At 36.9% G+C, this 61,297-nt stretch overlaps 1 protein-coding gene across 4 annotated transcripts; it reads left to right on the plus strand.

Moving 5' to 3' along the window:
• Positions 1-36,057: 36,057 nt before the first annotated feature.
• Positions 36,058-52,352, plus strand: LOC143880170 (U-box domain-containing protein 33-like). 4 transcript variants are annotated; one of them, XM_077382955.1, is made up of 8 exons: positions 36,058-36,503; positions 37,735-37,853; positions 39,833-39,942; positions 46,134-46,455; positions 46,851-46,988; positions 49,086-49,634; positions 50,584-51,306; positions 51,907-52,352. In XM_077382955.1, the coding sequence occupies exons 1-8, from the start codon at positions 36,218-36,220 to the stop codon at positions 52,087-52,089; spliced, it is 2,430 nt and encodes an 809-aa protein (XP_077239070.1). In that variant the 5' UTR covers positions 36,058-36,217; the 3' UTR covers positions 52,090-52,352. The 4 variants fall into 4 exon arrangements, with proteins under 4 accessions (XP_077239070.1, XP_077239074.1, XP_077239071.1 ...); XM_077382959.1 differs by having other exon boundaries at positions 36,373-36,503; positions 37,787-37,853; positions 46,109-46,455; XM_077382956.1 differs by lacking the exon at positions 36,058-36,503 and adding an exon at positions 36,990-37,138.
• The last annotated feature ends 8,945 nt before the right edge of the window (positions 52,353-61,297 follow it).

Here is a 61,297-nt window from a genome sequence, read left to right on the forward strand (position 1 = left end):
ATTTGATGACATTTTACACTAAACGGCAACAAACCCCGAATTACCCTTGGATTAACAAGTATGCAAGATACTAGTGACTGTTTCTACAAAATAACAGTACATTGGTGAAAACTTCTAAAAGATAGGAAAAGAAAAAAATTAGAAAGGCTTCAAGAGGGTGGAAATTGCTTTGGAAATTGTTAAATTGAATTCTCAATTTTGTTTTCTTATCTCTCTTCAAATGGTTGGGTTCTTGTCATTTTATAGAGTTTTTTGTGTCTTTTTCTGTTTGAAAAACACCTCTCTAAGACACATTTTCAGTTCGTGTTGAAATCATATCATTAGAATGTGCCCATCAATGATTCTGCAGTCCAGATTGATCCTGAAGTTACTGTTGGTTTGAATAAAGCCTTCGCCCTCCACTATAGCTACTAGATCGCATCCGATTGTTAAAATGCAACGTGAAAAATGTGCCAAAAAGTGACACTAGCACCCTGCAACCCACTACCCATCCTGCAAGTGATTGGATGGTGCAACTTGGATTAACAAGTAAGCAAGATACTTGTGATTGTTTCAACAAAATAACAGTACATTGGTGAAAACTTCTAAAAGATAGGAAAAGAAAAAATTTAGAAAGGCTTCAAGAGGGTGGAAATTGCTTTGGAAATTCTCAAATTGAACTCCCCACTTGCATTTTCATATCTCTCTTCAAATGGCTGGGTTCTGGTCATTTTATAGAGTTTTTGGTGTCTTTTTCTGTTCGAAAAACCCCTCTCTAAGACACCTTTTCAGTTCGGGTTGAAATCAGATCATTAGAATGCGCCCATTCATGATTCTACAGTCCATATCGATCCTGAAGTTACTATTGGTTTGAATAAAGCCTCCGCCCTCCACTATAGTAACTAGATCGCGATCGATTGTTAACATGCAAAGTGAAAAGTGTGCCAAAAAGTGCCAGTAGCACCCTGCACTATAAGCAAAAACCCATTTGTGCAACAATGCAAGAGAGAGAGTGAGAGAGGCTTTACAAACCCCTCTCGAACATTTTTATTTTCTAATCCGGAACTATATTTCTCTTCTCACAAGCACTTTTCACCTCTTTCAAATAGCTCCCATTTCCCAAATAAAATATTCTTTTATTTCCAAAACCTTTACAGAAGAACTTCTATTTTGAAAATATTCTAACAACCCTCCACCATTTTTCAAATTAAAGACTAATATCATCATACTTGGAACTCTTATGCATAAATGAAGGTATCTTACGATTTGAACCTTCACTTAGTGACATCATATTAAAGTTGACCAGAATGACATAGTAGACGTGTCTTTGAATTGGCAATTCTATATGACCAATCAGATATACTTCACACATAAGATTTCATCTCCTTAGGTGATTCTTATAAGTCAAAATATGCATTAGCCTTATGTCTATATCTCAGTTTCATGAGCACTATAAACACTACCCAATTCTTATAGGAAGCGGCACCACTTCCATACTCACATAGATCAGAAGTGCCCATGTAATTATAGCACTTTAACAACCATGTTATAAGTCTATTAAGAGCTTAAATGCTCAGCCTTTGTTACACATTACATGTACTAAGCACTTTCCCTTGAATGATATTTTAAAAATTATTATAGTGCTTCCAATCATTCCATTTGATGTACTTTGACTTATTAAACTCAAGACTTGATGTCTCTTCAAGCGTTGAGTTTAGGTTTTATTATTGGTGATTATTTAGTTAATGGCATATTGCACATCCTCATGTAGTGTTTTAAAGACCAATCCTCTTGCAAGATCTTTCGTTAAGGTTCAAGCAAACTTTGGGCATGAACTTATATTATCATATGTTACTACACTATTGGTGAGTAACTACCTTACATAACCTTGCCAAGTCTTATATATTTGGACTTATTATAATAATCATAGTTTATAGACCTACGATAGTACACAACCAAGTATCGTAATGCAAATTTAGATGATATTAGTGTAAGCCCAAGAGTTCCCATGGGTTAATCATTCATCTTACCTTCTTGTTTTGATGCTAGCAAACCAAATTGATTAGCATTTATGGACTGATGTGTTGCTTTGAGGTGTTGTGTTGTATACAGGAATTTCATGTCATAATCGCCATTACACAACTCTTCACGACACTTGACTTGTGGATCAAGGATCAAAGGAACCAAGAGCTTGCACTCACACTGGAGTCATCTTCATTTGAAGATGCTCAAGTAAAGTAGCTCAACATGAAGATCCCACAAGTTCCTAACCAAGTGTCAAGAAGGAGCTTGGAGTTGAACAAGCTATGGTGACGCCTCGTGTACCTTGGAGGACAAGTAACAAGAGCCAAGATAAGGACAAGATGTTCACCCAAGCTGAAGAAGTCCAAGAAAGTGCAAAGGAGCCAAGACATTCCAAGAAGACTCAAGGTTCTTACTTTTAGATTGTATTTGGAGTCCTCTTGATTTTATATTTAAATGTACTTTCAAAAGGTTTTCAAATGGTTTTATACTTAACATTTTACATCTTTGAAAACCATCAACACACCCAAAATGTGTTTGAAAACCTTGGACTTAAGCCCAAAGACCATAGCCTAAAAGCCCCTAATCTTTAAAGTTAAAATGGAATTTTTTCCAGGGCCGGTCGACCGGGCGACCGCGGGATGGAACCTGGAAATCCAGGCCATCTCGAATTTTATCGGGCCGGTCGACCGGGTTAATCCGAGCGACCGCGGATACGCTTTTGTTTCAAACAGAACAATCCAATTTGGTCTAAGGCGGGTGACCGCCGTGGGTCGGTCAACCGAGATAGATTTTTGAGCAAAAAATTTTGAGCTAAGCCCTCGCCGAGCGACCGCCATATGGCCGGTCGACCGCGACGGTAAGAAATTTGGAAATAGAATATGGCTCCCAATAGGGGCGGGCGACCGTTGTAGCTCGGTCGACCGCCGTGGTCGAGCAAACTAGCCGTTGGGGCATTTTCTGCTTTATTTTTTGAAGCCGTTTATTTACAGTTTTACCCCAAACGGTCATATTTTCAAATACACTATATATACATCATTAAAACCTATCTCTACAAGCTTTTGAACATTTGAGAAAGATCAAATCCCATTTCTCTTTGAGCTTCAACATTTTATTTCAAAAGCTAAAAATCTCTTTAAGCTTCCATTTCTACATGTTATCAAGAGGCACTCCATAGGGCTTTTATTTGTTTATTTTTTGGAGTGAATGTGAGCTTTCAACTTTGTAATCCACCTATTAAGAGGCAATAGAGTTTTTATTTTATTTGTTCTTCATGTGAGGGTCTCCTTTTCGGCCCGTAAAGAAAGGTGAAGAAAAGGGTCTCTGATTCAGCCCGTGAAGAAATGTGAATCATGTGCAAGGGTTTGACTCCCTTATCAAGGCTTTGTACGAGGGGCTTCGCTTTGGCCCTTGAGAATGAAAATGCAAGGGTTTGTTCCCTTTGGAGATGAAGGAGTCGGGTGTACGGCTTCATCATTTTAGTGGAGATCCCAATGAGGTAAACTTGAAAGAGTGAAGTAGGTCAAGTTATGACCGAACTACTATAAATCTTGTGTTCCTTGTGGATGTCTCTTTTCCTTCTCTATTGCAAGTGTGGTGATTGGTAATCTCTAACCTAACTTGTTTTTGTGCTTTTAATTGAACAAGGGTTAGTAAATGCACTTAACTAAATTATTTAAACTCTAAGTATTATAATATCCGTTTGAACATGGGTTAGCTAAATATGCATGATTAGAAAGTCTAAATCCTAGCTTTCATTGATATACATATTTAAACAAGGGTTAGATTAATTAGTGCTTAATTAAATGGATTAATTTTTAATCTCCCTTAATTAAGCCTAAAATTTCTAATTGACCAATTCACCCCCCCTCTTGGATTGTCACACTTGTATTTCATTTGGTATCAGAGCTTAGGCTCTTAAAGAGATTTTTAATTTTAAAAATCTACAAGAGAAAAGATCTATGACAATCCCTATGGATTTTGAGAAAGGCCGATCCACCCTAATTCCTCCATTCTTTGATGGAACGAATTATGGAGCTTGGAAAGCACAAATGCAAGCCTATCTCAAATCCATAAATAATGACGTTTTAGATATCATTAAAGAGGAAATTTCTTTTTCAAGGAAATGCACTGAAGGTGATATGAAATTATTTTCCTTGAACTCAAAGGCTATGATTTTATTGTGTTGTAGTTTAACTCCAAATATTTTTAACAATATTTCAAATTGCATCAATGCAAAAGATATTTGGACTTCAATAGAAAACACTTTTGAGAAAAAAAATTGTCTCTTTTCAAATGATACAATTTCTAGATAAAAAGATATTTCAGAAAAATCTTTTGCAAATGAAGTTTCTTTCAAACATTTAATTTCTGATTTGGAAATTCAAATTAAAAATTAAAAATTGGAAATAAATGAATGTTTGAAAAGAAATAAAAAATTAAGTCAATTGAGCATATTTTTTTATAAATAAAAATGTTGACTTATTTCAAAGATGCAATGCCTTTCAGAAAAAAATTAAAAGCCTTGAAATCACAAACATTGAACTTGTTGAAAAATATAAATATGTTTGTGAAAATGAAGAACAATTAAATGAAAAACTCTCTAATAAGAATCAAAGACTTCAAGAAGAAAAAAAATAACACACTTCTCAGTCTTATGATTCTAATTGCTCCTCATCTACCAATCATAATTATTGTGGTAGAGTTGAGCATCACAATTCTGAGAGTAAGCTTGGAATTGTGAAATCTAACAAGTTTGTTTGGATAAGAGAAGGTACACTCCCACAAACAAACTTGGATGGAACCAAAGTGATTTGGGTTCCAAAAGAATCCCTCTAATCTAATTAGTGAATGAGTTAGTTTAGAGGCTATGTTTAACTGTTATATCATTCACATACATGCTAGATACCTTAAATTCATTGAATACATTTTGTATCTAGTTTTCTTGAGCTTAATGAAATATCTTTTTAATTCTGAGCTTAAATGATCACATTTTTCAGTCTTATGCTTTATTGAATATCTTTCTTGATTAAGCCTATCTAAGTGCAAATCACATCACTTGTGCACTTAGCATCCACAAAGTAAATCCACATTAGAAAATTTAATGTGAAAACCATATATGTGCTTCCATGAAAATTAACCATCATTTTTGCCCTTGAGTTCAAATTAATCTTTCAAGTTCATTCCTATCATTCTTGAACTCTTTATAGGACAATTTTGGCATTTGCTAGATTTTGGTATATTCAACTTAGGCAGAATATCATTTCTGGCAAAATTGTGTATTAAAGTCTTGTCTAAGGTAATCCACTCAAATTCTTTCTTAGACATCTCTTGCCCTAGGTGAGTAAGTATGTTTATTACTATGCACCTAGTTGTCCTTTAAACCTATTCTTATGTGCTAATGATTATCATTAAAAGCATAAGAAATGTTTTTGGGTTAAATTGATGTATTCCAAAAGTGCCTAAAATGAATATCCTCTATTGACTAAGATAAAATTATCTAGTTATAGTAATTCTTTTTGGAATGCATGTCTCCAAGGTGTTCATCACTTGACATTCTCTAGAAGTCCTTAGATTATTCTCTACAGTCATGCATGAATATCTTTGTTTGTGTAGAGAATTGAAAATGTGTCTAGATTCATTGTATGAAACTCAATTGAGTAAAATTGAAAATGTCATAGGGATCTAGTACCATTGTTGGGCAGTTTCTCATTGTTATGGTTATCATGTAACACATTGTGTTGGGAACACTTGTTTTCCACACATCTTGGTTTGTCATGGGCCTTTTGCACTTTGTGCTTAAATGCCCTATTTTTATATGGTGGTTTGTAGATATAGGCATAGATTGTTGGACCATGATTCGTGTGTCCAAACATGGTAGACTATCCATGAATGCTCTCATTGAATGAGCCATAGATGTCTCTCTTAGACATGGGATTCTATTGATCCCTCTTATAATGTCTAAGTCTTATAGAAGTGTGCTTAATTGATATTATATATATATATATATATATACATATATATTCTATAGTTTTTTCCTTGTATGCTACTGGTACATAGTAAATATGGTAAACTTAAATTTAAAAACCACTCAATTGGTACTCTTAGTCCTTTTACTTAGTAAGTTTGAGAGTGTACACTCATCTTTAATTAAAACATCTAATTACTTTGGCTTTTAGCCAGCATCTTAATCATAATAAGTCATATGTGTCTTCTGTGTTATATATATATATATATATATATATATATATATATATATATTATTTGCACATATTTAGGGGGAGCATGGTTTGCTAGGTTGTCACATCTTTTGGTATCATATGACTACATATAGCAATCATGCTTTAGTGGCCCAAGGGTGGTTTGAAAATCATTCACCTTTAAATCTCTTGGTGTCTATGTGGTTAAACAGCCCTTTGGATTCATACATTGTATGAGTCACTTACAAAAGGAGAGCTATACATGCTCAATGTATGTCCATCCACCTTATCATATGATGTGTGATGTGCATCACATATGATAAGTACACTCATGTGGAGCCACATTGCTCCATGTGTGTTGTAGTTGGGTCTTGTCCTATTCTTTGAATTTGATATCATCTCTCATCTTTTGAAAAGACTCTTTGCCTGTGCTTCAGTACCATATCTTCTCTGGTCTTATACTTATCTTGGATAGACTTATATGTTTCTATCTCTGCTAATGATAAGTATCTTGTTCTAGAGTTTGAAAAATCTCTAGAACCCTGCTTCACTGGACAATGCTTGAGATGATCATCTCATTGTCTATAAAGTAATCTCTTATCATGTGCTCTTAATCCTAAGAACATCTTTTTTCATGATAAGTTCCAATGGTTGTGCTTTTACATTCTTATCTATAGCCATTGTGTATTGTCAGGCCTTGCATTATAAGAATTATCTAAGGCCAATGACAATTTCTTGGAAGATGGATGATTTAAATATTTTTGAGTTTGTCATGTTCCATCATCTCTTTTAAGATTTTAGCTTCGGAGGAACTCACTCAGATCATTTATTATTCACAGCTTATTTATGATACTTGTCTCCTTCCATCGTGCCAGATGTAATAAGATGGTAGATGTATTCAATTTTTCTCTGTCCAACTCTATATTCTTCCACAGTGAAGGATGAACAGAAACTAAGAAAATTGAAGACTCTGTCTAAAGGCTGGTATGTGCACTCATGATCATCCTTTCAAGGATGACCCTTTGTTGAAGGAGAAGATTTAAAACACGTACCCAATCTTTCATCAGGAAAGATTTGTCAAATGATGCTCCCTTACATTGAAGAAAGGGTCAAGCATTGATCTAAGCTCTTCTAAATATTCATCAGTAGAAGAGTCCCAGATAGAAGAAAAGAAGTTTAGTTTCACTTCTTTCGAGAGATTTTCAAATACCACTTTTATCATTTCTTGAAGTGATAAAAGAAATGTGGTATTAATCTTCCATTTTGATCATGTATATTGAGCTTTATAGTTCCTATATATGTATACATGATCTTTTTGTTGCTATGGGTATGTGCCTCATTGCTTTCATTCTCGTATCCGTGTGTTTATTAGACCATTTGCTTTAAATTCATATCCTCGGTCTAATAATCATCCATTCATATTCAAAGTGTGATTGTTTTATGAATTGAGTAACTCAAAATGGTTAAAGGTGATTAAACTTGAATCAAGGGCCTATGTGCTTGGAACTCTAACATTTAGATTAGATGCAAAAAGATAGGGGGAGCTTTCACTTTGTATGTGTAAATCTCTATAAGCAAGAAATAAGTAATATCAAAAAGTTATATTATAGCTCAGAGCATATCAATGCTCCGGAAGAGACTTGTCTTCTTATTGTCAAGAGATTCCCTACATGATGCAACCTGTGAACTTGAAAGGTTAAGTCATAGATCTTAGCATATCCTTGCTCAGGTAGATACTTATCTGCTTCAAGAGTTGCAAATGAAGCCGAAGTATTCAAATCATTCACCTGCTTAACCATTTTGTCTGTCATGCCCTTTCACATAGGTTTCTCCTAGGGCCAATGACAAATAAATAGGGGAGAGCCAAATGGTTGCTTTTTCATGATTATATAGACCATTGTGATATGCTCACATAGTCTATTGCCCTCATAATTGTGCTTAGCTTACATATCTTTTGAAACAAAAAAAAACTGCTTATCATGCATTTTACTTTGTTTTATATTTCGATAAGCATTCAATGAGCTTCATTGACAAATCATATACACCTTGAATAACTCTTATGAGTTGTTCTTCATCTTGACACCACACTTGCACTCACACTTGCATATTCCTACCTTTTTGCTGTTGCCAAAAGGGGGAGAATTTTGAAAATTGATTAGGTAGTCCAATTATATATATGCACCACATGCTTTATATTCATTTATTATACTTGTGAATATAGTGAGGGGGAGCATTGCTTAAATTGTTTATTAAATTTAAATGCTCATTCATATATTATTTAATATCTCATGCCTCCCTAATCAATTTGTTTGTCATCATCATCAAGGGTTCCCATGGGTTAATCATTCATCTTACCTTCTAGTTTTGATGCTAGCAAACCAAATTGATTAGCATTTATGGACTGATGTGTTGCTTTGAGGTGTTGTGTTGTATATAGGAATTTCATGTCATAATCGTCATTATACAACTCTTCACAACACATGACTTGTGGATTAAGGATCAAATGAACCAAGAGCTTGCACCTACACTGGAGTCATCCTCATTTGAAGATGCTCAAGTAAAGTAGCTCAACATGAAGATCTCACAAGTTCCTAAGCAAGTGTCAAGAAGGAGCTTGGAGTTGAACATGCCATGGTGACACCTCATGTACCTCAACATGCATTGAAGATTGGAGGACAAGTCACAAGAGCCAAAACAAGGACAAGATGTTCACCCAAGCTGAAGAAGTTCAAGAAAGTGCAAAGAAGCCAAGACATTCCAAGATGACTCAAGGTTCTTACTTTTAGAATGTATTTAGAGTCATCTTGATTTTATGTTTAAATGCACTTTCAATAGGTTTTCAAATGGTTTTTATACTTAACATTTTACATCTTTGAAAACTATTAACACACCCAAAAATATGTTTGAAAACCTTGGACTTAAACCCAAAGACCATAGCCCAAAAGCCCATGATCTTTAAAGTTAAAATAGAATTTTTACCAGGGCCGGTCGACCGCGGGATGGAACCTGGAAATCCAGGCCATCTCGAATTTTATCGGGCCGGTCGACCGGGTTAAGCCGGGCAACCGCGGGTGCGCTTCTGTTTCAAACAGAACAATCCAATTTGGTCTAAGGAGGGCGACCGCCGTGGGTCGGTCGATCGAGATAGGTTTTTGAGCCAAATTTTTGAGCAAACAGTAGGCCCTCGCTGGGCGACCGCCATGTGGCCGGTCGACCGCGACGGTAAGAAATTTAAAAATAAAATAGGGCACCCGATAGGGGTGGGCGACCGTTGTAGCTCGGTCGACCGCTGCGGTCGAGCAAACTAGCCGTTGGGGCGTTTTCTGCTTGATTTTTTTAAGCCGTTTATTTACAGTTTTAACCCAAACGGTCATATTTTCAAATACACTATATATACATCATTAAAGCATATCTCTACAAGCTTTTGAACATTTGAAAAAGATCAAATCCCATTTCTCTTTGAGCTTCAACATTTTATTTCAAAAGCTAAAAACCTCTTTGATTTTCCATTTGTACATGTTATCAAGAGGCACTCCATAGGGCTTTTATTTGTTTATTTCTTAGAGTGAATGTGAGCTTTCAACTTTGTAATCCGCCTATTAAGAGGCAAGAGATTTTTTATTTTATTTGTTCTTCATGTGAGGGTCTCCTCTTTGGCCCGTAAAGAAAGGTGAAGAAAATTATCGCTGATTCGGCCCGTGAAGAAAGGTGAATCATGTGCAAGGGTTTGACTCCCTTGTCAAGGCTTCGTGCGAAGGGCTTCGCTTTGGCCCTTGAGAATGAAAAAGCAAGGGTTTGTTCCCTTTGGAGATGAAGGAATCGGGTGTACGGCTTCATCATTTTAGTGGAGATCCCAATGAGGTAAACTTGGAAGAGTGGAGTATGTCAAGTTGTGACTGAGCCACTACAAATCTTGTGTTCCTTGTGGATGTCTCTTTTCCTTCTCTATTGCACGTGTGGTGATTGGTAATCTCTAACTTAACTTGTTTTGTGCTTTTAATTGAACAAGGGTTAGTAAATGCATTTGACTAAATTGTTTAAACCCTAAGTATTATAATATCCATTTGAACAAGGATTGGCTAAATGTGCATGATTAGAAAATCTAAATCCTAGCTTTCATTGATATACATATTTGAACAATGGTTAGACTAATTAGTGCTTAGTTAAATGGATTAATTTTAAATCTCCCTTAATTAAGCCTAAAATTTCTAATTGACCAATTCACCCCCCCGATTGGATTGTCACACCTGTATTTCAATTAGCTTATGCTAAACTGGAATTTCTAATAATAAATTCTTAGCCAATCTATCTCTCATAACAAGAAGCTAATGCGTTGAATCCAAGAGCCATAGTGTAGCACTTTTTCTTTAACCTACAGGTTTGATCTTCCCGATCCTTTCGATCATTATTTTAAAATGATTTTGAAATTCTTTTGAAGATCAAATCAAGATCCTCATCATAAACTAATCTGATGAAGATTTGTAGAGTTGCCACCTGGGATGAGGGCCTAGGTCCCTTTGATTAACTCCGTATAAGGCTTTTGGCTTCACCGAGATTCTAGGTCGTACTGGGTTACACAAGTGGAAGGTGTTAGGCACCACTCCCGCTCAGAAAATCCCGGTCTTAAGAATCAGATCATGCAAAGAATTCAATGGCTTTCACTAGTTTGAACTTTTATTCTGAAATGTTGTCTGAAACTATAGATTTTCTGTAATTCGTACGAAATTTCATCCAAATCCAAATGTTTAAAGTTTCCCGGAAGTACTGACGTTTCGTATGTTTTTTATTGGATTCATGTACAAATATTTTTGTACAAAAACGGATTGGAAATTCATATGAAATTCCAGTTCTTCGAGAATTTTTACTTGATTTTGAGATCCACACTCTAGTGATATTGTAGGAGTTATTAGAAACCTAATTCTAATGAATTAACAACTAGATCTCTTTAGAAATCAAATTATATTGAATTCCATTGGAAATGATTGAAAATTATAGAAGAATCTTCCATAATTCTCAAATTCTCAGTAGTAACTTTTAAAAAGTGTTGCTGCTCAAATCCGGCTCTCGTATTCGAGTGGGTCCTGCCCTCGGTGCCGTCGGGAACATTGTGGTAGGATGAAAGGTTGTTCACTGATCCTCGTGCACTGCGCTCATAAACAAAAGGTTAGGGACAACTAGAATTGGAACTTCCAGGGAACCCTTTGACACTCAAGTTAGACGGAGACAACATAATGAGAACCAGACACAAATGATAAGAGTGTTCTCAGTAGTACGAGTGGGATGCCGGATGTGCGCACCTGGGTGAGATGGGCAATTTCTACATTACCTGTAAAATGGAGTGGAGGGTTCCTTTATAAGTGGAGGTTCCTTGTCTTGTGGATGACGATGTGACGACAGCGTGGCATTGGTGTGATCACAGCATGGGTGCCAATACCGGTGCAGTATTGTTGGCTAGAGATGACATGTTAATCAATATGACGTAGTATGGGACGTTTACTAATCTTGACGGTGACAATCTGGTGATTCTTCGGAGATGGGACCTTGTACGGTCCCAGATGGTGCCAATTCGACAGTTGGTGGTAGATGGGACGTTATACTTGTTGGAAGAGTTGTAATCCCCGGGCAAAATCGCTAGTGTAGTGGAACTACAAATTGCGTAGAACAAAAAATTTCTCTTCAATTTCGCCCTTAAACCCAGGTCCTAGGGTCTAGGTGATATGATGGTGATTTAAGTAAAATAAAAAGTTAGAATTATTACCTTTGTGGCTATCCGCAATAATAGCTTGTCCTTGATCTACTCCTCGAACGGCCACGATCGATCTCATCGCCGTGGACCCACAAGTTGAACCGATGAATTCATTCAAGTTGTGCGAAGGGAAATTGAATAACTTTTATTCAATTGTGTATGATGATCCTATCAGAACCATTGGAAGGGAAATATGAATTTTCTTGATAGAGCTTTAATGATTTTTTCAAAAACTACAACTAGAAGCGGAGAAACTTAAGGAAGAGAAGAGAGGAGAAATTTTGGACGTTCTCCTAAAGAAGGGAGAACGTTTTTCCCAGAAAAATTGCAGAAAACATTCACATATGTGTTTATATCATTTTTGCTTTCCTCCTTTAAAGTTTCCGATTAATTCTCCTTAAAACTAGCAAATTCTAAAAACCAGCTTTTTATCTTTTTCACTAAATAGAAATAAGATTTAATTGAAAATCTTTAATACTAATTTGGATGTGTTTTTCACGAGTGAGAACACCTTTTTCCACTTCGAAAAATGTTCCCAATTATCTCAAATCAAATTCTTAAAAAATCTCCTAAAATCTCTCCTACATTCTCTTTCTTTCCACTTTCCTACTACAAAGCTGGTGGCCAATTTTTGACTTCATTTTTTGAGTATTAGATGGCCGAATTTGAAAAGTTATAAACTACAAAGTTGTATCCCTTTAAAAATTGTTCGAAATGAGTACTTACAGACTCATTTTGGCGAAGAGGTTAAGTTATGACTGTTTTAGTAAAATGAGTCTATAAGCTAAATACACACTTGTTATTTAATTTTTCTAATTAAATAAACTTATTCCCTCCCATCCAATGATATAAAAGCTACATCCATAATATTCTATACTTTTCAAAATACCCCGAAGTTAACAATTAACTCTTTGGGTATTCCAAATGCGTCATACGGTGTGTATACCAAAGAAACTACGTAAATCTTTTCCCTCGCATCAAATGAGACAAATATAGTTTGTCCGTGCAATCTAGTAAATGCGGGATCCTTATCCAAAGGATATAAATGGGTCATTCGAGTTGTGAGTGGGATCGTTGCAGGGATTCGATGGTCGGTCCTTAGAACCCAATGATGGGCCCCACTACGATCTTGTTCCGTAGTTAATAACTACAATCACATTGGATTAGTGGCCTCCATCGAGATGTAACCCTGAAGATGACCATCAAATCATCATACCCCTAATCACATCTAATATGTGCAAGTCCCTTCTCCATTACACATCTACTGAGTTGAGTCCTAGGGGGTAGACAAATACTACCCCCTGGGCTCTCTCATGGTATACCTTCTAGTCAAGCAATTAGGGCCCACAAATGCATTTACAAAATCATTTTAAAAACAATCAAGTGTTTTAGTAAAACCTTTGATAAACCACTTATCAATTCCGCTTGGCCAAGCTATTTTATAGGCCTAGTGCTCTGACCAAAACTGTAGATGATATCCTTGTAGTTGGGCAAAGATTACATGTCGGGTATCACTATTAGCCTCGTGGGTTTGTCTAAGACTCTAGTACTACCCTCTGGTGATCTCTAGAAGGACTACGGTTAGATAGGCTAAGAATCAATTCCGGGATCATAAACCAATATGGACCCCTCAAGTCTAAGGACATGTAAAGGGTCCTATATGGTAGAATAGCCTTACTAACTCATGTTCACAGGCTATTATAGTGTGATCATGTTCAGTGTGTAATCTGTATTATCGCACCTACTCTTCTTGCTTAGGGTCTACTACCTAAGTGACTGTAATAAGCCACTTCATGAAACGTACATGTAGATAAGACTGGTGTTGGTGTGTACAGGAGGAGATGTCCAATCTCAACTCCAATAAAAAACTTCTAAGGTCTGCAAAGAACCGGGATACCATATCTCCCTACTCCTTAGGATCTGTGAATCCTTGAGCATGGTATTCCCACTTTGCTACCTAAGGACGAATATGTGACGAATAACAAGCACATTAGACATATTCAATCATTTATTACTCATTAGATGTCATGAAATATTTCCTTTATAAATTTTAATGTGATAAGATATGAGAAATGTACTAGCTTTTAGGGCAATAACTCTAACAATACAGTCACTGACGGCTATGGACTAGTAGCATGTGGGCGAAGTGATGTTGTACAGTCTCCTGGGACGGTGAGTTGGTTGGCGGATGATGATCCGTACGGTCGTCGAGGGCTTCTACTCAGCCTACAACCCAGGGTCTTGAACAACACTGGTTCGGTATCCTGCCGCACGATGACACTTGGCTTTGAGCTATGTGGTTTCATTTGGCTATGTTCTCTCCTCTCGACGGGAGTGGTGATCGTGCCGTGAGGTGGCCACTGGATGTGGTTCTCAGCTTTGAGAGTCCCCACTCATCCGAGGGGTTGCCTATCGGCTGAGATCTCCAGGCTCGTCACTCCGCGAAGCAACCTGGTTAGTGGCGTTGGGCACTCACTGAGCCGAGTACTATTGTCTCGATCTTGGATGGATGCTTCATATTTTTGTGAGCAATCCCCCATGTGCCCTTAGGCTATCGACAGTCGGATTTTGCACCCAACATGTTGTCCCCGCATTCCTCGAGTCGATATGAATGGAGGAAGCAGTCTCAGTCCTTTGCATTGATCCGAACATGATTTGTAGTCTCGAAAGATCTTTCGACGAGTGCTATTGTTGAAGATCAATCGAATAGTCGGATGCCAAGGTGATTCTCGAGTCTCTCTTGGTGGTAGTTGTCTGAGGCAACTGTTCAGTGGCTTATGGGGGACAGTTAATCTTTTCGTTTTGTCATTTTGTGGAACTAGTGGGATTTTCATATTTTAAAGTGTGGTGGCGTAGCTAATGCCCATGAGTACGTTACTTGGGAGTCTATAGTTCGAACATCACGTAACATCCGGATGCCAGTAGCAGCAATGATGACGGGAAGTTAGTGAGGTCTACATGGTGTCGATCGAAGCCGTGGACGCGAAGCGTCGCGATCCGGGGTCTACCCCCTCTCCCCCCCCCCTCCCCCCCCCCCCCCCCCCGTTACTTCTCCATTTTTGCCGATGGGCTTCTCTGCTTGCTCTCGATCTCTAGATTGGTCCAATGCTTGCTCTGGCGAAGTTCAAAGTCCGGCAAGGTTCGAGGTTTTCTACCTTCTTGCTCTTGATGAATCGATGAGCATTCCTAGTCTTTCATTACAACTAGTGTTCCTGAGTCTTAAGTACCGACTACCAATTCTAGGGTTGCATGCGCCAACAAGTTGGAGGAACTCACAGCTATTGGTATAGACACCTCATTTTTTTCCAAGCTCATACTAACGATAGGTCGCCGTGAGGATGGTCCCAATGATGAGTATGAAAAAATTGGTACTTTGAATGAAATTACTAATTGTCTTTTGGTAGACGCAAAAAGTGGAAGAAATCCCATGCTTTGTGCCCTAGAAAGCATAACTATATCCAGCTCAGAATTTGTCAAAACCAAATCTCAGAGATTAAGCTCGGAAACCAGTAAATACCTGGAGTATTTCTTAGATTTCAATACCCTGACAAAACTTACGATTGTAGCATTTTACCAGAATCGTAAGAGCTACAACTTACGATTGTAAAATCTGACCCAGAATCGTAAATGTCAAATTTTTTAATCCCATATCCAAAATGAAGAGAATTCTTCCCGATTTTGGCGCCTATAAAAAGGGTCACAACCAATGTGTTCGGGAGAAGAGTTTCCAACTCAAAAATTCTCCTAAAAAGGGAAAATTCCCTCACTTTGAGAGTTGAGTTTGGAGATCATCGGAGATTACTGGAATTTAGCCAAAAATCTAGCCGAAAAACTTCTAGAGAAAATTTCTACGATTTGTTTGAGTTACTCAAATGACTCTTGTGAACTACAACTATGTGTTTAATGTACTTAGCTATTTTAAGAGTAATTTGTGTTTATTTATATAGTAATTTGTGTAAAGAAAGTAAGATGAAAAAAGTGAGAAGCAGACCAACTGGAGAGATTTAGATAAGGAAAGAGATTGAAATACAAGTGTGACAACCCAAGAGGGAGGTGAATTGGTCAATTAGAAATTTTAGGCTTATTTAGGGAAAGATTAAAAATTAATCCATTTAATTAAGCACTAATTAGTCTAACCCTTGTTCAAATATGTATATCAATAAAAGCTAAGGTTTAGACATTCTAATCATGCACATTTGCTAACCCTTGTTCAAATAGACATTATAATGCAATTAGGATTTATACATTTAATTCAAGTGCATTTACTAACCCTTATTCCATTAAAACAATAAACAAGTTAGGGTTAGAGATTACCAATCACCACACGGGCAAGAGAAGGAAAGGAAGAGAGAGAGAGACAATGAACACAAAATTTACAGTGGTTCGGTCTATCACAAGTCTTACTCCACTCTTCATGTCCGCGCGTGAGTTCCACTATCTCGATCCTCCTTCAAGGCCGGATCAATGAGCCATTACTTGACCAAGCTTTTCCATTCTCAAGGGCCAAAGCGAAGTCCATCTCGACAAAGCCTTCGGCGAGGGGACACACGCTCATATGCCGTCTTCACCTTTCTTAACAGGCCGAAGAGAAGGCCCTCTTCTTCACAATTCTTAGCGGGCCGAAGAGAAGACCCTCAATGAAGAACAAATAAAAATAAAAACTCGCATGCCTCTTGATAGGCGGATTACAATTTTGAAAGCTTACAATCACTCCAAGAAAATACAAATGTAAAGCCCTATGGAGTGCCTCTTGACAAGATGTAGAAATACAAGCTCAAAGAGATTTTTGCTTTTGATTTGAAAAGTTTAAGCTCAAAAAAATAGGATTTTATCTTTCTCAAATATTCAAAAGCTTGTAGAGATAGGTTTTAATCATGTATATATAGTATATTTGAAAATATGACCGTTTAGGGGTAAAACCGTAAAAACTGGGTTGAAAAAGTCAACCTGCAAAAGCCCCAACGGCTAGTTTGTTCGACCGCGGCGGTCGACCGAGCCATTGCGGTCGCCCCTTTTATATTTTCAAATTCCTTACCGTCGCGGTTGACCGGCCCCATGGCGGTCGTCCGGTGAGGTCAACATGTTTGCTCAAAAAATTTGGCTCAAAAACCTATCTGCGGTCGACCGACCCACTGCGGTCGCCCGCCCAAACCCATGACGGATTGTTCTGTTTGAAATAGACACATATCCGTGGTCGTCAGGCTTGACCCGGTCGACCGGCCCAATAAGTTTCGAGATGTCTTAGAATTCCAGGTACCATCCCGTGGTCGCCCGGTATAGCCCGGTCGACCGGCCCTGTATAAAATTTCATTTTTACTTTAAAAGTTCAGGGGCTTTTGGGCCATTGTCTTTGGGCTTAAGTCATAGGTTTTCAAACACATTTTTGGGTGTCTGTATGGTTTTCAAAACTGTGAAAAGTTAAGTATGAAAACTATTTGAAAACCTTTTGAAAGTGCATTTAAAAATAAAATCAAGAGGACTCTAAATACATTTTAAAAATGATACAGTTAAGTCTTCTTGGAATGTATTCGCTCCTGTGCACTTTCTTGGACTTTTTCTGCTTGGGTAAACATCTTGACCTTGTCTTGGCTCTTGTGACTTGTCCTCCAATCTTCAATGCATGTTGAGGTACATGATGAGTCACCATGGCATGTTCAACTCCAAGCTCCTTCTTGACGCTTGTTTAGAGAACTTGTGGGATCTTCATATTGAGCTTCTTGACTTGATCATCTCTATATGAGGATGACTCAAATGTAAGTGCAAGCTCTTGGTTCCTTTGCTCCTTGATCCACAAGCCATGTGTTGTGAAGAGTTGTGTAATGGCGATTATGACATGAAATTCCTATATACAACACAACACCTCAAAGCAACACATTAATTCATAAATGCTAATCAATTTAGTTTGCTAGCATCAAAACAAGAAGGTAAGGTGAATGATTAACCCATAGGAACCCTTGGACTTACAGAAATAAACATAGAGTTTCTTGAAAGTATTTTGATTTATATAAAATTTGGTCTTTATTTGCATTTTTAATGGAGCGCTACATGGGCCTTGTGGCCACGTATCTTCCTAGCTCATTCGTCAAGTTTTATGATCAATGACAAAACAACGTATTTCTATTAACAATCCATTCAATCTGTGCCAGTATAGAAGTCCCTCATTTTCCCACTCTCCTTGCTCCTTTCACACCACATTATTTTTTTGGTAGGTAAGTTGTGATCGAACATGATGCAGAGCCTCAACCATTGAGCTATAGGCCCAACCCTCTCTGACCACATTAATTAATATTCCATGAAAATACATTTCTTGGTTGACAAATATTTCCAATGTATTCTTACTTACAATTAAGGACCAACTTTGGTAGCATCCAAAGGGTGTGTTCGAACCAAAAATATGGTTGTTGCAGTTTTTTCAGGTCAATCTAGTGACTCTATTTGCTTTGTTTGGTGTAGTAGTAAGACCATAATAAATACAAGGGAATTCCACATCTCTTATGCTTATCTGTTTTCCACGTGCATGTGTCGGTGCAATTGTTTCTCACGTGTTAGTGTGCTGAGCGTGCATTTGTAGACCTTACTCTTGCAAATTCCAAGACAACCAACATTAAAACTAACAATATGCAATCATAATTAAATGCTAAACTAAAGGGCGCACTTTGAAAACAAACCCCGTTGGATCTACAACACTTAACTGCATTTATAACGACACCAAATAAAGCAAATATATAGGAAGGATAATGTGTGAAAAATTTAACCAAACTAAAGCAGAAATCGATCGTTACCTCCGGCCATGATGATCAGATAGAAGCGTTGACGATACACATGGTCTGACGGTTGAAGACACTCCTAATGAACATGACGGACCGAATCTGAAGTAATATTCAGTTCCATACAGGCCTTTACGGTTTGATCAATGGAATCATCCCCACATTAATTCTTTAGTAGATCGGGGATCACCCAGAGAGAAAAGCTTAAATCCTTGTTTATTTCTTAATATGTACGTTGCTTCCATTAAGCAACCTTATAAGGTTAGTTTCCCAAATTACACTAAACTCTTTCTAACTTAGGATTCTCACTGAAAGTTATCTTTAGTTATTCAAAAGCCAATACTAGAAACATCTAAGACTTCCATAATTAACTAGGCAAAGTCAATGTGAGATTGAGTCCCTTAGTCTTTCTAACAAAATGCAGTCAGGTAACGTGGATCCAGCTGCAACAACGGTCTTTAGTTTAGCTTTCCCTAGTATAAATATTACTTAAGGGGCTGTTTGGATGCATGGAAATTTTTTGCCACAAAAAGTTTTTTCCATGAGAAATAACTTCTAGCATTGTGTAAGCTTATTCTTCATGATTTTCTCTGGAATGGTAAAATTTTCCCTGTTTTTAAGGAAAATTGAAAACCTACTAGACCCTAGGATTTTTTATGGAATATTATTTTCTTAAGAAAATTATTTTTTATAAATTTTCCCTAGATCCAAACACACTTTAAAGGCTCTATTCACTTGTTTTCCAGGGAAAGGAAAAGAAAATGTTTTCCAGGAATCTGACGTGGCATTAGGAAAAGAAATCCAGGGAATCTGTGCAAGAAAAAGTTTCCCTAGACTGTTCACTTGCGTTGGAAAAGGTTTCTAAGGAAACTGCTTGCCCTTCTTTTTGCACTAGTTTTCCAGGGAAACGAAATCCGTGTGTTTTTGGTCGGAAATGAAATTCCTAAAGGGTGGGAAAATGGGCTTTTCCGTGTCATTTTTTGCTTTTTTGCAAATATTCCACATGTGTAATTCTATTGTCCCTGGAAAGCATGTGAACACCAGAATTCTGTCTTATCAAGGTCTTGTCAGGGAAAAAGTAAGCTGTTTTCTAGGGATTTGCTTTCCAAGGAACGTAAATGAACAGGGCTTAAGGGCATATTTCGGCTATGCGGATTTTTTTTCTTTCAAAAATTCAAATTCCAAATTTTTTTAACCCATTTCCATGCTTAATTTTCTTCAAGTAATCATTTTTCATCTAAAATCCTTGGGGGGGGGGGGGGGGGGGGGGGGGAACTCATAATGTAGCTCCTTTTTTTCATTTTTTAAAGGAAAAATTGAAGAAAATTTTAGCATGGCCAGATATGCAAGAAGTGTAAAGTTCCATGTGAGAATCAGGAGGGTTTGTATCGTCATGTTATATAGAGTATTTAAGACTTGACAGGTCCCACGTGGCACATGTGAGACCCAAAAGGTGGCTGTTTTTTTTTAGCATATTTTTAAAGCAGATCGAGGGTTAGGATCATCCTGTGGAAATGATTTTTGGGGCACAACCTATTTATGTTGTGCCCAAACAGATGAACAGTTTGGATCATCGAAAAAAGTGGGCCGTACCTACTTTTTTCAGACTTCACGTGTTTTCACGGCCACCCATCATATAAATTCTATTTTTAAAGAATGCGTGGACTCAAGAATTGCCTGTTACCATTAATCAAGATGGTGAAAGTCTTCCTAGTCTTTGTTTTAATGAAATAAGAATAGATTGGAGCAAGAAGTAGTACTAACCAATGAGAATTGATGAAATGAAATACCAACATAGAGACCTCGAACGCCACACGAATTTGACTATCCTTCAATGTATAAGAAAGGCTGACCTGAGCTGCTAAAAAAACTGTCGCGTGTCATCATCTTGACCTACTCTAATAAAATTTCACATCTTCTCTACCCACCTGTCTTAGGATTAGTTGAAAAAATAGGTTGGTGAGCATGCCTTGTGTCACAAATATCAACGGTCAAAATATTGTGAAGGACTATATATTTTCATAATATATTATGGGGAATGATATATTTGCCCCTTTTTTACTTGGGAAAACCCCCTCTAGTGTAAAAGAAATAAACTTGAGGGGTCTGTCCCAAGTAAAAAAGGGTTTATAAATGGTAGGCCTATGGGGATAAAAAGTGAAGAAACTTGTTTTTTTCCTTGGCATAAAATGGGACTTGAGAAATTAGAGAAGGAAATTATTTTTAGAGAAGGAAATTATTTTCATTTCACTTGTCAAATGAAAAAAACTCATGTAGATATAAAGAAGATTATTCTTTTTCTAACAAAAATATTAGGTAAAACCTCTCCCTTAAACTTCAAAGATTTTAGATTATAAACATCCCAAAAACTTTTCAAAATATATTATATATGATTCTAAACCAAACATGCAAAGAATAATATTTAGACTTGAAAATTCGGGTTTCGGAAAAACAATTCACTTTGACAAACTTTTCACTCTTTTTATTATAACATTTTCTAGGAAACTCCGATTGCGGAACTGGTTTTTTGGTGCTTTGACAAAGATAGCTTGGTGAGCCCTGCCTCAAGTCTCTTGTGTGTTTTTTAAGATTTTTCTTGGATCCTAGGATATTCCAAAGATTTCTGGATCTTGCAAGGCTAGGCCGTTTTAAACACCATAGGTGTTTTTAAACATAGTTGAGTTTTAAATCCTGTTTATTCTTTGGGACTTCAATCTTTCAAACATGTTCATCATCAGCTCCCGTGGGAGGCAACAAGTGTATCCAGTCGGGAACAAAATGAGATACCTGCAATTTTCAGAATTCTTCTCAAACATTTTCTGAATTTCGACATTGAATTCCAAACTTGTATCTATAATCGCAATATGCAAAATATGACTCAACTCAACTCAACTAAGCCTTTGGCCCAAACTAGTTGAGGTCGGCTGATGAATTCTTTAGAAAATTTTCATGAAGAAGGTGAAATGATCTACCTGACTCAAATTGGCATGGATCATTTTCTTCCATTCTATCCTATCCAAGGTCATGTTATCTGTTATGTTCCTAGCCCTCAAGTCTTTCCTCACTGGTTTTGCCCAAGTTGTTTTTGGTCTGCCCCTACCTTTTTTTACTCCATCAACTTGGCACGAGTCTCTTCTTCTCCCTTGAGCATCCAAAGTCCTACGTTGGATATGCGCAACCATCTTAAGCAATTCTCTCTCATCTTCTCCTCAATTTGTGCCACCCCCACCTTTTTACGGATGTCTTCATTTCTAATTCGATCTAACCTTGTGTGGTCGCACATCCATCTAAACATTTGCATCTCCGCTACACGCATCTTATGCACATGCTGCTGTCCAAGATAGCAAAATATACCCCTTTTAGGTAACTCATGTCCAATCATATTTACTACATCCTCGCTCCACGTCCTTACATTACTAAAGTTGCACTCCATATACTCTGTCTTAATCATGCTCAGTCTAAAACCATTGGATTCCAAAGTAGTTCTCCATAACTCTAACTTAGCATTAACTCCTGCTTTGGTTTCGTCAATTAATATTATGTCATACACCACGGCACGTCGTCCTGGATACCCTCCGTAAGTTTATCCATAACTAGAGTAAATTAAAAGAGCTGATCCTTGGAGCAGTCCTATTGTAATTGGAAACTCACTAGACGTGCCATCTGTAGTTCTGACATTAGTTACTGCTCCATCGTACATATCCTTTATCATATCAACATATTTATTAGGCACTTTTTTCCTTTCAAAGACTCACCACATAACACTCCTGGAAACCGTATCATACGTGTTCTCCAAATCAATGAAAACCATATGAAGGTCTTTTTTATTTTCTCTAAATCTCTCCATTAACTTCATAATCAAGAAGATAGCTTCTATAGTCGATCGTTTGGGGATTAAGCAAAACTTATTCTCTAACACCTTAATTAAGAAGATAGCTTCCATAGAAAAGAAACTAAGACTAAAATGCAAAATATGACTACAAGAAAAATATTCAAAATAAAACGAGGTGATTGTAATGCTAGCCTCACAATCCTAATTACCTAGGATAGGCCTTATCTGTTGTTTTAGCTTTGCTTACGTACCGCGTTACAACTTTTTACTCACTAGGTTTGATTAATTACATAGTGATTACCTAGGTTTGTTCCTCGTATAATAATAAAAAATTATTATGTCACAACATTCCAACTTGTGAGAATAAACTTTACTTCTCTCATATTATCTTTTTTCCTTTTATTTATAAATTTTATATATTTTCAAATGTATACTAAGTCAATAGTAAATCACTGAGTTGACACAGACACAAAGCTTCTTGACTCGCTGAGTTGACTCGGAGCCGTCTTGATTCAACCCGTTCGTCCGCAAAACTAGTCCTAGTCAATCTTTCAATGGGATAAATGCTGACTCGTCCCTTCTTCTATGAATACTTTATTTTTGACAAGTCCAGTATTGATGGGTCCCACGGACAAGATGCCCTTGTTAACCCTAATTTGGCGAAATTATACGGTGCGGGTGACATGCACTGTTCACGTTGTGGGTTTCGAGTTACGACTATGGTGCAACTGGGGTCGGGTCGGGTTGGGTTGAGCTTTTGCTAAAAAAATAACATTGACTCAATAACAAGATTCAATAGTGAAAGCTCAATGCGAATTCCCAAAAAGAAAAGAAAAGAACCAGAGTTGCATTTTTAGGTAAGACAAAAGTGCCGCCCGTGATATTTAATCCAGCAGCAGCTCTAATGTTGGATCAACTATGAAGGGCCACACCTTGATAATGAGCAGGTATGCTAGGACACCATATGAAAATTACCCTAATTAGTGCTATCTATTTTCCTTCTCAGTAAGATGCGTCTAATTAACAATATCAAATTAATTCATTAATTAAAGATGGAGAAAACTTCGTAAGGAGGAGAAACTTCCTAACATTATATTTTTGGTCGTGAGGGACTCACTGAGAAATATATTATTCGCCCAGGTAATGTAGTCAATAGAGTATCTAAAAGAGAAGCTCTCTTTGAAGATTATATGTATGTCACTGTATAAATTAATAGTAGATACGGAAAATAATACTGGCACTCCCTTGTTTTAATAATGGCCTATTCAAGGAAATTGACGCTATCGAAGGATGACCAAAAAAAGGTTAAAGTAAAGAAAAAACTGTAAACCCACAATAGAATAGACAAGACAAGATGAACGAATGCGATATGAAATGAATGGATGATGTAATGAGAATGATCAATCCATACAATGAGATGAGAAGAGAGTGAAGGGCAATGACCGATTCCAATAATCACTCTTGGGGATGTGTGTGTTGTGGGGGGGAGGGTTTGGTGCTGGGGCGCTCCCAAAAGGAGGCTTTCAGAAAAACTCTCACAAATAAAGGGATTAGCTTATATACTCCCTTATCCGAAAGCCGTTACGATCCAACTGCTAATAACACACCCATGTGGTGTTACAAAATGTCATTCAACTATGACTTTCAAAGTCGTCAAGCTTTTAAAGAAACTACCAACTCACCATGTTTTTAGAGTAGAAAGACAAAAATTTCTCTCTCTCTCTCTCTCTCTCTCTCTCTCTCTCTCTCTCTCTCTCCTACTTCACGGGAGTGCTCTCTCTCGATCTCCATCTCGTTCCTTCTACTTGCTTTCGTACTTTTGCTCTCTCTAGCACACAATCTCTTTCTCTCATCCTCATCACAGTCAGTAAATAGAAACACCGTCAACAAGGAGCCGAAAACCTCTTTCGGATCATCATTTTTCGAACATCCCAAAGCAATATTTTTTCAACAATTTTTTTCCTATTTTTTCTTTGTTGGACACTCACAGCCCTAGCAAGCACCACTACGCTAGAAGAACACATCCACTACCCTAGGAGGAAAAACCCACGACCTTAGAAAGAAACACACTCTACCCTGGAAGGAAAAACCATTCCTATTGCTCAGTATAAAATCGTCTGGCACGATCAGTCAGTGCACCTATTCTGTGGGTGTGCCCTTGTGTGTGTGCGCACACGCGCATATGCGTGCCAGTCTCCAAGGAGACAATTTGAAATTCAATCCAAGGGGTCAACGACCAAAACTTTTCCTTCCCTTGGGATTGAATTTCAAGCGATTGAGAAGAACATGGGAACATCACTTCTCCTTTGGGCTCTACTGCCTTTACACGGATTAAAATGACTTCTTTCAAGACGATGCGATGCCAAATGTGGGGATGTCGACACCCACAAGATGCGAACGACACATCGACACACGCAGAATGTGAACGACTCGTAGGGGAAAATGCCGATGCGAGCATAATACAAATGTTGCCATATATGCACGTTGAATGCAAACGACTCTCAGGACCGAAAGACCATCCAGTTAGCTAATTAACAAAACAGAGCAAACAAACGCTAGTGCGAGGGATAGCAAATTAAAGATACAAACTCACCTTGGGAGGTGAATCCATTGTTCTTCAATTCAATCGGACAATCTACAGCTAGAAAAAGTAAATTAATGATAGTGTGGAAAAGTAAAAGATAAATGCTAAAAAATGTTTTGATTTGGTCCTGGGACCCGTTCTTCTAGAACATATCTCTATTTATTGTTTCTCTCCTATAACTGCTCTTTTTTGTCCCACGTTCTCAGAGAGGGAACTTTTAATAACTGTCTACTTTATGCTCCATCTTTCGCGCGTCCACTTGTTTTAGGCTGCACGTGGTCATGACTGCCGCTACATGTCATTGTTTCCGCCCATACAAGCTTTAGCGGCAGATAACGATGGTCACTTGTCCGCCATTGATTGCCTGAAGAGGCATTCTTGGCCGCCTCTGTAGAGTCTAACTTTTCAGTGGCGGAAAAACCGCCTCATTATGTGTTTTCATTTGGTTGTAGAAGGAATCTATAGAGGCGGCCTGGACCGCCTACGGTCAGAACACCTACTACGTTGAAAGTGACAACTGGCATGTAGCTTCCTTGACCATGTCTAACCCGGTCATGATCTGATAACTCAGCCTCTACTTCGAATTCAAAATTGGGTGTAAACACTTATAAGAGAAGACCCACTACCCGAGAAGGAAACACTACCTAGGAAATTCCCACCTAGAAAGGAATGCCCACGACCCTTGAAATTCAATGCACACACTACCCTGGAATGGTACGGACAATACCCAAGAATTATACAAACACCACTGTGAAATGAACCTTGCTGTCCTTATATTCATTGTTATCGTCTGGACAGACACATGTTAGAGTCAAGCAAGGTTGCTTGAAGCATTATACCCTAGGTATCTAGTTTGGAATACCTAATTTGCTGCCTCCAGCCCCTATATATAGAGATACACTAGGGTTATTAACTGGTTAATGGACTCTAGCCCATGTAGGCCCACTACACCGGTCCATTATCTTATTGGGCTTATATTAGAACATATATGGGTTATATTATATACGCAACAACACACATCATTGGAATGATATAGATTACACCCAAGAATGATACAAACAATTGCATGGAATGAACCCTATTTTCAAGATGTTCATTGTTTGTGTCTAGATAGACACACTACCCTGTAATGATACAGATGTTATCCAATAACGACATAGGTTATAACTAGAGATAGAAATATGGTGGGACAGGGCGTTAAGTAAACTGGAGGAAATTTGCACTCAACCAGTGGGGGCACAATGGTAAGAGCAACAACTTATGATCATAAGATCTGACCCAAAATCGTAAATGTCAAAATCGTAAATGTCAAATTTTTCTTCCCAATTTTGACGCCTATAAAAAGGGTCTCAGCCAATGAGTTCCAGAGAAGAGTTTTCAACCCAAAAATTCTCTTTAAAAGGGAAAATTCCCTCACTTTGAGTGATAAGAGAGTTTGGAGATTTGTTTAATGTAAATTTATAACAACACCAAATAATGCAAATTTATAGGAAAGATAATGTATTAGAAATTTAACCGAACTAAAGTGGAAATCGATCGTTACCTCCGGCCATGATGATTATATAGAAGCCGTTGGCAATGCACATGATCCGACCATTGAAGACATTCCTGACAAACATGACGGACCGAATCTAAAGTAATTTTCGGTTCTATACTAGCCTTTACTCTTTGATTAGTGTAATCATCGTCACATTGTTGGTAGATCAGGGACCGCCCAGAGAAAACCTTAAATCCTTGTTTTTTTTTCCATGAAAAATGACTTCTAGCATTTTGGAAACTTATTTTTCATGATTTTCCCCCGAATCGAAAAAGTTTCCCTGTTTTCACTGAAAATTGAAAACGGGATTTTTTATGGAATATTATTTTCTAAAACAAATTATTTTTCATAAATTTTCACTAGATTCAAACACCCTCTAAGTGCATGTTTGGGCAGTGCTGATATTTTTCCTTGAAAAATTCAATTTTCCAAATTTTGTTAACCCATTTTCATGCTTAATTTTCTTCAAATAATCATTTTTCATCTAAAATCCTTGGAAAAACAACTCATACCATAGCTTCTTTTTTCATTTTTAGAAAAATTGAATGAAATTTTTAGCATTGCCAAATGTGCAGAAAGTGTAAAGCTCCAAGTAAGAATCACGAGGGTTTGTAGCTTGTAAGTTAATGTTTGTCAAGACCTTTGATACCGACACTCTTCTTTTGATAATGATACTCCATTACTCCATGTATTACACTTTTCTAATTGGTTTGATGGGTCAAGGGATTAGTCATCTGATAAAGGTGGGGTGATCAGAGATGGATCAGGGTTGTGCTTGCCACTCAAATCGACGGTCCGAACCATGTCCACGTGAGCCAAATGCCGTTGCGAACACTTTGATCTGATGATCCTAAGCGTTGATCTAGGCAAGACGAGAAAAAAACAGTTGATTTTCTAGTCTCTTTCTGCAAGATCGACGGTCATGATTAGATATTCATTTCCACCCTGCTGAACTTAAGACTTGCCTGTTACAATTGATCAAGACAGTGTGACCTTCTTCCTAGTCTTTTAATGAAATAAGATTTGATTGGAGTAAGTAGTAGTAACCAATTAATTAGAGTTGATGAAATTAAATATCAGACCTTGAACACTACACGAATTTAAAATTTTAATTGACTATCCTTCAATGTCTAAGAAATGCTCACGTGAGTAGCCACAAAAATGCGAGAGAGATACGTTAAAATTTCACATCTTCTCTACCTACTTTAATAAAACTGTCTCATCGTCTCGACCTACTCTAATAAAATTTCACATCTTCCCTACCAAACTTTGTCTTGGGATTAATTAAAAGGTTATGATGGTAGACCTAGCATGCAATTGTGTCACAAATATTATGAAGGAATATTTTGATAAGATGTTATGGGAAATGATATATTGGCCCTTTTTTTTACTTGGGACAGCCCCTTCTAGTGTAAAAGAGTAAAAAAAGGGTGAATATATCACTTCCATATTTTTTAATCAATAGTGGGCCTATGGGGATAATAAGAGAAGAAATTTGTTCTCTTTGTCTGCATATATAGAAAATCGGGCTTAAGAAATTAGAGAAGAAAATTGTTTTCTTTCTAAAACACCACTTGTTAAATGAAAACACATATTATTATTTATTCTAACAAAAATATTAGTTAAATCCTCTCCCTTAAACTTCTAAGATTTTAGACCATGTATATCCCAAAAGCTTTTAAAAATATATTATGATTCTAAACTAAACATGCAAAGAAAAATTTATTGACTTTAAAATTCGGATTTCGGAAAAACAATTCACTTGGACGTTCGCTCTTTTGATGATAACATTTTGTAGAAAACTCCGATTGAAGAACTGTTTTTTTTTTTTTTTTTTTCTAGAATCTCGGACTAAAAACTCTTTCCTTTGCCATATCACAAAGATACGGTTTGACTAAGATAACTTTAAAAAAAAAAAAAAAAAAAAAATGTGTATAAATTTTTTGCTGAACTTTCTACACCACATAATGGTGGCTTTGATACTAATGTTGTATACGCTTGGTGAGCCCTACCTCAAGCCTCTTGTGGGTTTTTTAAGAATTTTCTTGGATATAGGATATGCCAAGCATTTCTGGATCTTGCAAGGCTAGGACATTTTAAACACCTTCGTTGTTTTGAAACATAGAGTATGTTTGGCTACCAGGAATTTGTTTTTCATGACAAATTCATAGATTCCAAAGGTTAAGTTGCTAAAAATCAGGAAAGGAAATCCAGGAATGGATGTCTCTTAGATGAGATTAGGGCTAAAAAATCAGGAAACGAAAAATCTCTGCTCAAAATCCGGTCAACCTTTTCCCCATTTTAGCGGCATCTCATCGCCCCGTTTCTGGATTTCCTTTCCTAATTTTTAGTATCTTCACCCTCAACCCTACTACGAGACTGCCGATTTATCATGAAAACAAATTCCTGGTGGCCAAACATGGCCATAGTTGAGTTTTAAATCCTGTTTACTATGGGACTTCCGTCTTTCAAACATGTTCATTCTGATCCCATATTCCGAGGCATCAAGCTAGTGTATGGTCAATCGAGAACAAAATGAGATACCTGCAATTTTCATAATTCTTCTAAAACATTTTCTGAATTTTGACATTGAATTCCAAATTTGTATCTATAAAAGGCATAATCCAAAATATGAGACCAATAAAAATATTCAAAATAAAAAGGAGGGGATTGTAATGCTAGCTTGACAAATGCACCTATGAGCAGATGTTTCCAAAAACACTTGTTCTGATGATGTCTTCTACGGAGAAGGTAGACATTTAGAATATTAGTTTTGTGTTTAGTGTGCGTTTGCATGTAGCAACCTTCGGTAATAAAAGATATTGAGTCATATGAGGCTCTATCTATTGTTTTAGGCTTGCTTACGTACACCGTTACAAGTGATTACCTAATACCTAGGATTGTTCCTTGTATAATAATAAAAAATCATTATGTCCGTACATACCTTCCAACTTGAGAGAATAAACTTTTCTCAACTAAGATTATCTTTTTTACTTTTAAATTTTATTAGGGAAAGGTGTGCGTACTCGGTCGAGTAGATAAGCTTATCTACTCGGTCGAGTTAAAAACAGTGGGGGCCCACATTTTTTGGGTGATCCAAACCATTCATTTGAAAGGCCCTTACCTAGATAGGGTGTCTACAAAAAATCAGCCCCATAGGATCATCTTAACCCATGCAACAGTGGAGGGAAAAATGGGGAAAAATGGACAAACACGGCTTGTCCACAAATCTGCCCATTTTCCCCTCCACTGTTGGATGGGTTAGGATGATCCTATGGGGCTGATTTCTTGTGGACACCCTATCTAGGTAAGGGCCTTTCAAATGAATGGTTTGGACCACCCCAAAAATGTGGGCCCCCACTGTTTTTAACCCGACCGAGTAGATAAGCTTTCTCCATCTTCAATTCTATACTAAGTCAATACATAGAATACTTTCAAAGCGATAAATGCTGACTCGTCTATCCTATGAATACTTTATTTTTCACAAGTCCAATATTGATGGGTCCCACCGACAAGATGCCCTTGTCTTTCAACCCTAATTAGGCGAAATTATATGGTCTGGGTGAACATGCCCTGTTCGCGTAGTGGGGTTACTACTAGGGTGCAACTGGGTCGGGTCGGGTTGGGTTGAGCTTTTGCTAAAAAATGAATTGGCTCAACCCAAACCAACAAGATTTTATAATAAAAGCTCAATCTGAATTCTCCAAAGAAAAAAAGAAGAACCATAGTTGCATTCTTAGGTAAGACAAAAGTGTCGCCCTTGATATTTGATCCAGTAGCAGCCACTAATAAAATTGGCTGATGTTGGATCAACTATCAAGGGCCACGCCTTGATAATGAGCAGGTATGATTGGACACCATAGATGCGCCAACTAACCATATCAATTATAATTAATCTATTAATTAAAGATGGAGAAATCGTCAAAACACTAATTTAAACATCACTCTTAATGGTTCATATAAATATTCAATCAAAGTTGGCCATTAAGGAGGAGAAACTGAATAATATTTCAATATTTTTCGCCGTGAGGATGACCTAAAACTCCAACCTAATTGACTCGCCGAGAAATGTATCATTTGTCCAGGTGATCGAGTCAATAGAGTATCTAAAAGAGAAGCTACCTTTGAAGATTATATGTATGTCACTGTATAAAGTAAGGGCAGTGATAAATCGACCCCCTATGTGTCTTTCTCTGTCCTCTGGGTTAGAGAGAGAGGAGAGAGATAGACACATAGGGGGTCGATTTAATATATATGGGGTTAATTTATCACTCCCCTAAATTAATAGTAGATACGGAAAATAATACCGGCAACTCCTTGTTTTAATAATGGCCTATTGAAGGAAATTGAAATTCCCTAAAAACTATCAGAGTTTGACCAAAAAGGGGTTTAAATAAAGTAAAGAAAGTCATTATCTAAAGGAAAAACTGTAAACCCACAATAGAATAGAGAAGAGAAGATGAACAAATGCAAGATGCAATGAATAAATGAATGGATGGTGTAATGAGAATGATTAATGCAATAACATGAAAAGTGAGGAGAGGGCAATGATCGATTCCAATAATCACTCTTTTGGGCTACAATGTAAGGGGGACTATTCCCAAAAGGGGACTTTCAGAAGAACTCTCATGAAAAGTGAGGAAAGGGCAATGATCGATTCCAACCCGAGTTGCACCCCTAGGCCATGGACGTACTTGTCCCCCATGCACACACATATCATTCAAAGCACACATGTGTCACTCTAGGCACCCACTTCTCACTCCAGGCACACGCATGTCACTCTAAGAACACACACTTCTCTCTCTACTTCTCTAATTAAGTTTTTAAGGAAGAAAAAAGAAAAAAATCTATGAAAAAATCTTCATATGTAAGCTCTCTTCGCCATTCTCGAACGTCTTCTTTGGGCCGGGTATACCATGCATTTTCATCCTTCAATGGTCCCATGAATTAATGTCCTTTTCTTTTTAAAATCAGCGTAAAATTGTATTTTTAACTAATTTTGTCCTGAAATTTTTAGTAAGAAAGCCTTGATATATTAACGTCATTCTGTAAAAAAATTTAGAAAAAAAATTTATATAACTACCTTTCGAGAGAAAGACACAAGGGGAGTCGATTTATCAAGAGAATAGAATATTGTACCATTTAAAATTCGGGCATTGATAAATCGACTCCCCAAATTGATAAATCGACTCCCCATGTGTCTTTCTCTGCCCTAAAATTCTTGTCTGAACTTATTAGTCAGACCCTTGTATGATATTTTATCATAAATTAGGTTTTAGTGAACATATTAGATAAAATATTTATATTTCTAAAAGCTAGAGTCCATTATCTTTCCAAGGGAACTAGTTTCAAGTCAATCGAAATTCGATAACCCCATTTTCAAATAAATACAAGTTGGTACTTGAGATGTGAAAAGTTTTTTTAGATGTATGTTGACTCATCGTGCAGAAAATTCTAATACTTGCGCACTAGGATTTTGGGACTGGGACTGCGACCATATGAACAAACTTGATCTGGACGTCTTCTTCGAGGAATAATTAGAAATTTTAATTCCAATGTGTAAAACTCTATGTATGGTTAGCGAAGTGTACTATCATAGAAATACTGCATTGGTATGACTATACATTTTTTAAGGTTCACTAAAGATGAAAAGATGAAAACCTGATGTACACTTTCCTAACTGTATTATTAGGCATTAATGCAAGAGTTGTTGTCACCAAAAGAAATTGTCATCTTTCATTATCTAAAGATAAGGCATTAATTTAGAAAGAAAACTTGTATGTGCCATATCTTGACTCATTATTATGAGTGTAAATGGATATTCGGAAATTCGATTACCGTCCGTATCCGAATCCGTTTAAAGCGAATATTATCCGAATCCGTTTCAAGCGGATATTATCCGAATCCGTTTATGAGATATCCGGCTCTTAGCGGATGCGAATCTGGTAAATGGTATATCCGATACGTTTAACATCCGAATCCGAGAAGTAAATCATTTTTATTTATTATTATTAATATCATTAATATTTATTTTTAGTAACGACACACTATCTTTTGTTTCTATAAGAAAAGTGAATATTCTTTTTAGAAAAAATAAAATAAAAACAAAAATAGCCCAAACCCATTCCATCATATACATAAAAAAAAGAAAAAAACTCAAAGACCACTACCAACACTATCATCCATCCCCATCCCCATCCCCATCGCCTCCCTCTCTCTCTCTCTCTCTGCCTTTATTTTAAAAGGAACAAGACTATCTGATTAAATCCAGATTTTGTTAATACCTGAAGTAGCACATTAACGTAAATTATGTCTCATAACTCTAGTTACAGCCAACATGTTAGTATTCGCATCATAAAAATGGGAAAAAGCAAATCTAACCCTACTGTTGTTATCTATGATAACACCAAATCCTTTGGCAATGCCAATACTGCCTTTAGCCGCTCTATCAAGATTTAGCTTTAAAATATTGCCAGTAGGTTTTTTCAGTAAACCAAAAATGATTTTTCTAGGATGGTGCACTCAGAAGAAATGCGGCAAATTTAATTCTCAACAGTAATTAGTACACACAAGGTATGCACCAAATTAAATGCTTCTTCTGCTACCATTCACTTCGAGGAGAGTATGAGGGCTCAAAGGGACATGGATGAGAGTGAGATTATTATTCTGTTGGAGTAAAATTTGTGTACTAGTTCAATCTAAGAAAAGATAAGAAGATAGGAAGATACTTCAAGGCGCGTAAACGCTATCCTTAAGACGATATTCGCCCACATCAGTAGTGTGCACACGGGACCACGAACCCGCCTCCAAGATACAATAAAGCCCAGTTCCAAACCGATTGTTTGATGACGTTCTGCACTGAACGGAATCAAGCATGAATCACCTTTGAATTTTGCAAGTATTTGAGACCCAAGTGTTCTGTTTCTGCAGAAAACAGAATACTTGATAGTATTTCTAAATTGTAAAAAAACACTAACTTTATAGGGGTTTAGAGAGAGAGAATTGTGCTGGAAATACTAATTTTGGGTATGCCAAAGTAGAAATCCGAATTCATTTTAGAATGAGTATTTTCTACCGTTTTTATAGAGCTTCTAGTGGTTTTTTCCGTTGGAAAACACCATTTCTGGACATCCTTTCAGCGGGTTTGAATTATGACCATTAGATCGTGTCTAATCGCAACTCTATGGCTCAGATCAATCCCGGAGTGACCGTTGGCTTGTGTAAAAATCCTTCCAACTCCGAACCGCTAGATCGCCCATCCATGGTGCAGATCGCACCCTTTGGGTCTTTGACCATTGAGTAGATGAGATACCATCCAACGGTCATCTTCCACTAGCCGTTACACTACGATCCAACGCTTCGGATGGCTTGCGAAGTGGAAAGTGCGCCTAAAAAAGCGTCATTATGCGCCCTATAGCCCATTGCCTATTGCCCACGCGCGAGTGTGCGTTGCACCGTCCCGCGGTTCAACCAATGGCTAAGACCCATTGTGCACCATAATAAAGAAAAGAAAAAGAGTAAAGCTTTATAAGCCCAACTCTTTCTTTCTCATGAGTCGGTACGGGACTATCTTTTCACACTACTTTTGCACTCTTTTCTTTCTCTTGCAAAAAGCAACTCTTTCCAAAGAAAAGTTTTTCCTTTTCCAAAACACACTTAGAAAACATTTTCCGAACACTATTTTTTGACAAAAAATAAGATTTTGAAAATCAAAATCTAACATATTCGGCCTTGTAACTTCTCATCGTCACATCGAAAACCCTTAGATCTAACAAAGAGACAAGTTGGACTTGTAAGTAGCTGGTCTGATTTCTAACTAAGAACCGTACGTTGATTCTTCAGCACTTGTAGTTTTGTAACAAAAGTCCATTGCAAGTTGAAGTAAAATCCATGGCAAGATCCTTTCACGATAAAATAGATGATCATATGAAAACACCATTAATAGAAAATCAAATAAAAACCCAAATTAAAATAAGTAAAAGCAATCCAGTTCGAAGGAACCCAAACGAGATAGAAACGCAAACATTCCATCCAAACTAAAAGCAATCCAATTCAGAGGAACAATAACCACACAAAAAGATATCCAAATGTTTATCAAGAAATTCAGATAGATAATCTTTAAGTCGACCAATAAATAATAGAGGCAACAATATTCGGAGGAAAAGAGCGAATAGGGAGCGTCTCTTCAATGGAGTCATTGAGGATCCATTTGTCTCAATGCTAGCTATGGCCATGTCTGGCAGCCAGGATTATTTTTTTTCCCCATTATAAATCGTTGTCTCCAAGTGGTGAGATAGGCTTACGGAAGTGGGGAAACTTGAGAGGGCTCGATTGAGATGAGGGTGAGAAGCGGCCAAAAACAGGAAAAAATCGATCCTATTTTGATTAGTGTTTTTTGTCTTAGGAAATAAAAAATCAGTAAAGAAACTTTGGAGACACTAGTTTCCTGATTTTTAGCCACTTCGCCCACTGTACCTCTCTCTCCCCACTCGGAGACAAAAAAAAATTCCTACTTGCCAGATGCTCCCTAAACGAATTGCAAGTAGATTAAAATAAATCTGTTGCTTAAAAAAGGGAGGAGAAAGAAGCAAGATGGGGATAGAGAAGAGTGCAAGAAGAAATTGGGAGAGGGAGGAGCAATAGTTTTGGGATATAATTTTGTTTGGAAAGTCGGAATTAAGTTTACACCCCTTTCACATGCACCTTTGCAAATTTGAGGCGATTTTCACCCAATGAGAGCCCCCTTTCACCTCAAGTTCACGTGCGCCTACTTTTACGACCCTGAACAGAGTTTATGTCCGAAATGAGGCATTAATATGTTTTATTCCAAATTTACGTCAAAAGAAACAAGGCCTTAGTAATAAGAATTGTTGAATAATTATATGGTAACCGAGTTGGTAACCGAGCAAATAGCCTCTTCACACGTTAACAACCTCCTCATCTTTCTTTTTCCTCAAAATGGCAAAACTACCCCTACATGGGGGGAGTTTTGTTCAGTTACACTCTCGGTTTTGCAGCTTTATCGCTGAAACGAAATGCACATTTGCCCCTAACGTGAACAGAGGGTAACTTTGACGCTTTTTAACGCAAATCACGTTAAAAGAGGGGCGAATACCTACTGCAGGGGGTGAAAATATCATCTCCCTTCCTTTATTCGTCCTTGATTTTCATGTGGATACTGATATTGGCACTATCATGCTTTAATAATTGCACAACTTAAGCTTTTAATTTTCTAAGAACTTTTTGACAACAAGAACAAGAACAACGTTTGACAGCTACTTAACAAATAAAAGACAAAAAAGATTAGTACAAATATCAAAACTCGGTAGTGCCAATATCAGTAACCATTTCCAATGTACCTCTCTTTCTAGGCTTCTTCTTCCGCGTTAAGTGAGTCATTGAAGTCAACAAAAGAATCTCAGAGAATAAACGAATCTTAGAGAAAACCGAAAAATCAAAAGAAACTGAAACTTATAAAAATCTAACAAAAATAAACGATCATATGTCTCAACCTTCTTTGACGTAACTGTGATTGAAGAGAAACCCATCTAATGGAATTGCTTAGCCCTTCCCCTCCTCCTCAACCATCTAATGATTATTTCTCTATGTTTTCATCATCCCCCTCAAATTTCCCACGTGGGTTTTGTTCTCAAAATTCATTACCAGCTTCTCTTCTGCCTGAAATTCAGGAAGAAAATACAGAGAAAGTGTATGTAGTAGTTGGTAAATCAGTAGAAAAGGCTGTGGATTTGATCCATTGGACTATTCAGCAATTTGGGGATTTGGAAATTGGCCTTCTTCATGTTCACCAACCCTCTCAAACTATTCCAACCCTTTGTAAGCTTTTTTTTTTTTATCTTTCTTTTGAATCATTTCTCATTTAATGGGGTTTTTTTTTTTTTTTTTTTTTTCATTTTTCCTGTCTTTAATGGGTGGTCTTTTGAAATTGATTCTGTAGATGGGTTCCTTATATTTTATTATTGAGGTCTTTTGGAATTGATTCTGAAGATGGGTTCCTCATATTTTTATTATTTTTGTTATTATTGTCATTTTAATTCTAAAATTTTCTCTTACAAGACATACCTCTTTTTTCTTCTTCTTTTTTTTCTCTTTTTTTCCTTTTTTCTAATGAACTCTCCATTTTATTCTTTTTTCTGGTTTTTTATTTTTCGTAATTTTCATATGCTTTGAAAAAATAGAATGGAAGAAACTGATCCACGTAGAAGAACCCAGTTCCTTATATTTTTATTATTTTTGTTATTATTGTCATTTTTATTCTAAAATTCGCTCTTATAAGACTTTACCTCTTTTTTTTCTTTTTTTTATGCTTTTTCTCTAATGAACTTTCCATTTTATTCTTTTTCCTTTTTTCTGGTTTTTTATTTTTCATAATTTTCATATGCTTGGAAAAAATAGAATGGAAGAAAATGATCCAAGGATAAGAACCCAACTAGAGCCAGGATTACAGTCGGGTAGATTCATTTCACCTTCTTCATGAAATTTTTCTAAAGGATTCATTTAGCCGATCCCAACTAGTTTGGGACAAAGGCTTTGTTCAGTTGAATTGAGTTTCATATGCTTTGAAATTACTACTACTTTTTTTTTTTCTCAAGCTACTACTTGTTGACCTCTTAATTTCTCAATGCATTTTATGTGTGTGATTCTCTTTTCATGCATGTGAAATTTGTTATGAACACTTCTGCTGCTATTGTTATTAGTATACTTGTTGATTAATTGCTATTATTGGTATTATTGTTATTATTATTTCTTTCTTTAGCTTTTCCTCACCTTGTATTCAATTTTCCATTTTCCCCATTATTTTCTCATTGGGTAGCTGACAGTTTTTTCCTTTATGGTTAATGTGATCATTTTTTAAAGTTTTCTTTGCATTTTTTGTTTGTTTTTCTTCAGATTGGTATTAGTAAGATCTGATATGTTTCCTTTATTTTATAAATTTCATATAGTTTTAGTTCCTCTTAATTGAGTATGTTCAATCTTTTCATGTAGTCTTTGATTTTTTTATTTTTATTTTTTATAATAATAACAGCAAGTAATTTGTTTTCAACAGTAGGAAAACTTCCTGCTAGTCAAGCTAATGAGGTGCTGGTGTCTGCATACAGAAGAGAAGAGAGGGAACAAACAAAGAAACTCCTGTTTAATTATTTGAGCATTTGCTATAGATCTAAGGTGCTTGTCTACTCTTACAATTTTTTATTTTTTTTGGCATATACAATTCTAAAATCATCACTGCAAGGTCCACTGATTGATCCCCTATTCTTTCCAAGTGAACAAGAACAATTTAGTTTCAGAAATCATCAGATTTTGAGAATGTAAACCAAAATTTTCCATTTCATTGTCGTTATTGTTTTTGTATAATTGAAAATATAATTCTTTATGATTAGAAGCTTGTGCTACTTGAAATTATGGTGGCATTTTTTCTTCCAAATGAACTTGACCCACTTCATTTCAGAAATCTTCAGATTCTTTGAATAATCGGGATTTTCTGTTTGATTATCAGTTAGATTTATCAAAATTGTAGGTGTTAATTAGTGCAAGCTTGTGTAATTTTACCTTTTATGTTTTTTTTCTTATTCTAGATGAATACTGCATGATGTTCTGGCATGGAACCACCATTTTCACCTCTCAGCAGCTTGAACTATTTTTATTCTGACATTTAGCAGGAGACTTTAGTGGCATTTGTTAGTTTTATATTTTCCACACCGAAAGAATGATTTTATTAAGCGCCTTTCAAATGAGAATAATCTTGGCAAATGGAGAAATGTATGGCTTGAAAGACACATTCAATTATATAGTGCATCAGTTGTCAGGGTTGGGCAGGAATTATAAGTTGCAAATAATGGGGATGTTGAAAATGTTCTTCTTTTTTTTTTTAATGATAGCCTAAAATTTTATTAGCAAGGGAGAAGACCGAGATGGTCACAGTACAAAGATAAAGCGATAGCAAGGGAGCCTCCAGGTGCTCCCAAAAATACAAGGGATGTTGAAGATGTTCTTGTGCATCCAGTAACATCAAGGATAAAGAAGAGAAGGGGTTCGAGTTGAAGGAGAGAATTCCTTGTTAGACATCTTGATTTCTGATGAGAGGTAAGAGAAAAATGAAAGTTGCGTGAACATGAAAGGTTTACTGGCTCCAATCCTTGTGTTGAACCCATAGGAAATGAGTAAAGATTATGATTTCGCATAAAAAGATTAAAAATTAAGTACAAAATTTCATGGCTATGTGGTCATTGGTGATTAAATCATTATAGTAGTGGTTCTGTTTGTCCTGTATATATTAGATTAGGAGACTATTAGCTATTAAATTGGGCATCTCCAATTGGTTATCAATTGTAATGATATTGAATGGATGGTTGTTGTAAACCATTCACAATTAGGAAAAGAAGGTTCTTGTGGGAAATCCATGGTTCCTAAATATGAACCACCTACACCTGCAAGGGTGAAATTTGTTGTCTGGTCAAGCTACAGTCATGTTTTGTATGCTTGATGTTTCAGTAGAATTGTGTTAAGCTTCTGGTTTGGTGTCCAAAGCATTCACAAAACCAACACCATTGACGACAGTTGTCCAAAGCAAGGGTGGAATGATGCACCAACATGGCATTTTTGGCAGTCTTTTGATGCATCTCAACCAGGTGATGCCCAAAATATGTTAGGGATCTAGCATCTTTAAAGTTTTTGGTTGAGCGAGGTTGTTGGAGTCTTGTTTGCAACATACATATTGAAAAACACTATAATTTTTATACACTCCAACTTCCCCAAGTAATGTTAGCAGCTGCTTGGAAATGAAGGAAGGGTCTCTTTGGATACCTCTCAAAATTAATTGTAAATAATGTTATATGAAATGGTTTTGAAGTTAACTATCATTATTTGTACGTTATGGTTATAATAGTTTTAAAAGTGCTATGTGAATGGCTTCCAAAGAGGCCTTAGTGGATCTGCAAATAAGATTAACTCAAAATAGATGTATTTGTAAATACAGACGCATTTTGATCGAACCCAAAGAGGCCTAAGTCTTCAAATCATTCATACTAGAAACCCAGTGCTGTATTGATTTCTCCATGTAATTCTTATATAGTAGGATATTTCTCCGGGGCTTTCTATCTTTTATTGGAGGCAACTCATGGAAAACATTCACTTTGCATTTGCAGGTGCAAGCAAGCATTGTTACTATTGAAAATGAACATGTTCATGAAGGAATTGTAGAGCTGGTGAGCAGACATGGTATTAGGAAGCTTGTTATGGGATCTGCACCAGACAAGTAAGTGGTTCTCCATGACAACCTAAACCTTATGTTATTCACTAGGTCTTTTTAACTTTCTGAACTGAGTTAAATACCTGGTTTTTCAATCGTAACTTTACCATGTAACTCTTTTAGATATATTACAAATATCCAGAGCTATTAGAAATGAGACTAACTAAATTATCTTTCCGCCTGTATTGGGAATCCTCGGCAATGTATTTAAACTCCCCAAACCATTGTGATTTCTAATAAGTAATAACAAATATCCAGAGCTATTAGAAATGAGACTAACGAAATTGCCTTTCCGGTTGTATTGGGAATCCTCGGCAATGCATTTAAACTCCCCAAACCATAGTGTTTTCTAATAAGTAATAACTAATACTGTGTTACAACATGTATGACACTATGAGAAAGTAGGGAAAAATCAATGCAAGACAGAACTCCCCTGAAATCTCTTAACAAAATGATCAAGAGCTAGAAATAGAAGAACTGGATGTACAAATTGTTATTGTGGGATTTTTAGAATGGTATCCCGTGAGAGGGAATACAGTATTTACTCTTTTATATTGTAACTGCTTAAAAGGAAATAAAGAAAGATAAACTTGGTATTTTATAAGAACAAAATAAATTTTGATTTTTGATGATTTTCATTGGCTTGAAAACAGGAGTTGGAAAATGATTCTTTCATTACACAAAATGAGGGGTAGAACCAATTTATGTAATCTAGGAAAATTAAAATAAGAAATGCTTGATTAATGCAATGGCATTAAATAAACGATATGTGTCAAGTACAATGTTCAGTTACTGTTGAAGAATGCATGACCCTGAATCAAGGCAAGCCTTACATTAATGCAGCCAGGTTTGAGGTATCCAATTCTGGTGCTGGTTATTCAAATGGTGTTTTTCAAACCATTCTATAAGTCGATCTTTTTTCCTTCTACATTTGGCCATTTTGGTAGTATTTGGTTATGTCCTTGAATATTTTGAATTCTTTGTATCTTTCCAATTGGGAATTGTCGAAAGTTGAAACTCAATGAGGAAATCCCCTTAATCTTAATTCGTATTAATGCACCTTCTGATTCTGGTGAGAAAGTTATATTTCTTCAGGCTAAATGACTAAACCAGAGGAAAAGAACAGAAAATAGTGGAAATGCAATTTTTGTGGGACCATATTACTCAAATTATTGAAACACCCCGCTTACAGTAAAAAGATCACAGCCCCAAAGAACATAGAAAATGACTAGCATGTCCCTAACTAACACTAATAAATGAAGTGAAATCTCTCTCTCCCTCTCTCTCTCTCTCTCTCTCTCTCTCTCTCTCTCTCTCTCTCTCTCCACACATAGTCCTAAGCTGGTGCATATCTTAAGCATGCCTAGCTTGGAAAGAAATCTAAACAATATGTTTTTGCCAACCATGTTACTATGAATAATTTTCAAGTTGATCCTTCTACATGGTGAAGAAAGTAGTAAATTCTTTGGATGACAACTTCTACCTAATGAAGTGGCAATCCACCTCAATGTATTTAGTCCCTTTATGAAATACATGATTTGTGACCATAAGTATGACTACCTAATTGTCTCAGTGTAATGTCATACGAACTCTAACTCAGACTCCCATCTCAGATGAAAAAGATTTAAGCCACACTATATGACATGTGGCACATAATGCCATTGCATGATACTTTAATTTCTCCCATGACCTTTCCATGATAGACTACTTAATGCAGAAATTATTCTTTGTCGTTGTATCAGTTGGGTGTGAAGAACGCTTTTGAACATGGAAATCTGCTAGAGGAACTGTATATGTGACCTTCACTAGCGTTCCAATTTCGATTCGGTCAAGGAAAAATTTATAGGTTGAATAAGGCTTTATATGTGCTAAAACAATCTCCAAGAGCATGGTTCGAAAGATTCAGTCAGGTGGTAAGGAGGAGAGGCTATATCCCGTGCCAGGCATATTGCACTTTTTTTATGAAGCGGACAAAGAACCGCTTGACTTCGTTGATTGTTTAAGTTGATGATATTGTATTCTCATGGAATTCTCCAGAAGAGATCAAGGTGTTGAAGGACTAAGTAGGAAAAGAGTTTGAAATCAAAGGTCTGGGACTATTAAAATACTTTCTAATTGAGGTGGCAAGATCAAGAGAGGGCATTTTCATACAATTACAACACTTGAAATCATCTCCAGGTAGATTAATATTGTTCAAAAAGTGCATCCATATAAAGATTGAAGCCATGGATCCATCACAAGTCATAGATATACATCCGGTTATTGTTGAGAATTTGGTTTTGTGGAAAAGTAGGAAACAAGTAGTTGGTTAGGTCTAGTGCAGAAGATGGGTACATATCCATGGCACATGGTGTATGTAAACTGTAAAGTAATTGTGGTTGCGAATTCTACTAAGAGAGCTAAGATTTGGGGTTCAAAAACCTATGAACTCTATCGTGACAGTAAGGCAGCAATTAACATCGCTCAAAACCTTGTTCAACATCATATAATAAAGCACATTGAGATAGATCAAAATTTCATCAAGGGGAAACTTTACTCGGGAGTGGGACATATTTCTATTCCTTGTGTGAAGGCTGAACTTCAACTTTTCGATATCCTAGTGAAGGGGGTTAGTAAGAATCGATTGATTGACATTCTCAGTAAGTTGGGCATGACAAACGGACATGTATGCACCAACCTGAGGGGGAGTATTGTGATGGGACCCACTGATAGTCTTATATATTATCCTATTATTTTAATTTTTTCATTGGAGGCACCTATTTTTAATTATGTTTGTCATGTATCAGGGAGCTCTTATATATTATCAAGATTTTTGTTGGGTGAGAACCAACCAATACGAAAATCCTTTCCCCATTTATTTCTATCTGTATCTCCTCTTCCTCTCCTTTTCTCCGCAATCCCTAATCCTTATTTTCTAGTCTATTAAACCCACTATTTAGAAATGTTCCAATAAACATGTCAAATGACCCGCAAGGTGATTGCTTAACACCATAAATAACCTGCAGCTCAAAAAAAAAAAATGCCATAAATAACCTTTCTGAGTCTCCAAACCTTTCTCTTCTCATTTAGGTAGAAATCCTAGAGGAGTCATGTAGACTTCCTCTTAGAGATCCTCATAAAGAAAAAGATCGGAAAAGCCTTCAAATCAACCTGATGTCGAGGCTATGGTAAATTAGCTTCCAAGGAAAGAATCATCTTACTGACTTGTTCTTGCTATAGGAGCAAAATCCCCTAAATTGACCACCTCATAAGATTTGCTTAAAGACTTTAGCCAGAAGATCACGTGATGTATTTTCACTGATCTGCCAGCTTTTTCTTTAGAATGTACATCATTTCTACCTTACAATATGCTTTTTAGTAACTTGAAATCTCCAAAGATTATTGTTTTCTAACTCTTCAATTATAGCTTTTTTCCACTTTTGATTAACCAAAGCTTCTTTTCTATTTCAATAGAGGATATAGTAGAAAAGAAAGCCTGATACCCAAATTGATAAGAGCACAAGCATCTACCTTTGTGTAAGGCAACAAGTAATATATATCTTAGGAATAGGAGTGGAAGAGGAGGAAATGATAGTTGGGTTTGAGGAACTGTGAGGTTCATGATTGTGAATTTTGTAGACTGTATGTGTCTTCTTTAACAAGCATAAAACTTCAAATCCACTCACCTACTCCCATTGAAGAACTACTTTCCTATCCTCCCCTTGAAGAGGGTAGTCTTTCTACTATTGCTCCTTTCTTAAAGATTATGTTCTGCCTTATCTGGTTCTTATGAGCAATCACAAAGTAGTTGAAGGTTCATACCACTAAGACCAACTCTCATGACTGTCTACTTGTCATTACTTCCACAAAAAACATCACCATGACTTTGATTTTTCGCAGGACTGATATAAATTAAATCTGAAGCTTTCGTATGATTGATACGACCAATCAAATGCAAAAAAATAATAATAATAATAATAATAAATAAAGTAAAGTAAAAAAACCACCAATCAAATCTATTGAAAACTGATCTTTTTGTTATTTTTCCTTAAAATTCCACAAAGCTCCTTCTTACTTAATCCTATTTACTTGAATTTCAAAAATAGCTTCAGTTAATGGTCAAAAGACATAAACAACCAAAGTATAGATAAGATGACTAGTACATCCTCAAGTAAATAAAGTAGAATTGATCTTTCAACATTTTGTGTCTTGGAGCAGTTATGCAGGACCAATTTGGGAAGAAGAACTAATAATTGTCTCCTTCAAGTATTTTACACTAAACTAGTCAAATTTGAGTTTCCTCTATGTGTCCAAATAACCAAATTCAACCACACGATTTCAGATCATAATTAAATGTAGCAATCCTTAATAATTTTCAATCAGATTTGACCATTGGATCTAGAAATTTAACCAGTTTGTAACTAAGCAGATGAGATTAATCTAATCACCCGTCAGATATTTGATCAACTCTTTTCATATTTTCTTCATGTTTGCCATAATATGCTCTAAGTAACCACGAAAACTTTGTATCTCAAAATTATAGAAAATAGTTCTCAAATCTGATGATTGAGACTAACCCAAATTATCAGATTTCATATATGACCTGTTTAGATTGTTCCTCTTGAGAATATTAATTAAACCCTTGAATAATATATGATTTTTATCTCAAAAAAATATATATGATTTTTATCTTAAAACTCACCAGGAAATCTTTAAGTTTTGAACAAGATAAAGAAGTAAATGGTTGAGATGTTATATTGATTCTTGAAGATACAGAAAGTTTAGCATAGATTTTGGAGTCAGACCAACAAAACCAAAGGCATTACACCAATGTTTTTCCTAGGGCATCTCACCTTAGGTTGATCAAAGCACACACCAAGAGCAGGCGGTTTTCTTCAAAAGCAAGAGCTCTTTCAATTTCATAACATAACATCACCTAAGAAGTGCCATGAGGTTACACACACATATATAAGGAAAGGAAAAACGACTAGAGATTTCTGAAGCAATTAACCCTAAGAACCCTCTTTGACAAAAATATCATCACTAAAACCTAGGAAATACTACCCCCCCCCCCCCTTCCCGCGTGCGAAAATAAGGTCATCTTTTACAATTTCGAGATGCATGGTTGCCTTCGAAATAAATTTTTCCTCTTTATGTTGTTTTCGTGAGGATTTTCCTCCATCAAACAGGGTTTGGAAGATGCATAAAGTGCTTAATATGGTTTTCATGAATTGTAGTCTTGAACTAGGATCCTAGGAAATGTTTCTCGGTTTTAAATGTTAGAAATGTTGAAAGCCTTTGAAAATTAAAATTACCTTTTAAGTAAGAAACATTTAGAATATCCGAAAAGTTAGGGAATATGAAAGCTACAAAAACCAAGTCACCTATATCATTTTCTACCTCTCAATTCACCAATGAAAACTGGTTTTAGAGTCATTGATAAAACTGAAAACAAAGAATCAATTATAGTTCTTCCACACTGTAATCTACTGCTATTCACATCAACATAGAAAATGTGCTTTGTTAACTAGAAGAGATTTTTGTTTACTTGGATCTCCATATATTCAATACTCTCCTTCAATCTCTCATGTGCATATATTGGTCTGTTTTGCATGGTTGATTGGTCATTATCTTCTTCTCTTGCCTCAATTTTCTCCGCATGTATAAAATGTTATAAATATTGTTAAAGTATAAAAGATTAAATAACGCCATCTCCAACGCCTTAAGCTTTTGGAGTAATTGGTCGTTTGACATGGTATTCGAGCAGAGCTCCTGGGTTCAAAACTTCTTGATATTAAAAACCACATGTAACGGCCAACCAAAAGAGGGGGGCACATGTGCCACATGTAGGGGGGGTGTTAAAGTATAAAAGATTAAATAGCGCCATTTCCAACAGCTTACGCTTTTGGAGTAATTGGTCGTTTGACAAATTTGACCCTTTCCACTATCATCATCAGTGCTGAATTTTGCATTACTTAGTGTTGGGTTCAAATCTTCAAAGAGAGGAATTCCAGTCGTATCGAATACTTATTGTACAGCTTACTTAAGCATAAATAGAGATTTACTGAAAAGTTGTCTATACCGTTCAAATCAGTTTTTATACTCTTTTCCCTTAAAATTTTTAAATTGGACTTGAATTCTTTTTTATTTTAATGAATATATTGGGATTTCATACTATGTGTCTCTTCTATAGAAAGTCTGAGGGATATATATTGCAGTTGCATGAAGATGAAGAGGAGTTCTAGCAAGGCAAACTATACAGCCAAGAATGCTCCACAATTCTGTGAGATATGGTTTGTCAACAAAGGAAAAAATGTTTGGACAAGGGAGTCTTCAGAAGGCCCAACTTCTCTAAATGCAATTAGAGACGGAGCCCATACAGAACCAGATAAAAGAGAAGTGGTTATATGTACTCCTGAATTCCCTTTTTCTAATGGAACTGGTTCTCTCAATTCGGAGAGTTCAAAGGGTTTTACCAGTACAAGTTCTGGACTTTCTTCACCTACCGATAGACGGTTTTCATCAGATACCATTTTGAAGGTAAGGCAATAGCAATCTTTCTTCCTCATCTATGTCACAAATATCTCTGGTATTTTCAAATATCATGTTTTTATCACGATATTTGGATAAAACAACAAAATTCCAAAATACCCGAGATTTTAAAAACAAGGAGATATTTTCATTTTTATCATAAAATATCGCGCTAATATCATGATAGTTATACCGATATTTTTACGATATTTTTATTTTATATTTTTTCTTAAATTTATATATTTTTTAAATAATTTTATTTTTATCATTTTTTCCCGATATAAACCCGAAAAAAATAAAAATAAAAATTTAATATATCCCGAGATTTTCCCTTGCCGAATGATATTCATGACATAGTTCCTCGCTTTATCTCAGTTCTTCAAGCATTAATTTCTGTGTTTCAGGAAGAAGTGGAACTTGAAATTTTGAATAATCAGCTTGTAGAAGCAAGGTTAGAAGCTGAGAGATCAAAGAAAGAGGCCACCGCAGAGATACTGAATCGTAAAAGATTGGAGTCTAAAACTAAAGAGGCCATCAACAAGGTATGCTTGCATATAATTAAGCCCTTGGACATGCCCTTCCTTTTCATCCATTTGTTTAATACCAAATTAGCATACCGCCTACCCTTTGATACCAATATGTAGCATATCAAGCATGTGTCCATATCAGAAATTATTATTTAGTAATTTCTGCTATATGCTACTTATAGGTGGCCATGCTGTCATTTTGGCCATTAGTTTAGGCTATAATTTAATGTAAGGGTCTCTAACTTTAAGTTGCGTTGTTTTTTCCTCAGTGTATGCATCTTTCGAAGTAATGCATATACCTTTATTTATTGTGAAAAAATATTTTTTTCCTTTTTGCTGAAAATGATGATATTGTCACCGTCTTACCTTATTATTGTAACATACACGTAGTAATCTTAAGTGATTATGCAGATGCATACTCTCTATTTTATCGATTCAAGTTAGAATCCGTAAATAATTTCATGTACCTCATACTTGACATGATCACCAAATGATATGTGTGGGCATTTGTTAGAATAATGCCATAATGATTTTTATTTTAAATGTTAGTAACTTTGGTATTATTTATTTAATAACAGCTAGCTTACAAGGTAGTTAAAAGACCACAACTTTTAGGAACAGAAAACTCATGTAATAAGCACCTGAGTGAAGTCGGAGTAGGTCTTCTACTGTGCAACAGTGGCAGACTCTCCCCTGGAGTGTTTAGATTCAACTTTGATGGCTCTAGCATGTGTAATCCAGGGCCAGCCGGAATAGAAGGTGTTCTTAGATATTCATCGGATGAAGTCATTTGGGCTTTTTCAGGACCTATTGGAGTTTCACACGGGTTGAAGCGGAAGTTAAGGCAGTTCACCAGGGCATCATTCGCTTTCAAAGGGACATTATGGATCGCATGTGGAGGGTGACTCCCTTAATGTCATTTGATGGCTTAGAGGCTCATTGGTTCCCCCTCGGTGATTTGCTCAATTTTTTGATGAGATTCGAGACAAATCTGGTGGATCATCTTTGTGCTTTGAGCATTTAAGAAGATCAGCTTATGGCTTAGCGGATAGATTAGCTAGGGAAGGAGTAGACAAACAAAGTTTGGAGTTGTTCAACTTCCTTCCTCCATAATGGGAACGGAGATATCTTTTTCTTTGTTTTTTTATCTAGCCTTTTTCATTGTATTTCTTTTTTCCTTGTTTCTTTGTATGTGGGGTGCATCTCCTCATGCGCCCCGTTTCTGTTTAATGAAATCTACAACCATTAAAAAAAAAAGGCACCTGAGTTTCAAAAACTTACCAAGACAAACAGTTGTTAAGGTTTATGAATTAGGAAAAGGAAACATTTTCACTTTTCAGGTCATTTTGAGCAGTAAAAATGCTTTTTTTTTAAATGCTATGGATTTATTTAAATTTCTTTTGGTTTAAAATTTTTGAATTCCGGCCGTCTTTCATCTGATCACCTAAAATCAGTATGTCAAATTCTATTTAAATCTTTTATGAGGATGGGTACTGTACAAGCTGGCATTTTTTCAACTGAGAGTATGAATGATATATACAGTAAAGTTTTGGATTATATACGGTCGAATAGGTACGTTATCTACTTTGTCGGCCAGAAGTACAGTGGGGGCCCACATTGTTTGGGTGATCCAAACCATTCATTTGATGGGCCCTGACATAGATAGGGTGTGCCCAAAACATCAGCTTCATAGGATCATCCCAATCCACCAAATCTGGCCGACGGAGTAGATAACATTATCTACTCAACTGAGTGTGGAAACATTTTTCCATATATATATATATATATATATATATATATATATATAGGGTCATGATGAATCACCAGACAGGTGAATATGTAAATTACTATTTAGTCATTTCTAAAAAGTGGTGTTTAGACGTATCAGCTGATATGTAGAATATTGACCATACACAGACCCACAGGTACATGATGTATTACCAAGTTTAATATCTTTTTGTCCTAAAAAAATTCCTGACAACTGTAATACGTCAGACAATGCACTAGATTTGATATGCTACTTAAAACATTGGTGTTCCATGGAAACACATTAGCAATTTGCAAGTTTTTCAATTTGTCTCTAACAAATATCTCCCTCCCTGCCCTTTCCAGATCAAAGCTTCTGAAGCTGCCTATGCGCGCGAAGTAGAAGTCAGAAACGAAGTTGAAGATACACTAAAAACTACCAAACAGGAGCTAGAAAAACTGTCAGAACAAAGAGATGAGGCTTTGCGAGAGTTGCAAAAGACTATGAGAAACTTAACCATCCTTGACGTTAATGCCCGAGAAACAGCACATCACCGGGACGAGGCCGCCGGAGAATTGAAGCTCATTCAAGCATCTGTAACAACTCTTCGACATGAAAGGAAGAAGATACGACGGCAGAGAGAGGATTCTGTGCGTCGACTCGAACGGTGGAGAAGTGTGCATGCCAGAGCTCCAAACTATGATGGGTTCAATAGGTTTATCAATCAATCATCTGAATTTTCAGAGTTTTCTTTGTCGGATCTGCGAACTGCAACGTGTGACTTCTCAGAGAGCTTCAAGATTACAGAGGGAGGGTACGGGTGTGTTTACAAGGGAGAGATGTTGGATAGAAGTGTTGCTATAAAGAAGTTGCACCCGTATAACTTGCAAGGTCAATCAGAGTTTCAACAAGAGGTATATCTCTCAGTAAAGAAACGAAAACAATAAGCGTAGCTTGCAACAATAAATATTTTAAAATCAAGGTTTAAATTTCGGTTTCGGTATCAATTTCGACCGCCATCGAAACCGAAATATTTCGGTTTCAGTGGAAATTTTGGCTGAAATCATGTAAAAATATTATAATAATTTCGGTTTTTCTTTAAATTTCCACTGAAATGTCCAACTGGTGAAAATTTCTGACATTTCAATGGAAAGCATAACATTTCGGTGGACATTTTTAAAATTTCAGCGACATTTCACTGAAATTTCGGAATTTCGGTGATATTTCAGCAAAATTTCGTCGAAATCTTGTCAAAAATAATTTCATGTAAATTACATTTTGACCTTGGCCAAAACCGAAATATTTCGACCGAAATTTAAAACCTTGTTTAAAATAAAGGGATAATTACATTTACACCCCCTCTAGTTTCTGACACATCCACTTCAACCCCTATAGTTTAAAAAGTGCCAAAGACATCCCCTCTAGTTTCGTTTTGTTTAAGGTTTGCCCCCTCAGCTGAAGGTTCGTCCATAGATTGAAGGGTTAGGATGATCCGATGGAGCTGATTTTTTGGGCACACCCTATCTATGTCAGGACCCATCAAATGAACGATTTGGATCATCCAAATAATGTGGGCCCATACCCGAATCCAAACAGGGGCAAACCTTAAACAAAACGAAACTAGAGGGGATGTCCTTGTCACTTTTTAAACTATAGGGGTTGAAGTGGATGTGTCAGAAACTAGAGGGGGTGTAAATGTAATTATCCCTAAAATAAACTATAGTGATTCAATATACACAAGAGCTCTGTGGTATGGTTTCTTCACTTGACACTGTAGTACCAAATGTGACTATGTTTCTTTCATTAGCTTTACCAAAGTAAGCCTCCTTAGTATGACAATAACACCCTTTGTAATGTATGCAGGTTCAGGTCCGCAGTAAACTTAAACACCCTCATCTGGTTACCTTGATTGGTGCGTGCCAAGAAGACTGGTCCCTCGTTTACGAATACTTACCTAATGGTAGCCTCCAAGATTGTCTCTTCTGCAAAACCAAAACTCCTCCCTTGACCTGGAAAGCCCGCCTCCGTATCGCAGCCGAAATCGCAAGCGCTCTCCTTTTCTTACACTCTTCCAAACCTGAAAAGATCATCCATGGAGATCTCAAACTCAAAAACATTTTTCTCAACTCTGAGTTCAAGTGTAAGATCGGAGATTTCGGCATATCCCGGCTCGTGTCTGATGAGATCATACATTTCCCTACTTTTCGCTGCAATACAGAGCCAAAGGGTTCATTTCCTTATACAGATCCAGAGTTCCAGAGAAATGGTGTGATGACACCCAAGTCAGATATTTACTCTTTTGGGATCATAATTCTACAGCTACTCACTGGGAGGCCTCCAATGGGGTTGGCGAGCGAGGTGCGAAGAGCAATGTTAAGTGGAAAATTGGCATCTGTTTTGGACCTATCGGCTGGTGAGTGGCCTTCACTGGCCGCAGGGAGGCTGGCAGAACTTGGGTTGCAATGCAGTGAAATTAACAGTCGAGATCGGCCGGAGCTTACGCCGACAGTGGTGAGGCAGCTGGAATGCCTATATGTAGCAGAGGAACGTCCAGTGCCCGATTTCTTCTTGTGCCCAATCCTTAAGGTGCGTGATAATCTTCTTGTATATATATACCAAAACCCCACATTCCTTTTCAAAGGTTAGATGCCTCCTTTTATCGAAACATCACCCATTTACTGATGGACGAGGTTAGTGTTCCCCATAGGCTCCGTTTCTTTTGACGTAAAATGGGCATAAAAACAAATTTTATGCCCAGTTTTACACTAAAAAAGAGCATAAAATTTGTTTGACACCCATTTTACGTTGAAAGAAACGGAGAAATAGGGAAAATCTAGTTTTCCCCTGATATGCAATTCACTTCTTGTCTAAAGTTTCATAGGGGCAAAGCTGGCTGATTTAGTCCTTGGATCTATAAAGAATATAGAAATAGAATCAAATAAAAATACGGGCCCACTTTGAATGAAGAAATAATCATACATTATTTCTAGATACCTTATGGGACCCCATAAGTAGGACCACTACCCATTATCATGTTGCCGACAGAAGCAGAATCCATATTTGATATTTCTGTAAGAGAATATTTCCTAATTGTTCCAGAGCAACTAGAAAGAGATTCTTTAACCAGAAAGAATTCAGTTCCGATTGTTAGGACTAGTGCAGCTTATTTAAAATGGATTGTTGCAGGAAATCATGCACGATCCTCAACTGGCGGCGGACGGACACACCTATGAAGGTGAGGCCTTACGCAGATGGCTGGACAATGGATGTGAAACTTCGCCGATGACCAATCTTAAGTTGAAACACTTGAATCTTACTCCAAACCATGCACTTCGGTTCGCTATTCAAGATTGGCTTTGCCAATTTTGATTGTAATGTAGTATATATATATATACTCTAATTTGTATATATTTACGTATAGTAGGCAGGCCTAATATAGTAATAACAACCATTATGGTGTTAGCTTAAAGCTTATCTAGGTTTTAAGCCGCCTACCTGGCTATTATTATAGCTAGTCAATGAATTTTGTTTATTTATTTTTTGTTATTTTTTTGCAAATATGTATGTGAAATTTCTTGTAATACAGGTGTGGAGAATTTTAGTAAATGATAAGATGTGCAAAAATTCTGATCCCTCTCATTATCATAATTACTAACTCGATGTTCGAAAATTTTTGGGAATCCTGTGTTTTTCTAAATTTTTTAAACCGGAAAATAGAGATGCCCAAGGCAGATCCGAGAATTTTATTTAAAATATATGGGAAGGCACAAGAGGTGAAAAAAGCCTAACTACAAAAAACAGACAAACAAGCCCACAATCAGCCCGGTCAGGTTGAGCTTTTGCTAAAAATGAATAGGAACCAATCCGAGTCCGGCCTGAATTTATAGTAAAAGCTCAATCAAAATTCCCAACAATCAGCCCGAGTTGCTCCCCTGCTTAGTGCTTTCAAACAAATATTGGGGAGACCCAAGCTCTCACACCTTATAGCTCTACAAAGATCCCACCACATGAAGAGCTGCTTGTTGGTTCGGGTCCTACAGGCCTCAGTTACTAGGACACAAGCGCATCTGCTCTACACTAGTCCTGCATCTTAGTTCCCTAAACTGATGGGTTAGACAAGGGGATAATTCCTTCACAAGCCTCATGTGATTTTCTATTTGAACCACATCTCTTTACTATACTGTACTTCTTTCCTCTAAATAAGAAGCAATAAACATAGGGAAATGATATCTGCGCCAAGGTGTTTCGATAAACAACTCCCTTTAAATACTACACGACAAACAAGTGGAGCGCATGTTTATTGAAGCACTAAACCCTTTAAATACTACACGACAAACAAGTGGATCGCATGTTTATTGAAACATATCATTTCCCTAAACATACGGAATGGTGGTTAAGTGCACATGTTTGTTAGAATGGGCTGTGAGTTCAACTTCCACCAATAATAATATCTGACAAAATAATTGTTGAGTTCTCATAAAAACAATGAACAAGAAAAGAATGTGAATATTTTCGGATGTACTAAAGTAGGGTTATGCTTTTCATTCTATCAAGAAAGCAACACTACAAGAAATCTAGGTTTTGGGGACAGATTAAATCAGCTCCCACAAAGCAAAAACCAATCTCCTTTTCTTTCTTTTTTTGAATGGTAGGAAAAAAAAATATCAATCTCTATAGGTAATTACTGACGGGAAAAAACTCCATCTCATTAAAAGTCATCGTTAAAGGTTTTTGCGATGTAAATTCCAGGAAATGGTGATAGTTTTGTTGTCACTAAGGGGCCGTTTGGATAAGCAGATTTTAGAATTCGGGATTTCTTCAAAATTGTAGCTAAGAGACAAGAGAAGAAGAGGACCAGCCATCTTTTTTGACTTGTTTTTAACTTTCCGCCCTTCTTTCTGTTAGCAAGAGAGTAGCAGACCCTCCCATATTTCAAGGTTTTGGAAATCGCAGTGTGCGGGAGAGTTTTTAAAACCTGAATTTCTCACTCAAAATCCAAGAAATGATGTCAGGATAGCATACAACAGCTTGATCATGAACCCTCTTTTACACTGTTTCAAACTAAATACCTGGATTCTAAAATCCGCATATCCAAACGGCCCCTAAAGGTTTTTGCTTATATGTAGTATTAAAAAATAATTTTAGTTTTTAGAAATGGACAAAAATCGTCGCTGATATGTATTTTTTCAAAAAAAAAAACAAAATTGTTGGCAATAATCTTTTTTTTTTTTGAGAAAAATAATAATTTTTCAAGGTTTCTTCTTCTCCTTCTTCTTCTTCCGCCTATCGGCCTCATGAAGGAAGAGAGAACGAGCTGTGGAGGCTATTTATAAAATTGAAAATTTTTAGAGATTGGAAAAAAAATATTTCGTCACTACTGGTACTAATAAAAGGGAAAACATAAAATCCACTGGGGGAAGCCAAATTTTTTAGCAACAGAATTTAAAACCATTGCTAAAAGCATATTTTCATATTAAAATTTTTAAAATTATAAAACTGAACATTTTATGATGGTTTTTGAAAATCCTTCTCTAGTAATATTATTACCAGCGGATTTCAAAAATCATCGCTAAAATTTTTTTGCATATTAAAGATATGAAAATGTTATCCAGCCATAAAAATGAACATTTTACGATGGTTTTTGAAAATCCATCTCTAATAATGGGTAAATGATTAAAAAAATGCAAAGTTTTATGGAAATTGTTAAATAAGGGTAGTGATTTGAAAATTATAAAATAAGGGGTGTGAGGTGAGAGAAAATGTGTTTGAAGACAAATATACCCTTTTGGAACTTATTTTTTCTTACTTTCGTTTTTTACCTTCAACACTGTATTTTTTTTTTTACCTTTCTCTTCTCAGACGAGACTTCTCACCGTCGGTGGAGAAACGAGACGGTTGGGAGAGGAAGATTACTAAAATACCATTCCATCCATTTAACCTCTCGTTTTACCCTTTCACCCTCTTTTACCCCTTTTCAGTCGTTTTCTCCTTTTTTTCACTCGTTTTTTTCACTCGTTCTCTCCCTTTTACCTCGCCGGAAAATACTATTCTTGCCGGAAAAGTTGCATACGCGTCGGGAAGTTTAGCTTGTCGCCGGAAAGTGTAGCTCCTCTTGCCAAAACCAGTACTTCAACTCTCCAAGGTATTTTTTAAATTATTTAATGTAGGGTTTCATTTTTTGGGTTTTCTTCTTGGGGTGTTGGATATGAAATACTTGGAACCATTATTGAAATTGTATAAAGCTATAATTAGTTCCTGTGTTAGGGTTTCAAAAGGTTTCACTTGATTTCTAGTTTATCCATGGTTTGCAAAGGGTTTCATTTTGTTGATTTTCGTTTTGTTAGGGTTTCGATGGATCGAAAGAAATAAATTTTAGAAACAAAATTAGGGTTTTATTTAGGGTTCGAAATGGTTCCATTTGTTTTGAAAGGTGTAACTGTGGTTTGTTAGGATTTCATTCAGGATTTGTAGGTTTTGAAGGGTTTCATTTTGGTGGCCAAGGGTTTTATTTTTGTTTTCAAAGGGTTTCATTTGATTTTGTTGGGAGAAGGACCATTATCGATTTTGTTTTGCACTCTTTTGACAGAAGGGAAAGAGGCATAACCATTTATTTTGGGATTTTTGAGACTTTCGAACCCTTGAAACTAGTAAGTATGGTTCCAAGGATCCTTATAAGCAGTAATTTTCATTCCAACTGTCTAATAGTGTGTTTGAAGTGGTTCCAAGTCTGAAAATAGTGGTTCCTATTGTTCCTAAAATAGTGGTTCCTATTGTTCCTTCTGTGGAAATAATTATCCCAATTGTCAATTTTGGTTCAATTGTGGTTCTAACTATTTCTGGTTCGAACCCTCATATTTGTGGTTCCAAGGATTGTTACGTCTTTCTCTTGGATTTTCCTATGGTGAAAAATGGGTACTTGGAGGGAGCCAACCTCCACGAAAGAGTATAATTTTTAGGAGAAGAAAGTTGTATGTCTTTCATTCATGAGAAAAGAGTTTAAGTAGAATACAATTCTCCAAATGACAAGTACGAGAACTGACTCCACGTACTAGTAACAGGACTCCATAACTAACACCACAATGACTCAAAACAAACTCCATTACATACATGGGACTGACCCTACAGAAAATAACTAAATAACTGGTACAGATTGTGCACGTAACACTCCCCTCCACTTCAAGCAACCTTGTCCTCAAGGTTTGAATCTGAAAACCTCTTCAATAGATCATGGTAGCGCTCCCATGTTGCATCTTCAACTTCAGCTCCTTGCCATTTCACTACCACTTCGGTCATGGTACAGATTGTGCACGTAACACTCCCCTCCACTTCAAGCAACCTTGTCCTCAAGGTTTGAATCTGAAAACCTCTTCAATAGATCATGGTAGCGCTCCCATGTTGCATCTTCAACTTCAGCTCCTTGCCATTTCACTACCACTTCAGTCATGGTTCGATTCCCACGATTCAGACTCGACGATATAAGATGATTTGAGGTTGAGGTTGGATTAATCCCTCATCAGTAACTGGTGGCAGCGAGGTCTGTGTTGTAATGCTCTCTCTCAACTTCTTCTTGACCAAAGAGACATGAAAAGAAAATATTGGGTTGACTGAAGAAGGTCAATGGCCTCCATTATTGCATGAGGACACCACCCACCCCTTTTCCTGAAGCATCACAGTCAATGGTGAAAGGTTTGGAGAATTTGGATAGAGCCAACACTGGGGTTTCAACCATTGCCTTTTTGAGGTCTTCAAAAGCTTCCCTTGCTACATCGGACCATTTGAAAGAATCCTTCTTTAGCATAGCCATCAAAGGTGTTGTGATTTTACCATAATCCCTTATAAATTTCCGATAATAACCACCTAACCCCAAAAACCCGCGTAATGGTTTAGTTGAAGTAGGTAAAGGCGAAATAAGTATGCAAGAAATATTGTTTGGGTCAGCAGGTACTCCTTCTCTTGATATTACATGACGAAGGTAGTCCACTTTGTCACAATCGAACCTACATTTAGAGTCCTTTGCATAGAGCTTGTGAGATCTTAATAACTCTAAGGTGGTACGAAGATGTAAAAGGTGTGCATCCCATGATTGGCTGTACACAAGGCTGTACACAAGTAAAGTATGTCGTCAAATAAAATGAGAATAAACTTGCGTAGGTAGGGTTTGAATACTTCGTTCATCAAACCTTGAAAAGTTGATGGTGCATTGGTGAGCCCAAAGGGCATTACAAGGAACTCGTACTGGCCTTCATGAGTCTTGAAGGCTGTCTTAGAAATGTCGTTGGGATGCACTCGAATCTGATGGTAGCCTGAACGAAGGTCAAGCTTGGAGAAGATTGCGGCACCATGCAACTCATCCAACAATTCTTCGAGAGGGTGGAGGAATCAGAGTTCGACAAAGAATGTATTCCCAATCACAAAAGAGGAGATGAATCAAGTGTTAGGGTGGAGGAATCAGAGTTCGACAAAGAACCATCCTTAATGAACATTCTGAAAAAGAAGAGAAATTTACTACAGAAAGTTAGAAATTGTCTTTGAAGATCATGATGAGAGATGTGTAGGAGAAAAAGCATTTGTTGTTTTGATGTGTTTCTTTCACTCTGCATGAAAATAGCAAATATACGATAAGATCTTATGGCCGTGGTTGTGGATAAAAATAAAGTGACAAAATTATTGAGGAAGGTGAAGCTCTGGGACTTTGATTCGTCAATGAATCTACATTTTTTTATCAGAAAGGCATGGCACCTAAGTAGAAGGTTGTAGAAAAGATGAGTCATGAATCATTAAATCGGATCTGGAGAAGGGGATGTTCAAGGAAACCATGGAACAAGAAATGGACAAAACTTAGGGGGGTGGAAACATGGAAAGAACCTGTAATCGACGCACTCACGCTCAACTTTGAAGAGAGCTTGGTTGGAATTTGAGGACATCCAGAATTGGGGTATTCACGAATCACATAGGAAAACTGAAGTTAGTTTTCTTATAAATAAGGTGGATGCTAGAGTATTATTGGAAGGTTTACAGAAAACGACGTGAAAGCTAGAGTATTATTGGATGAAAGAAGTTAGCCAAAAGATGAGTAGTCAAATAGGATTGAAGTAATTATAAGAAAAGATCATGTCATTAGTACTCAATATATGCTGGATCATATTTGACATCAGCACAACTGTCGATGGACAAAATGAACATAAGTACGTTAGCTAGAAGTCCTCCCGCCACCCCCCATGTTATGTTCAAAATTCAACTTGTACACCTCCTGTCCATTAACTCCTGCAGCCATTTAGGGACCAACGTCCAAATGTGTCATATGAAGGTGCACACTTGGATTATCCACAGTATCCCTCTACCATGAACGAGCCAATAATTTTGCCCCTCTATACGCCTAATGGGGGCTCCCCTTGTTAGCTTCTCGATCCGTCTCAGAAGACTCCCTACCTAAGCCCTTCGAAGAGAGGTTGATGGGTTTGAGAGAAGGCACAGTTGGATTTCTACGTTCTGTTGGCATCTGAATTTCCTTAGTTAGAGAAGGCCAAGCAGATCTCGAACCCTACTGGTTTTCAGCTGCCCTTCCAACCTTCCAGATTCCTAAAAATCAACCCTACTTGAGACATCAGTATCCTATGACCTCGAGACACCCTCACCAGAGAGAAAATCTCTACTATTACTCAATGATATGATAAACGAGGAGAAAAAAATGACAAGAAATTAGCTTCGGTTTACACAAACCGACAGGAGTAGTGTTGATTCGAAATGCCTATCTACCTCGTACAAATCAAGTATTTGACACAAACAAGTCTCACTAAGGAGACTGACAACGTGTAATTGGAAGAGACATACTTGGGAGTAGACGCATGACACCCTCGAGTAGTCTTCCACCATAAGTCAAATCCATGCTTTCATCGTACCTAATTCCCAGACTCAATTGTTACATGGGGACGAATTTTAGAGCCTGAGAAATTGGAGTGATGATCGGATCCCCCATCTTCGAAGGTATGCTAACTAGAATTCACTAACATTAGCGGCCCGAACCGATCTAGTTTGGGATTGTTAAGTGAAATCCTTTGCGCTTCTCCTCCTGCAAGAAGATCGAATCTATTAATCCCATGGCGGCCCGAACCGATCTAGTCTGGGATTGTTAAGTGAAATCCTTTGCGCTTCTCCTCCTGCAGGAAGATCGAATCTATTAATCCCATGGTTGTTAAACCCACGCATTGGGTGTCACCTAGACATCAATACGTCACCTGTCTCATTATGTATGTCATTCCAAGGAACCCCCACCCCCCCCCCCAACCCGTCCTCGGGCATCGAGATAAAGACTCAATTTTATGTTCGAAATTCAAATAGGATGCCTTCCACCCATTAACTCCTGCATCAATCTGGGACCAGTGTCCAATTCTTTCGTACGATGAACATTGGATTAACCATGTGGTATATCTCCCCCACGAACAAACTTAGTAATCTCCCCCTCTTCACACCACTAACAGGGGTGATCCTGTCAACATCTCCATACAAGAAGAAACCACAACCGATGCAATGCCTGCAAGGCATGCGTAGGGCTTGTCCTCATAAGCAATATGATTGTCTCCAACCTCCTGCCACCATCTTCCTTCCAAGCCACCTTTGCTTGTCGTGTATCATGATCTCACCATCGACCAAGGTGTCCTGTACAGTTCCCCACAACAACACCTCTATCCCTACCCCTGCCACATTTGTCTCCACATTAACAAACCCAAAAGACACTTCCCTTCACCTAAACGACTAAGAGGTGCAATTGTGGGCATGCATCAAGAACCCTAAAACACAATTTTCTGACCTCATCACCAAACCTAAAGCTGCTCGAACAGTGAAGGGAAGCGATCGTCCGAAATCTACTATCAGTTGCAAGGAAAGTATCTACAATCCCCACATTGGGTGTGTGTGTGTTGGCGGGGAGGGGGGATATTTCGGTAAGAAATTACGGTCGAATCTAGTTAAGATTCTTCACCACTAGTTTTTCTTTTTCTTTTTGTCATTATTTATAGAAATATCTTAAATGTTCTTCTATTTTCTGCAAGTGAAGTTAATTTTTCTCAGGTTTTGTTTTGAACTGTTGGCATTCGATAGAAATTGCATGTTTCACATACTTTGGTTTTATAATCTTAAAAGTCGCATGTTTCACATACTTTGACTGAAATATTAACGAAATCGAAAAAATTTCGGATGAAATCTGGTATTTTTCCAAATCCAAATCCAAAAAATTTCGGATGAAATCTAGTTAAGATCATGTCATTAGTACTCAACTCAACTCAACTAAGCCTTTGTCCCAAAGTAGTTGGGGTCGGCTAATGAATCCTTTAGAAAATTTTAATGAAGAAGGTGAAAGGATCTACCCCGCTCAAATTGACTAAGTGTACTCGGGTTTTATCCTATTCTATCCTATCCAAGGTCGGTTTCGGGTTTATTTTGGGTTTTAAAGGGTTTAATTTATGGTTTGAGAGGGTGTAAATATTTTCATTTATGGTTTCAATGGCTTTGAATGGTTTAGGTTTTCGTTTAGGGTTTGAATAATCCATGAGAGCATCTGGCGACTCCAATACAGAGCTGAAAGGGTGATGGAAAACCACTTGGAGTTGCCAACGTGTTTCCTCCGTAGAAATCTGTCAATATTAAATGCAATGGTATGTATTAATGGTTGTTTGTGGTGACAAAGAACCAATGTGGGGGAAAGCGATGGCATTTTGCAAGCCTGGTTTTTTGGATGGGGCATCTTTCTCGAACCTGAATTGAGCGAATGCCCCTGGTTTGATGCATCTATTTGGTGTGTGGTGGTGAAAAGGAGGGAGGGGGAGGGAGAGAATGTTGATAGTAAATGTAAATGTATAGTGATATCGGATATGTTGCTGGTTATTGTGATTTAAGGGTGCATCTGAGCACACCTAATAGATCTTTAACATGCGGAATGCATTTTAAAATGTAAATTTAGTATCTTAACCTGAATCATCTTCTTCCCTCCATCTTACTGTGAACTTTACTGATGAAAACATAACCATGCCTACCTTCTTGGGTTGCATGCAATTAACGCGGAAAAAATCCTAGTTCCTTTCATCATTTGATCTGTGGACTGGAGATTGTTGAAAGAAGACACTTCAATACTAGTTTGTATGCATCATTGAAGTTGAACTTGGATGTTTTTTTAAGTATGGCATGGTGCTTGGTACCCTGCTAAATCTAAATTCTTAAATTTTTTCTGTGCAGGTTACTTCTCACCTGTTCTTTGGAGAACCCTGACTCGAGCAGTTTCACACGATTCTTGTCCTTTGACTGTCTATGTTGCTACCTCTATAAGGTTATCGCAGCTCTCACTGCCATTTATGGTGTAATGTTTCCATAATTTGTATTACCTTGAAGCCTTATAATGTCTTCATATCAACTATTGTTTCTATAAGTCTTATTTTTCTGAATGGTATCTACTTCAAATTTTATATTCTCCAGCTTTCTGCAGATAAGCACCGGAAGCGGCTCCCTTTTTTACTTTTTGATCCCCCCTAACCACCTAAGCGAAAACCCCTATAGTCATGCGGCGTGCCAAGCAAACAAAGAAGAA

Source organism: Tasmannia lanceolata, unplaced genomic scaffold (genome assembly GCF_043159265.1).
Source record: "Tasmannia lanceolata isolate RefF3 unplaced genomic scaffold, GAP_Taslan_0.1 ptg000006l, whole genome shotgun sequence".
NCBI lineage: Eukaryota > Viridiplantae > Streptophyta > Magnoliopsida > Canellales > Winteraceae > Tasmannia > Tasmannia lanceolata.

Excerpts from the sequence above, each read along its gene's own strand:
- LOC143880170 (XM_077382955.1), top strand. The coding sequence starts at position 36,218 with ATGGAATTGCTTAGCCCTTCCCCTCCTCCTCAACCATCTAATGATTAT. Across the intron at positions 39,943-46,133 it reads ATGGGATCTGCACCAGACAA|TTGCATGAAGATGAAGAGGA; the intron begins GTAAGTGGTTCT and ends TATATATTGCAG. Across the intron at positions 46,989-49,085 it reads CTAAAGAGGCCATCAACAAG|ATCAAAGCTTCTGAAGCTGC; the intron begins GTATGCTTGCAT and ends TGCCCTTTCCAG.